The 71795-nt window shown below is 37.8% G+C and overlaps 1 long non-coding RNA gene across 3 annotated transcripts; it reads left to right on the plus strand.

Moving 5' to 3' along the window:
• Nucleotides 1-23902: 23902 nt before the first annotated feature.
• On the plus strand, nucleotides 23903-58665 carry LOC122147048. Of its 3 annotated transcripts, none has more exons than XR_006161392.1 (4): nucleotides 23903-24757; nucleotides 24847-25070; nucleotides 34684-34810; nucleotides 58606-58665. It is a non-coding gene; the product is annotated as an uncharacterized LOC122147048 (long non-coding RNA). The 3 variants fall into 3 exon arrangements; XR_006161391.1 differs by lacking the exon at nucleotides 58606-58665 and adding an exon at nucleotides 55665-55858 and having other exon boundaries at nucleotides 24203-24757; XR_006161390.1 differs by lacking the exon at nucleotides 58606-58665 and adding an exon at nucleotides 35958-36565 and having other exon boundaries at nucleotides 24204-24757.
• Nucleotides 58666-71795: the final 13130 nt, after the last annotated feature.

Raw genomic sequence — 71795 nt, forward strand, 5'->3', positions numbered from 1 at the left:
TAATTATTTCCCAAGTCAAATAATAAATCAAAGACTGAGGCATCTTAGAAATACAATGGGCTTCACCCACTACATGTATGTACTTATTTTTATATTATTTTATGATGTATCCAGTCTGTGTTGTAGAGAAGCATCTACTGAAGACTCACTCTCTCTCTCACTGTCTGTCTGCTTTGGCTCCTTCCATTGTCTAACTAAAGCCTTTTACCTTCGCCTACAGGTGACAGAGACAAGGTGCGTGGGAAATCTCTTTGTGGCTTGTGAGAGATACTGAAATGGAAAAGAAGAGAGACAGGGACTGAGGTGAATAATCACACAATGTGGAAGTGAAGAGGAAAGCTACATGTTTCAGGATCTTCATCAAGGTTGCTGTCTTATAGGCCATTTTTTTTCTTTACTTTTTGAAAAAAAGAAAGAAAAAAAAAACACGGCATGTCTGAATTTGGTTCATGAAAGACCAGTTGAGAAGCTCTACTCTAGTCCTCTGTTATTTCCTCCTTGATGTCTGAATTAGAGATGGACAGTTCAGACAAGTCATAAACAGCCTGACACAGCTGTCTGCTTAAATGAGAGACAGGATTTTCTCGCTCTGTCTTCAGGCATCAGGGTTTATTAGACCTGTGGAGCTCAGAAAAGCATGTGAAATATGAAATATGCAGCTCACTCCACTGCCTCCAGGAACATAAACACGCAGATCATTGACATAATCTGACTCACATTCTGTATGCAGAATATATTTGATTTCTTTTGGGCTGAACTGGGGTGAGGTGAGATATGAAGTGAGAAACATGCATCTGAATGTTAATCGGCCATAATCAATATCCTTGTGGTTCATGGTTATTGATAAGGAGACGAATGTGTTATACCAATTTATTCACTACATTAATGATATAAGAAATACTGTCAAGGCTACTTAGAGTTTGAAAAGACTAACTTGCATTACTAACATTAACTAACATTAACTTGCACTATAGTGCACATTAGTGGAGAATGCAAGACCTGAAGTGCGTGTGTCAGATATAGGGAGACATACAAAACGTGGAGTGCTGGGGGTACTTCATGGAGAGGTTTGAGAACCCCTGGACTATTGTATTTTATTATGTTGACAGAGAGAGCTCAATGCACTGCAACTTTAAAAAAAAAAAAAAATTAATCAATAAAAACCTTCCAAATTGAAAAAGCACCAGCAAATTATGACAACATCTTTATCAGTTTGACAACACATGTGCCGCAAATACCTGCAATACAACCAAATATAGAAACATGCTGCAAATTCGCACAATGCGACCAAATACAGAAAAGTGTGCAAGTAGCACAATGGAAATGTTTCAAGGGGATCGACCACATCAAAATTAACTATACTATACTATACTATTATAGTAAGAGTGTAGTTTCGTACCAATTGTATAACCAGAGTTGTACAGATACCATAGTTAAACTATGGTTAAACTAGCAAAAACAATGTTATAACTATAGTAAACAATGTTTTTTTGGTTTTAACCAAGGTTCCCTCAGTGTGACCTAGCGCCCTCTAGAGGACGCAGCGTCTCGTTCCCTATTCTCAGGGAACCATGGTTACATGCGTAAGCTGAGACGTTTTTATTTTTTTATTTTTATTTTTTATAGTAAAACATACAGTTTAAAACATATGGTTAATTTTTGTAAGGGATGTTGTAAAAGTAAGTTAGCCAGCTTACATAAAGTTTCACAGTTAATTGTGTATTTCGTCAGCTTATTTAGGCTAATAACATCCAAAAAGCTAAGGAATCATATGACCAGGATGTTAAAATAAACACAAATCTCACCTTTTAGAGTACATATAGAGGTTGGTTGCGTTGCAAGTATTTGCAGCATTTATGAATTTGTTGCATTTTGAGTATTTGCAGCATGTGTTGTCAAACTGAGGAAGATGTTTTCTTAATTTGCTGTTTTTTGTTTTTGTTTTGTTTTTTCATTTGCAGTGCATTGAGCTGTCTCGGGCCACCAAAATTGTTATACTGTTTAGTGTGCAAATCATTCTGATCACTATGAACCATTGTTGTATGGAAAGCATAAAAATGTCCCTCCTTTTTGTTTCACTGAGAAAACCATTATATATATATATATATATATATATATATATATATATATATATATATATATATATATATATATATGAACCCCTACAATGGACAGAATTCTGTCAGCAAACACAGATAATGCTTGCACTTCATTTTTCCACCTCAAGTTCCCAGATCCCTTAAGCTTGACTGTCTTGTCATGGCTTATTTGATGAAGATTACCCTGTCAGTGTAATTCAGTGCCATTACAGCCAGGGCACACCTATAAGAGCACTTAAAAAGCCAGAAGACTCATCACAGACTAATTCCGTCAGACAGAAGGGCTTTCTCACAGTCTTCCTTCACAAACCCGAGATCAAACGGAGAAGCCAGGGGCTGCAGCTGCTGTTGCTCACCATTTCTCTTTTCTTCCCCCTTTTCACCCTCTTCTACCACCAAAGTGCTTTGTTCTCCAGAGAAAATGATTGTCACCAATGGGAGTAGTTCTCAGATTTTCTAAAGCATCTGGAGAGTGTCAAAAGAGGAGGTGCTGTCAAAGTGAATTATGGGAGAAGGCTGCTATTTTTTCAGACTTTTCAAGACACTGATGTGACACCTGGAGTTTAATATGTAGCAAATATTCAAAAACTTTTCACAAATGGATCCTAACATTTAGTGTGCTTTGTGAAATCTGCCTTGTAGAAGCCATTAAAGGCAAAGTATTTGGGTCATATGTCTTTCCTAATGCAATCTGTCACTTTCACTCTTGGGATGTTATGACTGACAATAGCAATTGTAAAGACTGGCTTGGTTTTAACTATCAGGAGAATGTGTTTTGAAAGCAATGCCAGTATATAAGTTAGTTTATTCAAAATCTAAGCAAAAACATCAGATTAGCTGAAATAAATCTCTATAAACGTTAAATTGTGAAATAGCTCTCTTTACAACTCTGATTATCTCCCTGTCAAGCCCTTTTGCTGTGCAAAATGTTGCTAAATAGCATTATGGGTAATGGAATTCCACTGATTAAACAAGGGTAAAATTATGATGAACTCACCGTGTGAAAATGGGAGAGGGGAAAGATGATGCTCATTCTGAACTCCCATCTGCGATTTATTTAGTCGTCTGAGTTAAAACTGCATTTATGGTCACTCATTCCATTTGTTTGGAGAAGATAACGATGTGCCTGTGGTTCATTTAGGAGATGCACTGAGATTTAATTTACCTTATGGGATAGTGAAGGCAATTATACTGGGAAACATTTTATGTTGCAATTACTATAATTTCATGTTATTGCTCACACAAATTGGCAGATATTATAGCAGCACTCATTTGTACTCTAAATTGAGAGTCTTTGCTTATTTACTTGCTTTTTGTTTAAAGCAACCTGAAGATCTGGAGAGCTTAAAATTACCTGCAGGGGCGATAGTTTTCATTTATGTTTTTTTGGTTAACATTCACTTGTTAAAGAAAGTTAATAGTGTTTATTTGAACCATGGACTATGATATTTTTCTACTTTCTATTGTTAATCAGATGAAATAATGTGGTTTTTAATGTACATATTGGCTAAAACTTAATTTTGCCTTTAGGTTTATCTGAACAAAATACATTAAAACCAGTAGTATTGTGAAATATTATTACAATTTCTTTCTTTTAATATATTTTAAAGTGCAGTTTTTTTTCCTGCCATTACTCCAGTCTTCAGTGTCACATGATCCTTCTGAAATATTTTTTTTAATACGGATTTTTATTTTTATTTTTTACAGCATTTATTTGAAATATAGTTTTGTGCCATTGCAACACTGTAAATCTCTCTTCTGTCACGGTTGATCCATTTTATGCATTTCTATTGCCGAATAAAAATATTTTACTATATTTTCTATATACTATGTATTTAACAAGAAAAAAAAAAAACAAGAAAATTAACTTTCTTCAAGTTTTTTTTTTTTTTTTTTTTTTTTTTTTTTTAACTGGATAACAAGACAAAAACATACTGATTAAAGACAATTTTGCATTGCAACATCCAATAAGCCAAAAACTCATATTTTGATATTGTGGCATTTTGAAGGACCAAACCTATGTAGTAATAATGTGTGTTAGCAAAAGAAAGACATAAATTAGTTCTATTGTAGGAAAAACAGATCAATTCAGATCTCAGATCAGATCAGATCTCAAACAACATGCATTTAAAACAGGAGATTAATGTTTCTTTTTCTGTAAGAGTGTTAATGGCTGCTCTCTCGGCCTGATATGAGTTTACTAGCAGAGAACAGATTCCCTTAAAGGGGTCATATGATGCTGCTAAAAAGAACATTATTTTGTGTATTTGGTGTAATGAAATGTGTTTATGCGGTTTAAGGTTAAAAAAAAACATTATTTTCCACATACTGTACATTATTGTTTCTCCTCTATGCCCCGCCTTCTGAAACGCATAGATTTTTACAAGGCTCGTCGTTCTGAAAAGCGAGGTGTGCTGTGATTGGCCAGCTATCCAGCACATTGTGATTGGCCGAATGCCTCAAGAGTGTGACGGAAATGTTATGCCTCTTAACATATTGTGATGCCCTCTCCGGCCGGAGTGATGAGACAAAAACATAAAACCCATTATAAACATGATTTCTAGTTGTGTCTACTTTTGGAAAGCAAAAACAAAGTAGCTTTCACTTTCTCAACGAATAAGCGTCACACACCGCGGTCTAGAGTGAGCAGAGGCCGGAGGCCTAGAGTGAGCCACTGTCTAGAGTGAGCCGCGGGCGGCTTGAGAACGATGCGGCAGGTGGATTCTACGAAAGAGCGTACCTTGGGCTTGCAGCAACCACATGTGACAACCCCGGGATGGATTCCGCTTCGTCCACGGTGAAAGCCGATTCAGCGATCCACAGTGCGAAGTCGATGTATTTCCTCAGCGTCCAGCACGGATCAGCTCCAGGCATGATGATGAAGCGTATATCATCCTCTTTTGGAAGGCTAAACAAAGTAGTTTCGCTTTCACAGTGAAACACACAGCGTTTTTACGACATGGCGGCAGCGGCAACAGCAAAACTACAACGAGAATAAAAGGTATGCCTTCTTTACTAGCGTTAACATCTATAAAGCATTATGCAAATCTTCCCACATAGATGTAGGGGCGTGGACGAGTGTTAACTTTTATAAAGAATATCTCTTTGGATTTGAGACTTTAGTCTTTGCAACTTAACAGATCTTCTTTATTCACCAAGAGCTTGTAACACTCCAAAGAGAAAGGAAAATTTGAAATCGCATCATTTGACCCCTTTAAAAAGTCAATAAAACACATCCTTTCTTCACAGTCTTCATCTGACTGCCTTCCTCGACGGATTTTGTTTGAGAGAATGCTCTGAGAGACATGTGGAGTTCCTATTGATATAAATAGCGACACAGATATACTTTATTGATCCCCCGAAGAACCAATAGAAATAAGTATGGAGGCTTTTAGCCACTTAAAACTGTCATCGCAAGTTTGTCAACAAATAAATCTATGAGCAAATAAATGGTTGGGAGTCTGGGTTTTGTGGTATGGATTACAGGCAGCAAATCTGTTATGAAGACTTTGCCAATATTCAGTGTTAACGGTGTAAATGCAGATATTGTGTTTTTTTTTTTTTTTTTTTTTTTTTTTTTTTTTTTTTTTTTTAGATGATTAGAACATCCTAGGTTGAGAATCCACTGTCATTGAACCTAACAGTCTGACAGAATGTAACAATCATGGTGTCTAATTAGAATGTACTGTAGCATTGGAGAGATATTGAGTGTTAAATGTGTCCTTACCGGATGAAGTGTTGTTTACTCACAGCTGGTCATGCATTTAAAATCATTATCATAATAATATGCAGTGAACACTTTGTGGTCTGGGAAGCTGCTATGTTTATAATATGCATTCACTGGAAATAAGTGCAAATGTTTTTGATTGTCTGTCAATTACAGCAACTGAATGCAAGGCTGTAAATGGTGGACAATCTGAAAGCATCACTTTTTAAAAACACAATGTTCCTCTCAGTGTCTATGGTGCCCTTGATTAATTTTTAATAAGCATTAAATGTTAATGTAGCAGTACAGATTAGATGTTCGTACCTTGGTCAGCGGCAAGGACATTCAGCACCATGGACAAGGCCAAATTGTCCACATCTGCTGGGCCAAATAACAGGTCTTTAAACTATTATTATTATTATTATTATTATTATTATTATTATTATTATTATTATTTCAATATAATAATAATAACAGCAACAATAATAAATGTTATACATTGTATTATACTAACAATTATACATTTAAATATATATATATATATTTTAAAATATATTAATAATAATTATTATTATTTTAAATCTTATTTTAAAAATGTTTTATTTTATGATGTACATTTTATAATATATATATATATATATATATATATTATAATCATCCTTTCATTATTTGATGTGTGTGTGTGTGTGTGTGTGTATGTGTATTAGAGGCATGTAGTGAATGAGTTAGACCATATTTAAATAGATCTATGGTATCCAGACTGGTGACATTCACCATCTTGGATCAAACAATGTTGGTTTCTGAATTGTGAGCTGAGCACTAACATAAGTAAAGCCATACTACAGACTTAATGCAGCAATGCGAATAACAATGAATCTCTCAGTGAGAGGCTTTTAAATAGGTGATGGGAAGAAGTTTGCACTTTGAAGTTGAAGTTGTGGATGGCAAAGGATGTCAGGCTGAAGTTAATGAGCAGGATTTAGCTGCATGCTAAACCGCTGAAGTAAAACTACATGATTAGTTGAGAAGTACAATCAAAGCAGGCCCAAAATAACCATGTGGGAGAAGATTAATGTTTTTGTATTGGACAGTTGAAGCTCATTAATATCGCTTGCATAAATAGCCCATTAGACTGGACTTTAAAGATATCAGATTCTTTGCCTTCTAGCAAATCCATTTAAAAGTAAGGTCAGAAGGAAATCATGGACGTAATGAACTGATAATTGTTCTCAGCAGGTATATTTAGGAGCCTTGTCAGGACACGGTTTCTCTACATTGCAAATGTACCATAAATCCCAGCGGGGCGAGAGAAAAAATGGTAATAAAATCAGTGATCATTTGAAATTGGTGTTGAATAACCACCCTGGTGATTGGGGGTTGCAGCGAGTCAGTCAGTGGAAAGCAAAGGGCATCCTTCAGGAGACTGGGAAATTACTTTTGTTCAATTAAATCTCTATGGAAATTATGTTCTGAGCTATTAACCATGGATTTTTGTTGTTCTTCTGCTGAATAGAGTCATGCAACCCATGAAATGTCAGCAAATATATAGAAATGAAGCAGCACAGACTGAAAACAGTCTAACAAATTCAGACGACCTGAATGAAAATACATTTGAGAGGAAGCGTCATAAGCATTAGTCACCCGCATTGTTGTTGTCAAGTGTGTAAAAGGGATAATTCACTCAAAAATGAACATTCTGCCATCATTTACTCACCCTCAAGTTGTTGAACATAAAAGAAGATATTATGAAGACTGCTGGTATCCAAAAACATGTTGGTCCCAGCTGACTTCCAGTGAGTAAATGATGACAGAATTTTCATTTTTGGGTGAACTATCCCTGTTTCTCAACCAATCGGCAGCATAATTGAACACATCCAGAGTAAATTCTGGGCCCAGTGCCCATCTCAGAGAGAACAGCAGACTGGCTTCTTCATTTTTATTTATTTATTTATTTTATTTTTTTCTCTTTTTAATCACTGGAGGAGGGCCGAAGGAAGAGATATAAAGCTTGATTTTTGGCACCTCCGGCCCTCCTCTCTGTTTTCTCACACCATTTGGCTCTGTTACAAGTCTGGCTTCCTTTTGCTCTGCCAGATCGCTTTTAATTGTTGGCTCAAGTGGTACAGTTATTTGGATAATCTTGTTCTCTTTGAGGAAAAACAAGTGTCATGTTGCCTTTGCAATGCAGTGTGTAAATTTCAAATACACATTTGTATAGGATAACATGAGAATCAAATGTCTCATGCCTCATTTATGATTTGTTTATGAAACATTCAAATGCATCACACTATGATCTATCAAATTACATCAAACCTGCATCATGTTTTGAGTCAAATAAGATTTGAGTGGTAGATATGAGTTTGAAAGTAAAATGAGCTACATTTATAGTTTACTTTTATTGTTACATATTATGTCATCCTCAGTGAGTAGCTGCAGTTAAAAAATGTACAACAATAAATCAAAGTGTTTTTTCTTTTTAACATATGCTGTTTGGAGGTGTGTTGATGTGATATAAATTATACCACTACAATACCACTACACTGCGAATCCATCAAGTTCTTCTCCCTCAAAAGTGCGTATCAACTCAATAAACAGCTTTGTTTCTAGGTAGACGGATTGAAAATACTGTGTGCCTTTTAGCTGCAGAAAGCCATCCTGTCAGTAAATTCAACCAATTTCAAGCATTTTTGTGTGCATCAGACAGTCAGAGAACAAACTGAGGGCGGTCCATGGGCGTGCTGTCTGAGACTGACACAGTGACTTAGTCAGAAATCAGTCTTCCCTAAAGACCCTGCTCATGAAAAGCAGTTACTCTGTAAACACTCTCTATCGATCCTTAGCCATATTTGTGTAACTCTATAATGAATCAGAGAAATACCCAAACTTTTAATTCACTGTGGTCCCAACAGTTTTCCTCACTCCTCCCCTCCTATTGACTTTCTCCTCCTCCTCCCCTCTCTCTCGATAACCGGTAGTCCTTGAGTCTAAAAATAGGTTCAAATTATAGTTCTTTGGCTGGTTTGACTTCTGAATTAATAGCTCCAGTCAATCACTGTCCCTGCCACCACATGCTGCCTTAGAATTAGAAAAGGTAATGTTACTTGGGGACAGCAGCACGGTAAGGAGTCATACTTACACCTCCCTGTCGGCGGAGATTGCCCCGACTGCTATTGATTTTGAATGTTATCCAGGGTTTGTGGAGATGTTTGACCCAGCTGAGAACAGACGCCATTGGCCGCAGCGAGATGCAATTACACCGCCCGCCTCCCGTAGAGCCACACAGATGCTTGTTTCTACTAAACGCCATTAAGAGCACAGATGACAAAGAGGGCTATTTTAGGGAAAAAGATGAAGACCACAGCAAGCAGCCGTAAAGTAAGTCATCCCTGCGTGGGACAGACGGCAGCCAGTGAGAAATTGGGCTTAGCTGATCAGAGAACCAGAGAGACTCGCTCTGGCAGACAGGAAGATTCATTCAAACTTATTAGCCTTAGAGTCATTTGCATTTTGGAGGCTTTCCAAAGTTAAAATATCACTGCTCTGGAGCTGAACGTGCATCCACGCTGGGTAAGGTCATTTGGAATCAATTAAAATTGACTTTATGGAGGGAAAGTCAACGATCAAGTGTGATTAGAATTATTACATTTGCTTGCTTTGTTTTTGAAGAGTGCCGCACATCATTAATTATTGAGGGAAGGCACAGCACGTGGTCTTCGGATGACAAAACGGTGTTGCTCACCCAAACTGGTCAATCAGCAAACAGTAAGTGGATTTTAGGGGTAAATGGTTACAGTGGTGAAGAGTGGAATCAGGGGAACGTTTGAATATTCAACCCCTGGGCCTGACATCTAATTCCTTCTCTGGTTGACGCCTCTCATAAAAGGGAATGTGACAAAATAGCAGTGAGAGGGGAAGCAGGAATTTACATTTTAATGTGCCTGTCGGAATCACTTTGGTGGGGAACATTGGTAGGCAGGGATTTGGCAACCCCAAGGTTCAACAGCAAACAAGAAGGATAAGCAGCCCACTGGAAATGGAAACCAGGAGAGGTGGAGTTAGGTTGCTTTGAATTAAAAGGAGTGAAGAGATGTCGAAATGACACACGAGAACAATAATACAACTACGGTTGGGAGACAAATCCATTTGGCTGTTATTAGGAGCTACAAATAAACAGCTAAATGAAGGAGGCTATAAGTGAAATATCAAAAAGTCCAATATTCATCATCTGTCATCAAGTAAATAGCCCCCTGTGTCATATTCTTTATGTCATGTTTATAATATTGTGTGACAAGCATCTCATATAGAGTCTGGAATCTAAAATGCACATGCTGATTGGATCAGCTCAAGTTTCATATGCCTTATGTTTCTCATACAAATAGCAAAGAGCTCTGTTCAAGTGAGCTCTCTCCTTAGACAGCATTTTAAGGTATCATATGCACACTTTTAATGCAAAGGCTGTTAAAAAAAAATGAAATCTAATTTTGCCTCTTAAGATAATTTGGCTAGATTTGAATGGTAGTGTGGGATTGCTGGAGAGCAATCCCAAAATGCACTGCAATCAGCTAAGTGCAGAAATGAGTCCAATGAATGAGGGAGAAATATTGATTGCTAATGTACTTTATTTGGTATGGAAAAGTATTGATAAATATAGTTGAAAATACAGTAATTAAAAACTGGCTTCTTCTACACAATTTATAAATGCCATTTATATTTATGCAATTTTAATTAATGTGTTTATTCATGTTGTGTCAACATAGAGCCTGGGTAGCTTAAATATATTGATATCAAATTATTAATCGAGTAATATTATTGTTTCTAATTTAAAATACCTTTCCAAAGTTTGGGGTCTTTAAGATTTTTGTTAGGGCAGTGCTTATTTGATTGAAAATACAGTAAAAACAGTAGTATTGTAATTATTGCAGTATAACTATTTTCTGTTTTAATATATTTTAAAATGTAATTTATTTCTGTGATGGCACAGCTGAATTTTCAAATGCCATAATCCTTTAGAAATAATTCTTATATGCTGATTTGATTCTAAAGTAACATTTTATTATTATTAATGTTGTGCTATCTAATATTGTTGTGGAAACCTTTATTTTAATTATTTGATGAATCCTGGAAGTCTTTGCAACAGTCTTAACTGTCACTTTAGAACATTTTAATGCTTGCTTGCTAAAAAAAAAAGTTTTGATTTCTTTCAGAAAACTTTTGAACAATAGTGTATTTGTTGAATGTTTATGTTTTGAATGTTTGAATTTTTACATTTTACATTAACTTAATCTAGTAACACTTAAAGCCTTTATATATAATGCATTATAAATGTAATTTTAATGCATTAATTATGTCTTGTAATGCACCTCATTATGCATTTTATAATTGATGAATAATTGTAACTAGTTATAATGCATTAAAATACATTGTTACACGATTAGAAAGTATAATGCATTAAAACAGTTGACAGACAAACTTTCATTATTTTGGTTATTTCATAAACTTTGGTTATTATTACTTATGAAAAGATAAAATGCATTACAGTGTACATTATTAAAACATTGATAATGTGCTAGACCTGAAGGCTTTAAGTAAAGTGTTAATGTTAATATAAAAAAAAAAAAAAAAAGAAAAACAATGTTGAATGTAATCTTGATCAAATTTCAAAATAAATATACATTTTTCCTACTGTACATTGAAAATGTTCTGATGCCTACATTGCTTTTCGTGTTTCATTGGCCATTGTTTGTTGGCCATAACACAAAAATGATAATCAGCTGATTAAAATCAAACAGAATCCTTTTAGAGAGCCTGTGTGGACAGTATAGCGAGGCAGCTCACTAAGTTTTGGAACAGAGTTAGTGTTGGAGGGCAAACAGACAGTAAAGCACACACACATATCCTCCCTCTTAGAGCTGCGGGACACAGGGGCGCAGACATACTGGAGGCAAGCGAGGAACTGAAGAAGCCCCTAATGGTGAAATGATAAACATCCAATCGCTGCCCTGCTTCACTTTCACAGTCTTTTCTACTTCACTTTGTTTTCTTCTCTCCAGACCTCCCCAACGTTTAACCTTGTTAGTGTCCTCAATACGTCTGACCTTAGCTTCTGTCTGTTATTACAGTTACATGGCTAAATCCATGTTTAATTCGATTGGGCCATCATCGGTGCTCACAAATCCCATTCCCAGTTAATAAAACCCAACTCATTGTGTCGGACCCCAAACAGATTTTGCCATAAATCCAATTTCAACCCACTATTCTCCACTCAGACTCACACTCAACCTCGATTTGCTTTCTTTCTCCATCTTTTCTCTGAAGTTACGTGTCGTAATTCCATTACGCTTGACATAGAACCAAAAACGGAAGACCAAAAGATAATCAGCAACGTTAGCCATGCAGAAAATATTGGGATTCCGTAGTCTTGTTATTTCCACATGATTTCTACTGATCTCTTCACAGGCTTTATCCTGTATACAGAGGATATTATTTCTAGAGACAGACTGGAAAAGGGGATAGACAAAGCAGCTGTCTCCCGGTTGCAGGGATCTATGTTATGCTTTCTGGCCTCTGGGTACACAGAATTAAATTGGGTGGAGATGAGGCCTAGTTTTGCTTTGCATTGAGGGAAACTCATTTCCTCTGGGTTGGACGTTGGACTGTTTGAGTGGTATGCATGAGGTAGACGAGGGATTTACAGATCCTTTCAGTTTTCAGAGTCGCATAGCTTCCTTTGTCCAAATCGAACCTCCACATCTCCCCACTGGCAATACACAACTACATCTCTTGTTTATGTGTCAGCATAATCTGTTGCAGAAGTGTGACCCTGTGTCCTTCTGATGAAGTGGGCCATCTGCAATAACAGGATGAATAGTGGAGCAATTGTCTTAAAATTGCCTTCGGCTGCCCAGATATATCTCTCTTACTCTTGCTTTCAACCTGGCGCCTCTTCCTTTTTTATGTGTACGTTTATGTGTGCTCTTGAAAAGTCGTTCCATCAGTAATCCAGGGCTGATGGCTACTGTGAGTGGATGCTGTGACAACATGCTGTTGTTGATTGCAGTGAAAGCTGAATGTTTCGTTCATTTTCTGATCGTTTTTAATTCATTTTCTTCATAGACATTTTAGAAGAAGCCTTGAACCAAACTAAAATGAATCACTTGATAACTAGGGAATGAAAATAATTCTTGCAATTAGGCTGACTACATATTTGCAATGCTTCATAGGAGTGGGTTGTCACTGCTGAGCACCTTTGGGGTGGTTTTCTGTTTCCATGGTAACAATGACTTCTCGGATTGGTGTATAATGGAAGTGTAGTTCTTTATCAAGGAATTAGTCAAGATTTTTTTTCTTTCTTTCTTTCTTTCTTTCTTTCTTTCTTGTTGCTTTTACAGAAATAAATATCATAGTTTTATATTGTTTATATATATATATATATAATATATATATATATATATATATATATATATATATACAATATATAACTGCAGATATTTATATATTATAGATTTATGTATTTTTTAACAAAAATGTGATATTTTTACTTCTGAAATATATACACAACATTTTTTTTTTAATTAATACTTGTATTGAGTGAAGTGCATTAAATTAATCAAAAGTGACAGCAAATATATTTACAGTATAATGTTATAAAAGATTTCAATTTCAAATAAATGCCGTTTTTAGATCCTTCTATTCAACAAAGAATCAAGAAAAAAATAATTACAAAAGATTAATTAATTATTTCTTTAAATAAATAAATTGTATATGTATTGAGCAGCAAATCAGCATACTGTCAACATATTATAATGATTTCTGAAGGATCCTGTGACACTAAAGGCCATAAGTAGTAATGCTGAAAATTCAGCTTTTGCTATCACAGAAAAATATTACATTTTAAAATATACTAAAATAGAAAACAGTTATTTTAAATAGATATAATATTTCACAAAACTGTGGTATTACTGTATTTTTTTTATTATTATTATTAAATAAATGAGCATAACCATAACAAAAAAAAAAAAAAAAAAAAAAAAAAACTGACTGAACTCAAACTTTTGAACAGTATACATAATAATGGCAGTGTTCTCTAACAGTAAGGACACATCCTTATGTCCCTTTCCTGGCATAAAACTTCATCATCTGTCAAATAAAACGAGAGAGGAAAAAAAATATCTCCTGGGGCATAATTTAATATTTTTGACTTGATACAATTAAGAATTGCATGAATATTTCCTCTGTGTCTCTCTGAGTGAGGTAATATGATTTACTTTTGGAACATTGAAGAAAAAAAAAAAAAAGATTTTTGAAGATCACTTTGTAATTGGGGTGGAGGAAATGAAGATTCCAAGTGCAGGAAAACAAATTACCTTGTTACGATGATTCACTGAGCAAGAATTTGAAATTGGTGTCTGTCCAGCCACCTGCCAGACAGGCTGTAATTTATATGACATTGTGAGTACCTGAGCTGTCTTTTCTATATCTAAATGTTAGTGGAACAAAACTAATCACACAGAAGCATCTGTGCTGAATATCTGACGCGGGACCTCTATTTGAAGTCGGCACAACAGTCCAAATTTACCTGCCTGTTTGCAGAACTTGAAATTGCTTCCTTTTCTTCTCTTCCGCTAAGTTTTATTTGGCACTTTATCTCTTTCTAACTGTCTGATACTGTGTCTTTTTTTTCTCCTCCGACCAACTCCAACACATTTCACTGCTAATGCTGGATCCTCTTACACTTACTTCTTCCTGTTGATGAGTTGCACGTGGTTATTCAAGTGCTGCCAAACTGCCATTAAAGTCTGACGACATCAATGTTTTTCCAGCTGCAAATAAGCATGGATCTACATTAAGGAACCATGTTAAAACAGTTATTAAATACCGTGCTACCACCTGACAAGCTCTAATCTCATTATGAATTTGCTTCATTCCAAGTGATTACAGGAGTATAATTTCTTTGATTTCTGAGGCGTTTTAGCATGTAGGAACAGGGCAAATTTAAAATGGACATTTTGGAGAACGATGCCACCCACATTCTCTACTTTCTGAAAACACTCCTGTAATTAGTTCAGCCTGGCATTCTTGAGGATGCTTTGACATCCAAGCCATGCAAATGTGACATAAGAGTGTGGCAGTTCATTTAAAGAACTCTCATCGTAGACAGGCACTCGTAAGACTGTAGCTCATGATGTCTTTTGCAAAGGTCACTGCAAAATAACTAGCCAATGATTATAGACATACAGTAACTGGTAAAGCTGTCATTGAGTGGTGTTAAAAATACATAAAAAAAAAAAAATGTTGCCAGAACATTTTAGATTTTACATTTTAAAGCTACATTTACAGTAAAAAAGTATATATATATATATATATATATATATATATATATATATGTGTGTGTGTGTGTGTGTGTGTGTGTGTGTGTGTGTGTGTGTGTAAAAACTGATCATTTCACTGTCCAGACTAGTGTATGTTACTGTCATCAATTATGTGCATAATAGCAAATTACCGTTTCCTGCTCAACTTTTTAATGGAATTTAAGCCATCAAAAAAGTGTTTACTTTTCTATTTATTGCATTTTTCTCACCTGCGAGAAAACTGCCTTCTTAAAAGGGCTGCATCTAAACACTCGTAGTTTTTTACTTCAGATTGCATATATGCACTCACTGTAAGCGATCGTCTGCTATGGTCAATCCAGACATGTCTGCTCCATCAGTGCCGACCACATAAGTTAATAAAGTCCGACTAGCCTGAGTGATGAAGGGTATTAGACGTGTTTGGGAGAGCCTGGCCGGTAACACAAACACTGGAGGGACTCTCCACGGAGCATCTATATGCAGTACCATCTGCTGAACGCCAGAACAGGTGCAGCACTGCGTCCTGTAGTGAGTTAATGACTGTAATCACAAGCAGGATCCAGACTGAGATTCTAATCTACGCCACATGTCGGATCTGTCTCCTTTCTGTCAACAGGGTCACTTTGTGATGCCATTACAGGGTCCACTGTGGACCACCTCACATCAAGAGGTGCGACTCTGTTTCCCTCTGCTTTAACATCACAGATGCTCAGAAAACAAATCATCCTGAGAGACTTTTACATTCTTAAGCAGGACAAATATTTCAGTTATTAGGAGAAATGGCAAGCGTAGAAGTCCATTAACTTCAAGAGGAAGTAAGAGGATGTGGGAGAGCGTGAAACGGCAGCTTGGGAATTATTTGCATGAGGAGAGGCGATATAAAGGACATTAGCATTTTGTTTTCTCAAGTTTCCAAACAAACTTATGTATGCTAATTACCAGGCCTGTTTATAGAATATTCTTTCAAGGAGAGTTTGTGTATCCTTCATCCTAACAAGTAAAATCAATGGCAAACAAGTGCAGGCAGGAAAACAACTTTTTCAGAACGAGAACCCTTAAAAGGCCCTCGAAAATATCTAGATATTAGACACATATATATAACACTAAAAAAAAACACACACACACTCATATATTTTTATAATAAAACACACACAAAAAAAAAAAAAAAAAAAAAAATACAAGTACAACTAAATATGATACAGTGCACAATATGCAAGGGACCAGAAGGATGTGATGCAACAAACAATTAGCAGGTGTGTTTCATACATTATTATAATGTATAATTCTATAAAAAAATGTAATTGACTCTCAGCTAATTTGCATAAAGAAGCTTATGTCCAATCTGTCTGGTTTGCCATCTAATCAGATATTTGTGCCTTAAGAGCACTTGAGAGAAGTGTTTGGGTGCCGGATTTCTATTTAGAAAGGCATTTTTATTATTGTCAATGACAAAGAATGTCTGGGATGATAAAAAGAAGTATGTAATTCTGTCTGTTTTTTTGTTTGTTTGTTTGTTTGTTTGTTTGTTTGTGTGTGTGTGTGTGTGTGTGTGTGTGTGTGTGTGTGTGTGTGTGTGTGTGTTGTGTGTGTGTGTGTGTGTGTGTGTGTGTGTGTGTGTGTGTGTGTGTGTGTGTGTGTGTGTGTGTGTGTGTGTGTGTGTGTATATACTATTAGTACATATATATATATATATATATATATATATATATATATATATATATATATATATAATAAATATAGTAGTCAACTTTTGAAGTGGATCAAAAAAGTTCACCAAAGTTGTCCTAAGAAAAAACACATTTTGTTTTAGGTTTTAGGACAACTTTGCTTAAATAATATATATATATATATATATATATATATATTATATATACACACACACTCACCGACCACTTTTTTAGGTACACCTATTCAATTGCTTGGTATAACAAATTGCTAATCAGGCAATCACGTGGCAGCAACTCAATGAATTTAAGCATCTAGATGTGGTGAAGACGACTTGCTGAAGTTCAAACCGAGCATCAGAATGGGGAAGGAAGGGGATTTAAGTGACTTTGAACGTGGAATGGTTGTTGGTGCCAGACGGATTTTCACGCACAGCCATCTCTGGGGTTTACAGAGAATGGTCCGAAAAAGAGAAAATATCCAGTGAGCAGCAGTTGTGTGGGGGAAAATTTCTTGTTGATGTCAGAGGTCAGAGGAGAATGGGCAGACTGGTTAGAGATGATAGAAAGGCAACAGTAACTTAAATAACCACTCATTACAACCAAGGTATGCAGAATACTCTGAACACACAACACGTCGAACCCTGAAGCAGATGGGTTACAGCAGCAGAAGACCACACTGGGTGCTGCTCCTGTCAGCTAAGAACAGGAAACAGAGGCTACAATTCGCACAGGCTCACCAAAATTAGACAATAAAAGATTGGCAAAACATTGCCTAGTCTGATGAGTCTCGATTTCTGCTGTGCCATTCAGATGATAGGGTCAGAATTTGGCATAAAGAACATGAAAGCATGGATCCATCCTGCCTTGTCTCAATGGTTCAGGCTGCTGATGTGGTGTAATGGTGTGGGGGATATTTTCTTGGCACACTTTGGGACCCTTAGTACCAATTGAGCTTCGTTTAAACACCACAGTCTACCTGAGTATTGCTGCTGACCATGTCCATCCCTTTATGATCTTCTGATGGCTACTTCCAGCAGGATAATGCACCATGTCACAAAGCTCAAATCATCTCAGACTGGTTTCTTGAACATGACAATGAGTTCACTTTACTCAAATGGCCTCCACAGTCACCAGATCTCAACCCAATAGAGCAGCTTTGGCATGTGGTGGAATGGGAGATTCGCATCATGGATGTGCAGCCGACAAATCTGCAGCAACTGCGTGATGCTATCAGGTCAATATGGACCAAAATCTCTGAGGAATGTTTCCAAAACCTTGTTAAATCTATGCCACAAAGAATTAAGGCAAAATCTGAAAGCAAAAGGGGGTCCAACCTGGTACTAGCAAAAATAATAAAATATTATTAAATTTAATTAATAATATATATATATATATAAAAAAATTTAAATAAATAAATATTTTATTATTATTATTATGAAAAGTTACAGCACTTTGACATTTTTTGTTTAAATTTAAACAAAAAAATAATAATAATAACAAATTGAGAAATTGCAAAGGTGTAGTGAATTGCATTTTAAATGTACTTTTGAAAAAGTAAACAATAAGCACCATGCATTTTTTCTTTGAAAACTCACTCCCAGGAAGTCGTGACAGATCGCGCACAACCTTGATCATTAAAACTAATTTAAAATACCTTGAATGATGACTGGTATCCCACAGTGAATATTGGGTTGCAAATAACACAGTTGGACTAGGTAAAGGCATAAACATTGGAAGGGTAAAATAAAGACAGAAAAAAAGTCTCAGTAAGTTACAGCTTTATTTTTATGCACTTTTTAGTGCCCCCCGTCCCCCCTCCCATTTAGACAGCTCTTGTTTCATACTCTCCCTTTCATACAAATTTCTCCCTCCTCCCTCCTAGCTCTCTCTCATCTCATTAATTCTCCCCTCCAGCTCTATTTGCCTCCTTTTCTATTTTCTGTCATCGTGAGAAAGGTGTCAGCGTCTGTCATCAGGCAGTGTTGCCGGCCGACATCTGACACGGCCCCAGGAACATAGTCAATAAAGCTATCTAATTGAGTGCCACTGGCTGCTGTTTATTGACAAAATAAGACCTGGGAATTAGGTGCGTCTCCGCTGCGCACCCCAAGCAGCCACCTTTCCAGTGTCCCGACAGCTGTCCACTTTCAATCCGTCAAAAAGCCCATCCCAGTCCTCCAAGTGTCAAAGGATAGTCATCTGGCTACAACTGAAATAAACACGCATTCAATTTGTGTGCATGTGTGAGGCGGAGACAGCTAAATGGGGAGAAGTGAGGGGTCATTCACACAGAACGCGTTTTGTATTCCACTGCGTACCATTTCCAATGTTTTTGTATTTAAACATGCACTAAACGTATGTGTTTGACCATTGCGTATGCGCCTCTCATCTTTTGCAACAACTCGTGCATGACATGCCATTTTAAAAGTGCTGTGAAGTTGAAAGAACTTTTGAAAAGTGGGTCTCTATACCTCACATTTTTATTTTTATGCCACTACCCAGAATCTTGCGTTTTTTTTAAACACATAAACGTGTTCTTTGTGAATGGCAAGCTCCTAAATAAGCAGCAATTTTAACATTAACATATATTTATTTATTTATTAGTTTTTTTTTTTTTTGGTCTACCAATTAAATTATTTAAAATCAAATCCATATTAGGGGCCAGATTGGTTTCTTTTTAAAGAAGGCACTTGGCAGATTATTGCTGAAGTGAAAATAATAATAATAATAATAATAATAATAATAATAATAATAATAATAATAATAATAATAAATAAGTCAAATTAAAAAAAGTTATTGAAGTTATAGTGTATTGTTATGAAAACTGCACAAAAAAAATAAATAAAACCTCTTATACTCTAAAGCCATTAGCCATAAATCTAAACAAGTTGTGTTCCAAATTTGAGGTTGATATCTCAAAAAAAAAAAAAAAAAAAAAAAAAACTTTCAGTATGATTTTGTTTGGGTGCAATACCAAATATTACCACCAATCTGCTTTACATTTATTTCCATTGCGACATTTTTAGTTTTTAGACTGGAAGGAAAAGAATACTTTTTTTTCCTCAATTTTTTTGTATATATACTGTATATTACCCTCTTTTTTTTCTAATTAGCAGCATGATAAAACCAACTACTATAGTAAATTGTTAATCCTGTAGGTTCGATATTTGTGTGACGTACAAACTTGCACATTCCAAGTCTGTGACTTAAAAAGTTACATTTCAATTAGTATGCTACCTTAGGCAGCTGACTAGGTTTTGGAAGCCAGCCATTGAATGAGAGAGCAAGTCTGTTTGTCTGTTTGTGTTTTCATGTATGTGAACTACAGTAGGCTTCATTTCCTGGCCTGCTAACATGACAGCTAAGCAGCTCTTCAGAACCAGAGGCAACATTGCATCCTCTCCCAAAGCTGTGGCAGCTAACTGATTAATGCTGCCACTTATAAACACAATCTCAGCATGCCTCAAGTGATAAGATTCCCTCAGCTCCATCTCACCACACCTGTCTAATGAGGGGACAAGCGAAACCACAGCCCAAACGAGGACAAGGCGAGACGAGACGAGATGCAACCATCCCCTATCTGTCACCCTGGAAAGCTCTTATCAGCTCTCTTTTATTCTCCCAAATTACCTTTAATGCTGAGATAAGCGGAGAGGGCTCACATCTGCATTGGCACTGTTAATTGACTGTTATCACCTCACCGGAGTTGAGGAACAGAGTGGTGAAGGAGTGAAAATCTCCTCTTTTTCCCCTTCAACTCTTCACCGCTCTGCCATTTCATCAGACTTTTCACTCCTCCACCCCTGTCTTCTTCCTGGCTCCTCTCGCAGAGGGCAGTCAGAGATGGCGGGAATGATTTGGAATGGTCTTGGCGACAGAGAGACGACGTGGTTGCCATGCGAGCGCTTGTGACAATGATGTACGAGCGAGTCTAGCTTCTGATAATTCGTCACTCACAGACACAGAGAGGTCCATTAATCAAACGCAGCACAGTCGAGCTGCCATCTGCACTAAAACCCCTCACGGCAGAAGTTTAGAAGCGTCTGCACCTACCTGTGATGGTAGATCTGGTCTTTGTGGGGTGTTAAATTTTCTACTGGTTGTAGATCAGTGGAAACAAGTGTAGTTCCGCTACACAGAACAGAAGTATTGGTTAAAGGCTCTCAGGTCCTTATATTTCCCTTAGAAATGAACAATCTGTGATCATTTACTCATTTCCAAGTTACTCCAAACCTGTATGAGTTTCAGTATATCTGCTGGTTTCAGTATATCTTCTGTTGAGCACAAAAGAAGATATACTGAAGAATGTTAGTAACTGAACAGTTGACAGCCATTGGCTTCCGTAGTATGAAAATAATAATAATAATAATACTATTGATGTCAATGTCTACTGTCAAGTTCATTTCTAGTTTAAAAAAAAGTTAATTTGTGTTCAGCAGAGGAAAGAAAGTCATACAGGTTTGGAAGAAGTGAGAATGATGATTTTTTTTTTCTATCCCATTAACATCTGCCTCAGGTGATCCAATCACAAGTGTGTAGTATACAGTGCCACAATTCCATAGTAAACAAGGGATTAAAATCTTAATTTGAACCTACAAAAAAAAAAAAAAAAAAAATTTTAGAATTTTGAACAATTTAAAGAAACTTTGAATGTCAACATAAAGCATTGAAATAAAACGTTGAATTGAATACTTTTTTTCAATTATATTTAATAATTTAGGAATCAATATCAGTTCATCAAAATTATTATTGATTAAAATCTACTAATCTGTATTGTCAATCCAGCCCTTCTAGACATTAATTGCATTTTTTTATACAACCACTTTTTAGTTTTTTTGTTTGTTTTTTTTTCCTTTTTTTTTCACAAGCTCATACTCATGCTTTTCTGCAGTGTTGTTGTTGTTGTTTTTTTTCCATCCAAGAAATGTGTTGGCTTTCCTTGAGGGAAATTGTGTTTTCTTGGTCTGTGATATCTGCACTATGGCACAGATCACCTCACTGAACTCGCTGCAGAGTTTGTGTTGCAAGTACATCTGTTGAGTGAAGACTTAAGAGAAACGTAAGCAGAGAAGGATGCTGAGTGCCTTGTCTTTGGCAGGAAGAAACTCTGTCTGTATTTGAGAAGATCTGATTCAATATGTCCCATATATGACAATGTCACTTCATTAGTAATTCTAGATTAGGTCATATTTCATACAACCAGCTCGAGGGTCGTCTTCTGTAATTAAATGTGATAAATGATCAGAAGAATGTGTTGAGCTCCAAACATGCATATTTTGCACCTACAGTTCTGAATGCTGAATGGCAGATTCTGCTGCCATATGTTCGCACAACCGTCTGGTAACGCAGAGAAAATATGTTTCCAGAGTCATTATTACTGAAGTAGTGATGATATACTGTATGCAGACATGCATTTGAGCATCTTGGGTATTTCAAGCTTTAAGTTTGCACACAATTTACAGCTGTATTGAGAATGCATTTTAAATTCATTTTCTAGTAGCAAACAGGAATTGCAATTTGGATTTGGACATTCATGAATTGAATTGGAGTCAATTGTTCATTTCTGAATTTTGCACAACTTTGTTAAACTCAAAAGTTTGAAAACTAGCTAAGCAAAGGGAACTCTAAACCAAACTTTCTGCTACAACAACTCATTAACAGAACTCCCCAAAAAAACAGCTCAACTCTTTTTCCCACTGCACAAGAGTCAGTGCTTTTTACCATAGAGGATGATTTAGCCTAAAAGAGCGCTGGAAATTTCTTCAGAGGCCTTGGGAGTGACTCGATCAGTCTGCTGCTGTCTCATTGAGAATGCCAACTCATTTCTCAGCCTCAGCTCTGCGGTTGGAGCCTGTGTGCCATTCCTGGTTCATTCTTATGCATTTCCGTTGCCAAAGAGCTCATCAGCTGTGATGAGGTAGAGCATGAAATATTCCTGGCCTCCATTTTTGCTCAGAAATTTCTCATGGTATTTGGTAAAGTGTGGCAGGGAGGGAAGGAGACAGGCATGATTTGATGGACTCCAGTCTCTGAAGAACTAAATGATACATGAACAGATAGCGTAAATGAACAGTGACGGCCACTTGGTTTCTCTGGGGCATCTGAGTGCTTTTTATTGCACAAGGGGCAGGCTAAGCGAAATGCAAGGAAGATTGCAAATGTTTGGAGACAAATGAAAATCACAGTTTTCAGGCAAGTTGCCCAACCTCTTCAGCTTACTACTCTCCACTATTTCAAAACTTCAGTTTCTTCATGAAGTATTGTTAACAACAGTTTGCATGGCAGTCTGTTTTTGTGCCTTCAGTCACCAGCTGCATGGAAAATGACTGCTGGTGACTTCTAACTGTCCAGCTAGCCACAGCCTCACTCATCTGCTCATTGAGACATCCACGGTCAGACTTGACCCTCTCTGGGAAAATGAAATCAAAGGTATCCCCTTTTAACCGTCAATGTCCTTCCAAGTTGCAAGAAATAGCCTTTGTCCTATTATCATGATTCATTTATTGTGACTTGCTTGTTTGTGTGGTGTGTTTGGAATAGGTTTTATGAAATACAGAAAGCTCTGAGCATGCACTATTTGTCCTTGGTTTGATGGGAAAATCATGGCTGGCAATGAAGGACAGTTACTGTTGGAACTTATTGCCATTTGCCGTTGTTGTTCTGGATCAGATATCAAACTGCTGGATGTGGATTAAAGTCGTCCACATAGGAGAATCATGCAATCTCCTGATTCTCTCTTAAAGCTGCCATTTTATTCTGATTAGCAGATTAGCATTTAGATGTAACAAGAAAAATTGAGCACAAGCTAGTTGATGTGAAAGAAATAGAATGAAGATAGAATAGAATAGAATGAAATAGAATACATGAAGTCATTTGCTATCAAATTTAGCCTCATCTTGTCAACTTGTTGTGGAGCATGTTCATTTTACACAAATTAAATGACACAAGCTCTTGAGTGCTTTGTGAGAACATCCGCATTAGCTTAAAATGCGCAGCAGATGTACTTTTCTGCTGTGCGCGGGATTCAGAGCGAAAGTCTTTTAAATACTGTGCACCTGAGACTACAACACTGGCATTTTAAAAGTGGGGCTAAAGCTGCGCTGGTATTTGTACACGAGTTAACATACTAAGTAGGCACTACGGTAGCTGAGCTGTAAATATTCATGGTTGGCTCTTTGCCATTACGTTGGCTCTAAAATCGCATTTTCTGAAGCGTCATTTCATAAAGAGAGCAAAAAGCTGCTCTAAAAATCTTAAATTATTTGTAATTTTGTCTCTCGTTTTAAACTAATTGTCACTGTGAGTGAAGTGGCAGGCTGGTGCATCTGCCATGTCCAATCACAGACAGAGTAGTGTACAATGGGAAACTTGAACAGTCTGTCTAAGTGTGTGTATACATGTGTTTTTGAGCCAATCTCATCATCAGAGCACAGTCTCGCTTGATTGGGCAAGGTGATGCTGACTTGAATAGGTAATCAGGCTTTAAACACATGAACATGTTGAGGTGGCATGTCTACTTTTATATGAAGAACTCAGCTATTCTTCTCTGGGTTTTTTTTTTGTTTGTTTGTTTGTTTGTTTGTTTGTTTGTTTTTTGTCATTTTGCATCAAGTTAGCTGACATGACACTCACTTCTGGCAAATAATCATCATATTTTAAAAGTGTTGTTTTACTACAGTTTAAAAGAAAAATAAAATACATTTATAACTGGCCAGTCAAAACTGTGACTTTAAGACCAAGCTGAACTGGTTACATCATTAGCAGACTGAACATGCAGTTAATCCTACTAATTGTGAGCACCTTGCCTTCCAGCAAATCAGCTAGGACTAAAGGCTGAACAATAGTACATCTAATTAATGTTCATGACCCAGGCTGATAAAGGAGATCTGGGTTTCTCTCTGCATTTCCATTCATCACTATAAATCTGCATGTACCCATGTAAGTATGCAAGCTTTATGTCACTCATCAGAGTAATTAAGGTTTTGAATTCTGAATGTAGTTTTTATTTTCGTTGGTTTTATTTCCAGACTAAAGACATGCTGGTAGCATCAGCCGTGGAGTGAGAATTAATCCTACTAATGGTGAGTGCCTTGCCTTTCAGCAAACCAGCTAAGACTAATGGCTGAACAATACCACATCTAATTAATATTCAAGAGCCAGGCTGATAAGGTTAATAAAGGAGGTCCATGTAACCTGGAGAAAGTCATCTGTTCACATTCCCATTCATCTCTATAAACCTGCATGTTTCCATGTAAGTATGCATTTTGCACTATTAAAGTTTTATATATTGTGTTAATGTTAGTTTTAAATTTCTTAGTGCCACCTAGTGTTATAGTTGAAAGTGTTAGAGGTGTGTGTGTGTGTGTGTGTGTGTGTGTGTGTGTGTGTGGCAATGATTCTCACAAGAAATTACACAAGTGGTCAATCATAAAATTTAGGTTCCAATTTAAAAACTACTTGCAAACATAAAAAGGGGCCTTGTTTAGGGATTGTCTGTGGCATTTACAGCAGTACCTTGTGTTGTGACAGAATTTTTCAACACTGTTCACTGTGACTTTCAGTCTGGCCATCAGTCGCATTGACACTTGGGAGAGATTAGAGTTCACACAAGACGTGTTCTCCCTTTCAAATAGCTAGAATTAAAATATCAAAGTTCTGTTATACATATAAATTTGAACGTTTAATTAAAAATAATGTGCATTTCATTTGTCAATTTAGTGCGTTTCATGAGAATGTGTGAACCTTTTGCATCTGCTAATGAATTAACTAAGCTTCCCATAATCTGTTTACAGAAATGTGCAGAAGTTTTCAGCCATAACCAGTTGTATAATTTTTATTTTTGAAACAAACCTTCTCCTCAGCACGAGAAGATCCTACTAGACGAAACCAGTTTTTTCTTTCTAACTCTCTGCCATGCAAGATGGATGTACTGGCAATGATTATCTGGAAACGTCACCAATGTTCAGTCACAAAATTAGGGATCCAGTGAAAACTACACACAAATATAACAAAATACCACTTGTATAAGCTTACAAACGTTTCCGACCATAACCAGCTGTGTCATTTCTCTCTCTTGGAAACAAACCTCTTCTCCGCATGAGAAGACCCTGCTAGATGAACCCAACCTATTCTTTCTCATCCTCTGCGACACAAGTTGGATGTTCCAGCAGATAAAACAGCAGCTCACTTGTCAATTTATGGACTCCAGGTATACTTCAAGATCCACTTCCCTGTTCCAGTCATTAAATCTGTCCTGCTCTGCACTCTATCCCTGCAACTTCCTCCCACAAACCTACAATAATTGGCACAGCCAGATCTCTTGTCTTCCACTTTCCTGGAGGTTCCCTATTTTTCCATTTCTTCTCTCCACGTTGTAGTAGCCATTGATATTTCCCTCAGTGTGACAAGTGAGGTTATTTTAAAATTCAAACTGGATTCATCGGTGAGCCAGGCGATGACACTTTTTAATATCTGAGTGAAGGTTGTGCGGGAAATGTGAAGCAGACGGCCGGTGTGAGAATTCATTACCTGGCCCCTTCTCCCACCAGCGCCAGCTGCTGCCTCACACAATCCATCTCAAACCTGAAATTGAGCCCCATCCTCTGCATATATTCCAGCCCCATTACAATGTCAGATATCCAGTCCTGAGATGACGCCTGCTGCTTATGCAATGTCAACTTGCTTCAACAACTTGACCCCCATCTGCTCCCTCTTACCTTTTTATTCCCTTCCCAGTATTCATTGCTCATGCAGAGCAAGCTCTCGAATACATATTTGTTGGCAGATAGGCCAGTGTGCAAAGCTGCCGTGTCTCGGTGGAGGTGTGCTCCTCCTCGACTTAAATGTGATGTTCGGAGGCCTGATGAGATGCTGATACTGTGATTGTCTGGTGCCCTATTGAGTGATCAGCACTGTGGGCTAGATGTTTGATACCCTGTCATTCATGTACTATCCCAGTGTCATTCTCTTAACACTGTTCTTCCCTTTCCAATCGTCACTGAATGTGTTTTACTCAAAATGATGACAGTACACCGAAGCATGTTTCACAAGTGATTACAGCCACTCAGTGGCGCATATGAATGAGCCATAAATAGCCTACATCATTAAATGTAACCCTTATAGTTTTATTTTCTTTATATAGCACATTTCTACTGCCTTCAAAGCAGCCCAAAGTGCTGTACAATGCATGCAAGAAAACCAAACACAATAACAAACACAACATCTTTTAAAAAAAAAAAAAAAAAAAAAAAAAAAAAAAAAAAAACAGTGATCCAACAGTGTAATTTTGGACTATTGGTTGTTTATGTAATATTATTTTACTTGTACTTGTTGTTTTTCAAATAAAATTTATTATACAAGATTTGTTTCTCAAATATATTCACCCCACTATTCTTTCACCAAGACTGCAATTATTTGATCAAAAATACAGTAAATTATTTTTTAATATAATTTTATATAATATATTTCTGTCCCCCTCACTTCTGAAATGATGGCTATGCCCCTGGCCTATTGTGTTGGATTGCTTTAAAGTGCTCATATGATGTTGCTAAAAAGAACATTATTTTTAGTTTTTGATGTAATGAAATGTGTTTATGCGGTTTAAGGTTCAAAAAAACATTTTCCACATACTGTACATTGTTTCTCCTCTATGCCCCACCTTTCTGAAATGTGTAGTTTTTTACCAAGCTCATTAGTCTGAAAAGTGAGGTGTGCTCTGACTGGCCAGCTATCCAGTGCTTTGTGATTGGCCAAATGCTTCAAGCATGTGACGGAAATGTTACGCCCCTTAACATACTGTGATGTGTGTCCCGGTCAAAACACCAGCGTGACAAGACAAAAACAATAAAACCCATTACAAACGAGCCATTTGTTGCATCCAGTGGGGGCATAATTATGGATTATAATGACTTGTACTGTGTTTTTAAGCATTGCGTTGCATCAAACAAAACCATGTCTGCATTTGTGATCGGAGAAACGACAAAACAACAAGCTACTCTACACCAGCGGTTCTCAATTCTAGTCCTCGCAACCCCCAGCTCTGCATATTTTGAGCGTCTCTGTGTTAACACACCTGATTCAGATAATCAGCTCGTTAGAAGTGATCTCCGTCCATGAGCTGTGTTCCCATTGACATGGTCCCTCATTGCTCCCTACTCCCTAAGCGGGGGAAATCTGTTGAAATATACTTCACTTCGGAAAATTCATTCACGGATTTGTGCTGTGCGATGTCTTCACACACGGACAAGTGTGACATCATATACCTCTGTAAATAATTACAATTTAATTTCACATCTTGCACACTTCAGTGCACTTTGAATGGAACATACGTTTGCTTCGAACTGGAATCATAGCGGAATATCCTGTGATATCCTTTACATATGTAAACTTACTTACAGACTGTGAGTCAGGAACAGGAAACAGTCCTCCATAAAATGTGCCGCACACATCTAAATATTTGGGTTGAACTGTTCTGGAACAGTGTTGTTAATACAACTTAATCACTGATTTCTAGTTGTGTCCTCTTTTGGCAGGCTAAACAAAGTATTTTCGCTTTCACAACGAAACAGCGTCTCCATGACGTTGCGGCAGCAACAATAGTACAGTGAGAATCAAAGTAGGCTAATGCCTTTCTTTGCATAAACATTTTGGTGGCGTTATGCAAATCTTCCCAAATAGTGACGTAGACGTGGGGGCGTTTAAACAAGGCGTTTTAGAAGGGCGTGGACAAGTCTTAACTTTTAGAAAGAAGATCTCTTTGGGTTTGAGACGTTAGTCTTTGCAACTTTTCAGATCTTCTTTATGCACCAAGAGCTTGTAACACTCCAAAGAGAAAGGAAAACTTGAATTCGCATCATATGACCCCTTTAATATGCATAAAACAAACATTCTTTGCTGTAGTGATCCCAGAACAAAAGAGCAGCATATAACCTTTGATAATGAGCAGTAATCTATAAACCAGGGTCATTAAAGCAGTGTGATTTTAAGTTGAAACAAAACTGGAGACTTTTTAGTTTCACAGGGCTTAGAGCATATATAGTTTGTTCTAGTCTCATTACTGTGCTTTACATTGTTTCCTAATCTAACAGTTCCCCCTCTTTTTTTTTATTATTATTTTTTTTTTTTTAAACCATGGTGATACAGAACAAGTACATTCGGTACAATACAGCTTTTGACCACTTATTCTTTTGTTCAGGGCTTAGATAAATATTTAATGAGTTTCTTAGTGAATTTCTGTGTAATTACGAAAAAAGAATGGCTTGGAACCTGCTGTTCCTTGTAGTATGTAGAAGCTCTAGCAAAGGGCTCTAGCTGTTTTTGTAAAGCATGTAACTAGCAGGCTATGCACAGCTCAAAATTGGGCTGCAAAGACATAAATATTGTTCTGGGAAAAGTACTTGTGGATGAAGAGTTTCAAAGTTCTGTTTCTATTGCTACATCATAGGGTATGAAAAAGAAACTTTATATTCAAAAGTCAAAGCAGAATCAATGAGGCTGCATGTCTTCAAGCAACAGGCAATATTTTGTTTCTAAATGAATCGATGGAGTGAATGATTCTATAATTGACTCATTCATAAAGACAGTCACCTACTGGTGTAACAGTGTAACCTGCAGAAAAAAAATACCCTTACTAATGCACAGACTGATTAATCTATATGCAATGAGCAATCACAGACCAGCAGAGAAATCCCAGTGCTGTTGAAAATCCTCTTCGTTTTCCCTACATAGAAGGCAGACCTACAAAGAGCTTCAAATTGATGATATCGTATCGTTTAAACATGAAAATTTCAGAATATTACCAGCGTTTGACAAAATACTTTGAACTAAAATGGAAGCTGTAAGAGTCACATTTTCCTTAGACATTCTCATGAATGTGTAATGAATGGAAACCTGGACTTTTTCAAATTTGTTTTGATTTTCAGGCTTGGAAATGAATGGAGTCTTCAAGAGTTATAGAAATTCCTATAAGGAATTTGTTGTTTTTATAACAAGGCTAAGCTCTAAAATTGTATCAGCTATACAGTGCTGCTTCTAGTTGATGGAATATTTTAGAGCTTAGCTTTGTTTATCTCTATGAAAATGATTTCTCTTCATATAATGATTTTTAAAATCTTTTCCAGTGGTCTTGAACAGCTGAGAAAGTCATGAAATGTGGGAACCCTGACAACTGTGTTGTCAAGTCTCTTTATAATGCCTTTGGTCCCTTTGTTGCTGACACTTTTGTTATCTTTGTGTTTCACCCTTGTTTTGTTATAAAGAGCAGCAAATTGGGTTCTGCATCCTCGCTCTGAGCCTTTTGTTACACCTGCATTACAATGCACTGCTGTATTTACTGTGGAACACAAGCAATAATCACCCCAGCCCACACACCCCAACGAGAGATGCTGCTCTTTACAGGTTCTAGCTCATCAATTCATTCAGTGTTCTAATTTTGGCTTTTTGTCCTGTTAAGTAAGATTGCACTAAACAATTACAGCAGCTAGTGTTTTAAACCCCTCCATGCTTAGGCCTTGTAAATTTGGTTCTTAACACTGATTCCTTGTATTTGCAGAACAACTTCCATTATCGATTTCTGACACCTTTTTGGCCCAGGAATGTGGCTTAATGGTGTATTGTGATAGAGCTGTTTCTCTTTTCGCTTCTAAACAGGGCCGGTATGACTCCTTCAACACCCTTAAGCTGTTAAACCACTTGTTAAAACACTGTGTACTTTTTGTCTCTATTTTTGTAAACCGAGGATAGTCTTTTCCTCTAGACCTGTCACGTATGGGCCTCTAAACCCTAATTAATGTAGGAAGCCCAGCTGCTTTGTCACTATTAGGTCTCTGCTTTGAACTGAGACTTGTGCCGCCTGCTTATGTTCTGATTCACACGTGACGTAAGAGACTATTACTGTGCTGTAGAAATGGGAATCATAAGGAACTTAATAAATCTAGTTTCTGAACAATTCCTTTAAGAATTTTTTATAATATTTTTAAATTAGCAACACTTTTTCTGTTTATTGCACTCACAGGTCTTTTGCTATGAGGTAATTTCAAATTTCATCAGACACAACAAACCAGAGTAAATTTAATACTTAATACTTTAACATGTCGAATGAACAACCAGTCAGTAATTACATTGATTTATCTCTCATGTGCATCCGTGCTAGTAAGTGTGATCCAACTACACCAGTAGAGGCTCAGCAGAGCCTAATGAATGAAACTCTAGATGCATCCCAATTCTATTCCATTTTGTAGTATAAATAGTGTGTGAATTAAAATAAGTAAAAAGTGCACTTCAAATACCCAAAAAATAAATAAATACTTTGTGCACTCAACTGTCGCAGATTTCCTTACATAATGGAAAGGAAGGGACTATTCTATTAGTATATTCGACTATGCTATTAGTAGATTGTTCCCTCTGAATTAGTGGAACAGTGCACCATGTGCGAGAAGCGTTATTGGAATGGATAGTCATAAAAATAATTTGGTTCTGGTATATTGATAAAAGGAGCCGGTTCAGAATAAAAGATAATCCTCAATTCCCAACCCATCTGTAAAATGTACCTCCTGTCTGGGTGTAATCTGTGGATCTGTCATACAAACTCTGGGGTTCTGATTGGTTGCCAGTCCATTCTGGTAACAAATTCACTGACAGTGCACATCCATACAATCAAACACACATTCATAAATAGACATACACATAATGCACACATTTAACGCACAGACACTAGCTGCGTTTACATGGACCCTACTAATCCGATCGTAATAGGACTAGAAGTACAATCAGAATAAAAAAGTCACATGTAAACACATCAATCGGATTGAATTGGCCAGATCCGACTAAAATTTCAATTGGATTGTAAGGGGTGGTTTATTCCTTTTGTAATCCGAACGAGAGGACATGTAAACACGTGATCGGATTAAAAACCGAAATCTGAAAGTACTGTGCATGCGCAGTGACGTAGAACTAGCATAATGACGTATGACCCGCGGAACGAGGTGTTCTTCCAGGTTAATAAAGTGTCATAAATAAAGTGTCCTGTCATTATAAAACTACCCTTTCACTCAGCGTATGTGAAGTGGAACAGGACCACGTCCCACCAGTCCTTGTTTAAGACTCTCATCAACAGACGATTAGTTTTGGGTGTGGGAAGGGGCACTTTTACAAGTTATTTATTTTAAAGTAACGTTAAGCAGCACAACAGTTCATGTGCTGGTTGTCGTCTAATTAGGACCCGAAGTAGATAAATATAATGTGTGCTTTTTAAACCAGTATGCGACAGCAACGGGAAACTGTATATTCATGCAGTGTGCACATGTCAAAAGAGTAAATCCGATCAGAAGCTTGTGACACATAAACGCGCATATTAACCCGATCACTTTATTTAGCGTTCCTGTAAACACTACGTTCGGATTCGTCAATCAGAATGAATTCATTCCGATGGAAGCAAAAAGTGTCCATGCAAACGCATCTACTGTCATTATGAATCAGTCCAGGTGTCACAGTTTACTGAACTCACACCACATTGAGATGGATGCAGGCCAGGCCTGCTGCTGTTTTTAACATAAAACACACTTTAGCAGCTGTGGCCTAATGGTTAGAGAGTTGGACTTGTAACCCGAAGGTAGCATGTTCGAGTCTCGGTGCTGGCAGGAGATGTAGGTGGGGGGAGTGAATGAACAGTGCTCTCTTCCACCCTCAATACCCATGGCTGAAGTGCCCTTGAGCAAGGCACTGAACCCCCAGTTGCTCCCCGGGCGCTGGATATAGCTGTCCACTGCTCCGGGTGTGTGTTCACGGTGTGTTCACTTCTCACTCCTGTGTGTGTGCACTTGGATGGGTTAAATGCAGAGCACCAGTTCCGAGTATGGGTTACCATACTTGGCAAATGTCACGACTTTCTCTTTCTCTCTTTTTTTTTTTTTTTTTTTTTTTTTTAAGTGCCACAAGGAAACCCAATAGCTCCTAACAGTCTTTAAGCAACTGTTAATATACTACTGCTTTATAAGTACTGTGGCATGAGTGATGTTTTATCAATATTTATGTTGATGTCAATAGTTTCTACAGTCTCAACAGATTACAGATTGAATTTACAATAAATAGATGCTGTTAATTTTCACTTGGCAAAAGGGAATTCTGCCACTACAACTCTGTGCAGTATATCTACATGATAGACAGAGTGCATTAATAGAAACGAACAACAATGCAGGTAACTTGTCACAAGCTATAATTTTTAAAAAGCCTGAATCTCATTGTAATTCAAACCTGACTAGAAATGTGTTCCCTATGGGAATTTACAAGCTGGCCTACTCGCAAATGTTAAGGATGACTTAAAGCGAACACATTAGGGTGCAAACGGACGACCTAGTTGGTCTATTGTCAGTACATGCTCATAAAAGCCTTTGACAGCCACTCTAATGTTAACTCCCAACTCAGAGATCAGCGGAATTTAAGGTGTTTGGGGAGCCATGCTGTAATTTTGCCAGAACGTTCAGATTAAATAAACAGTGTGCCTTTGCATCAAGGGCAACCGGAATGATGACACGCTTGTCCAGGTGGGAAATAACCTCAGGCACACAATTCAAATTTAAAACTCGGCGTGTTCGCAGAGATGAAGCTGGAAATCTGACAGTAAATCTGCCCTGCTTTGGGCCCCAGCCAGAGATCAATATCTGCAGCGGGATGGGGGACACTTGGGGGGAGGTGGGATTATTGAGTATGGTTGATGGCTTTTCAGCTCGGTGATGGCAAGTAATTTGTGGTGCTTCAATGTGTAACCTGCTATCCATTAGAAATGACCGGATAACTGGGATTGGATGAAGTTTAGCCCACCATGAGTGTATATGCTTGAATATATAGACAATGGGCGTGATTGATCAAATCATTTTCAGAAATCCAGTATGCACAAATTAAGTGCTCAGGGACTGGGATTTGGATGGGTGCATGACTGCATTGATCTAAAGTAACATCATTTGTATCAATTGGTGCAAGAGTCTATGCTTCTCACTACTGTCTATAAGTCATTTGTTCCCATATTTACCTTGCTTGAATCATACTGGTATTTTTTCCTAAGCCTTTACTTTGTACCTTAGGTTGCATTTGTTTATAAGAAAATACAACTACAAACTCCATTGTGATGCTTAGTTTTAATGAATCAAAAACATACTGCATGTTCAGTAATTAATTACATTAACACAAATTATTTTTCTTTTCTTTTATTCTTCAAGGAATCATTAAATTGATCTAAACTGACAAGAAATAATGTTACAGCATAATGTTACCAAAAAAAAAAAAAAAAAAGATTTCAAATAAATGCTGTTCTTTTAACATTTATTTTTCATGAAAGAATGTTGAAAAATGCAACATGGTTTGCACAAACATTTTAAGTGGTACAGCTGTTTTCAACATTTAAAACTGGAAAAATGGCTGCTGAAAGTTCAGCCTTGCCATCACAGGAATACATTTTTAAATATATTAGAAAACAATAACATATATTACAAGAGTTATTTTGAATTTTAAATTACTGTATAATGTTTTGCGATTTACTTTTGTATTGTTATTAGGTAAATACACCCTTGGTGAGCATAAGTCAATATATTGGGGAATTTAAATTGTGTTTCTATTTAAGTGTATTGTATTCCTTATGATTCCCACCCTTTATCAAGATACATCTTTGTTGTCTTTTTCTTACCTCATACAGGTGAATCTTCCAAGGACGTCATCTTGACATTGACTTGCAATCAAATCAAATTTTTGTTATGTTTAGTGTCCATGTCACTGTTTTGTTCCTCTCTATTCTGCAATATCAGAGTTATGGAACATCAAAAGAAAAACCTAACATGCTTTCTCACTTCCACAACGTCTTGTGTTTGGGTTCACAGCCACAAGAGGAACAGGAGCCAAAGCTCAGCACGGTGTGAGAAGGTTGCCCTCAGGCAAGCATGAGACTGGCCTTGGTAATTGGCACCAGTGAACGAGAGGGTCCTGGCACGACTCCGAAAACCAGAGGTGAGACTAACCCCTGTGGATCCCAGTAGTACCCTTGAGAGCTTTTTCCTAGGGGCATTATTAACCGCCTCCATGAGTCTGCAAAAGCTTGGAATACAGTAAAATATGCACTGTGTAGCCATAGCATGGCATTTTAAATTGTTTATTGTTAAAGTGGTAAAAAGTGTAGTGAGAAAATTCAACCTGATTTAAGTCGTGTGGTTAACTGCAAGGAGTCTCATAAGTCATATCCACAAATGTGACAGACCACAAGGGACACTTCATTATGTCAATAACCTGGTAGCCCCACCCACACCGCAAACTCATTGGACTCCTAGTCCTGCCCCTTATGCATAGTAAACATCAAATGTGGATGTAAAGAGATTGTAGAAGTTTAGAATTCGATAAAAGGTTACAAATCCCTCAAGGTACGTCCCATCAAACACAGAACGTTCCCCTAACATTAGCATATTGTTTCCATTTGGTTATTTATTTGGGAATTCATTTATAACATTATGGAAACATTGCAGGGAGGTTTTTGTGTAATAATAATTTATTTAAAACTCTCTAATGGTCTTTTTTTTTTTTAATGTTCGGAAACTAGATTTGTTTGTTTTAGCTCTACAGTGTGTGAGTACAAGAAGCTTGATTGGCTGTATTTTGTGAATGTTGCGTCACTCACTTTTTTTTTTCAATTCTGCAACTTACAAAGCTACTTACAAAAGCAGTTTGTCAAAGAGCCAGCAATAGTTATAACAAGTATATTAGACACTTAGATTAGGAAGCAAGCTAAAGAAAAAAATAATAAAATGGTCAGTTTTGGTCAGTACATGGTGTGCATTTATCCAAAGTATTCAAGACAAGTTCAGCTTGTTTGTTCCTTGGGAATCAAACACAGTGCAAGGACTCTGCTAACACTGTAATTCTACTTGTTGAGCTACAGGAACTGTCAGGTTGAGATGTCAGGCCTGCAACAAGTTTGTTCCAATAAGACTTCTTAGTAAACAGATCTATAACCAAGTCCCAAGTCACACTTGTGTATAGTTTTCATTTGCAGGCTATCACACAGGGATTTAAAAAAGACATGTCTTTAGAGCTTTTAAAAAGTTGATTGTATTTATGCAAATCTTTCTGTATTTGCTTTTTAAGACTTGTTGTGTCTCTACAGGAATGTATGCATTCTGTCCAGCTTCAGGCAGAGGAGTTAACAGAACATCGTGTGAATCAGCGTGTCTCCAGTCTACACTATCATTAGCCCTGGGGTGGGCCAGAGGGAAAGCAAGGGACTGTGGTGCATCTCTTTTCATTTACCTTTTTTTTTTTTGTTTACCTCACCCATCTATTCTCTCTTCATGAGTCATTATTCCCCATCTGCAGACACATACAGTAGCTGGAGTGACGGTTGTTGTATGGGCATGCACAGAAAATGATCAATACAATATTGTCACCAAACACATCATTTTTCAGTTGGGTTTACTCAAGCCATCCGCTCTGTCACTTCTCAGTTTTTTATTTTCTCTGCTACCTACATTGCATTCATTCCACTCTGCCTTTATTCATATTTGAAATGCCGTTGTTGAAATAATCTCTTCACTGGCATGTTTATTCAGGGACAATATGGGAAGGAGACGAACCACTCATAGAAAAATTAATGTAAGAATATTGCACGTGTAGAGATGGAGCTTCTGCCTTTTGATGGAGGGGTGGGTGGTATGGTCAAATGAATTCATGCTAGAAGTAATTTATTATTTTTATAAATATAGTGTGATTTAAGATTTTGACCATATATACACAGAACTGTTCTAAAGTTTTATTATTTTTATTATTATTATTATTATTATTATTTATTATTATTATTATTATTATTATTATTTCACCAAAGCTGCATTAAATCAAAATGAATTTAATCAAAATACAGTAATATTGTGAAATATTATTACGGTTCTGTTTGAATGTATTTTAAAATATATTTGAATGTATTTTATTTATTTGATGGAAGAATTTTCTACAGCCATTCCAGTCTTCAGTGTCATATGATCCTTCAGAAATCATTCTTTGGTGCTCAAGAAATATTTCCTAATTGTTGAAAACAGTTGTGCTGCTTAATATTTTTGTGGAAACCGTGATACAGCTTTTTTTCAGGTTTCTTTGATAAACAAAGTTCAGAACAACAGCATTTTGTGTGTGTGTGTGTGACATTACTAATGTCTTTACTGTCTTATTTGATCACTTTAAAGCAGCTGTAAGTCTGTAGAAACATGTTCTATTTAAAATGAATGCTGTAGCATATTATTGAAATTCTCTTTAAAAAATTCTCTCTATTGAAGGATTCTAGCAGTCAGATGTTCAGTTTCATCTGAGTTAAGTCAGCTCCTGTTTTTAAAATGTTGAGACATAATATTGACAAGCAGTTGTGGGGATTTCCGACTTTCATCATTCCAGAGCTGTGTTCGTATCCTGTTTAACTACATCGGAAAAGCTGTGTCAACTGAAACTTGCTTTGAATTAACTTTTTGATTCAAGTTTCTTTCTTTCACCCGGTTTGTGAGCGTTGACTTCGATAACGTTATTTTAGCAGCTCTCATTTCTCAGGAAAATGGCCTTATCCAAAACACAATTCCACCTACAGACACACAAACAGGTTTATTTAAGCAAAATCAGTAAATCCAGAGCCCAGATATCATCTACTGCAAGAATAACCCAGTCACTGAGTGATTAAATTCAAACCGATTGACTTTGCAAAGTGTCACAATTCCAGAATTGATGAAACCTCTATCAATAAATTGAATACTCACTTCTGAGTCACAGTCGGCCCAGAAGCCAATCACCTGAGTGTTTTTTGCCCCGGCAGGCAATTCCACAAGAGTATTCAGATCAATTTACCAGAGTAATGGCTTTGTCTGGGTTTTGTATGCATGTTTAATTTTTCACCCTCAAGCAGCAGCGCTGCCCCAGATTTACAGTTTTCAGCATTAAACAGTCAATCCAAAGTTGGGCAGAATCACCACTGACCCTGATTCTTTCTCCGTCTTCTTTCTCTCAACATTTATATGTTTTAATAAAATTGAAATCTCAGACTGTCTGGGGAGGATATTTTAAGATGGCAGTTGGATGCTGGCAGGATCACAGACAGAATGATAAAAGGGACTTTCTGAAACAGGACTTCTGTGAGACCACGCTGTGGTGGCCAAGAAAACAAGTTGCTAAGTGAGAGCTGTTAGACACGCTGTTCAGAAGGAATTTCAGTAAACTAGAACTGTAATGAGGGCAACAGGTCCTTCAAATATATAGATTTGTGGATGATAGATGGGTTTTCAATGACTGAATCTTAAAGTTTTACCTCCCCCACTCCTTTTTTGTCCTGTTTTAGCAATGGCATTCTTTCTTGTTGCCTTTTGTTTGAACATCTCATAGAATTTGATACTGTAATACAACTTAGTGTTTCTTCCACTTGAGTAAAAATCTGAGCTGATAACTAAAATCTTCTAGGTCAGGGGTCTGCAACCTTTTTGGCAAGACGTACCATTTTAAATTTCTCTGGTTAACCACTGTGCCAACCATCACCTCCTGCAGTTCAAACACATTTTTAAAATGATACCATAAAAAAACAACTCATAATCTTGTCAGCGTGCCACGCGACTTTTATTAATCGATACTAAATCGCTACATTATATTTCTCAGCAACAAGGTTTTTTTTAGTTTTTTTTTTAAGCTGTCGGTCATTTAACATTTCTATCGTAAAACGTATCATTAAAAGTTGACTAATATTAAATGATTTGCAGCTTCATCTTACCTCGCTCTCTTTAACGTTAAACTGACGCTTCGCGCTCTGTCAACAGTAAACCCCGCCTACTTTGATTTGATTGGCCATCTGTCATTTTGGCATTGACGAGCGCTGTTAGACATCTGAGGCTTTGATCTGAAGCGCCTAGTATGTGCAGCGATCCGTAGACTAGCACAAGTTAATTCTCACACTTTAATAGTATTTATAGCTCCTAACAGGCTGTGCGACTTTGAGAAGTTTTTACCTCAAAATGTACGTCAGTATGCAGTTTTCCCTATTGCTCGCCTGCCAGCGATTATCCCTCTGTGTGCCATTGTTGGCACGCGTGTCGTAGGTTGCCGACCCCTGTTCTAGGCACAAAATCCTGCCGGGTATCATCAGGAATTGTTCCTGCAAAAAAAAATTTTTTTTGTAGGTTGGAAGTTCACTTTTGGTAAAAGTATGTTGATATTGTTATACTATTATAATATGTATTAACATTTTTAACTTTTATTTTTCTATTTTCTTTTTCCAGTTAATTTTTTTTTTATTATTGTTTTTAGTAATTTTGTGTTTGTCACTTTCATTAGAATTATAAATGTTGTTTAGCTTGAATTTTATTTTTGTTTTAGTAATTGCAGCAATAATTTTGATTTAATTTAGTTTTTCATCCAATGTTTTTTTTTTCAGCTTTATTACAATTAACAAAATCTTGTGTGTGTGTGTGTGTGTGATATTGTATGTGTGTGTGTGTGTGTGTATATATATATATATATATATATATATATATATATATATATATATATATATATATATATATATATATATATATATATATATAAATAATAATGTGTGTATGTGTGTGTGTATATATACAGAAGATTCAATATTCTTTTAAGTGAAAGGTTTTTGTTTTGTTTTTTCGTTTAAGTAAATTCTTGATTTTAATTTTATAATAATTCTAACTTTTTAATTATAAGTAACATTCACAGTGGTTTCAATGGTCTTGTGCAAAGTTGCAGAGGTTACATGTGACAAAAAACTGCGGCAGATATGTAATGTAAAACAGCTAGATCATTCATTTGTGATTGGGACAACTAGATTATTTTTCAAATAAAGTAATGCACATGGCATGTTCATAGTTGGTGAATTTTCCCAATTCACTGTTCATTTTGGACCCTGCATATCATTTGTGTTTGCTCTTTTGCATTTGCACGTTGCACCAATTGGTTTGAAGAAAAACAACATAAAGGAGAAGAAAGAAAGTCATATGTGCTTGGAACAACATTAGAGTGAGAAAATAATTACAGAATTTTCATTTTGGGATGAATTAACCCCTAAAACTTCAAAAGAATCGAAAATCCCAAGTCCATTCATATATTTAAAGCGATAGACAGTGGAAATTGCCTGTATTTTATCTAATTTGTGGTGTATCGTGTGCAATTCATATCAAGCACACAGTAAAACCAAAAAGAGCAGAGTCAAAATAACACCTGTGCCTATTCAGTTTGACAGAGTAATATTCAGTAATTCAAAAGAAAGATTACTTTAAGACATACCACTCAATTGTCAACAGCAGACCACTTTAAGCATAGTGTGAATGTGTGCGTGTTATAAACAAACTCAGACTGGACACAAATGGGCACCACTAGACCTCTGATTCATGTCAGACTCCAGGCTGAATTGATTACAGCAGCTGTCTGATTGCTGACCGTCCATCTGCTGGGGCCAGTCTAAATTGCAACTCCTCCGAGGTTCTCGTGGCCCCTCCCTATTCCAGTCCGGTGCTGATAAATCAAATTCAACCCTCACTCTCCTTTGCCATGCCAACACAGGAAACGACTCACCATCTCTGGGGCAATTTCCCCAGAGATTGAATTGAAGTGATTTATGAGTGCCAGGCATTGGCATGCAGGACTCATGACTGTTTGGCGATGAATGTTTGTGAACTCATGGAAAACAGAGAATGTTCTTTGTAGGCATGAAAATGAAAGTCAAACTGATTTTAATCAAAAAGATATCACAATACGATATGATACGATACAATATAATTTTTTGTGCTATATATACATATATATATGTGTGTGTGTGTGTGTGTGTGTGTGTTTGTGTGCTTTATTGCCGGTTGCCTTTTCAACTTCTGGAGAGCTCTAATGTTATGGAGCTAAACAGAAATTTGGAGGGACGAACTTGGGATTTTTCCATTTTTTTGAAATTCTGTCATAATTTTCTCACTCTCATAAAATGAGGCTCGTTTTGAGGATTGGAGCTTTCAAGCCTCAAAAACACACTATAAAAGTGACTTGTGCACTATATTCCTTATGCATGGCCTGGACTTACCATTGGGCTTGAGTGGGCTGCAGCCCATGGGCCTTGCCTTGTACGGGGCCTCGCCTTTGCCCATATACGTTTGCTTGATTTGTTCATTATATGCAAGTCAGAATTCAGAAATTATTAACCACATTTCCACTGCGCACGCAAGATCTAAATGGGCCAGACGGGGGTACAGTTTACAACTACAACCAAAGAGCGCACAATTAGAAAGATAATGATACATTCTCAAATGTTCACACCTCATTTCTGCACAGAGAATGATTCTATATTACTATATTAATGTTCCACTAAATTATGCGATTATCTGATCAGTTTTGAGCGCTCTCTCTCTCTCGTCTTACTGCCATTACACAAGTTTCTGTTTTTATACCATAGCTATGCCTATGATATAGGACTTAGCATATCACACAAGCAAGAGTCTCTCGAATACCTGCACGATCGCAAATGTACAATAAACAACAACTTACAGAGTAACTTTCAGACACAATTCCGTTTTGCTCCGTCAGAGAGAAAATAGAACAAACGGCAGAACCGCTGCATCTCAGAACAACAGTGTTTTGTTCCTCAGCGTTACATGGACCAGCAAATGATTCAGTCAGGCTATATGTACAGTCGTTTGAAAAGTTAAACGAATCTGCTTTTTAAACTAATCAGTTGATTCAACTCACTCATTAAGACAGTCACTTGCTGCCACCTACAGCTTATTTCACTTTTGCAATCATTTAATATTTCTACATTAAAATGTTATTTTTAAACTTGACATTTATGCACACTCCATCTATGAATTTTGTTGATATAGTGATTTCATATGATTGTTAATAGCCAGCATGTCTTTTTATTCAAATGAATTTGATTAAGTAAGAACCTGACATAAGAGGACACAGATATGGCAATAACTTTTATAATACTAATAAGCCAACACATCTCTGGCTTTTTTTTTTTTTTTTTTTTTGCTCAGTTATTTCAGGGTTTTGAAGGGTTTCAGGTTTAAATTACATGATGGTGAGTAAATAATCCAAGCTTATAGTTTATATGTCTGTTTTTTTTCACATCAACACACAGTATCCCTCAAACCTGCCCACTATTCCAGTCAATATTTCATTTGAGGTGAAAAATCACATAAGTCTCATATCTGCACAAGCATGTACATCTCGTGAACACCTTCTCTCTCAAGATGTATTCACACACCTAGTCCTGCTTTGAGTTGTGACAGGTGAGGAGAGGAAGTGTGACATTTCTTCTGCAGATGATCATCTCAGCACCATTTATTAAGCATTGCTGAGGGGGGGATCTGAGGGTGCTGTTGGGTATACAGCAGGAACATGACTCACACATATTTGGACTTATGGGATTTTATCTGTTTGTTCAACCAGGTTTAACGCTACAGTATATGCATCACATATAAAACTATATTAACATGATTTACTCATAACATTCATCAATACAGAACTCCAGTGTGGGACGTACAGGTCTCTCAGTAAAAAGTCAGGTGCAATAAAATCCTATGATTCAAGAAAGAAAGATTGCTTGTGCAGCCAGAAAGACTGCATTTGAAAGAAAACTTTTGTGTATTGTGTCAAAGGACACCCCTGCAGTCATATTCTGTGGGCGAAGGAGTGTAACTTTGATATTGGATATTTTTTGGAGGGCCAAAAATGGTAGAGGTCTTGTTTTCTAATTTTAACAGGACTTCAGAGTCAAGTTATTGGTTCACAAAAAGTCATGGTTCTGTGAGACTGCCGACTGCAAACATATTTACCGCATGACTGAACTTCACTTTTGACATTTTGTAGTGTTATCTGAATTCTAGACCAGGCAATTCTAGACAATTCAGAAAATTGTTTCTAAACACATTATAAATGTTAGAAATGTATTGCTGAAACACGTTACAAAGACTATTAACTATGTAGTACTGAATTGTGGCGTTAGACCGTTAAATAGTTTCACCCCATTTTTGGGTTCGGAATTTTTTGGGTGTGCCTGAAATGATGTCTCGATGATGCAGTGGAGTCACTGGGCATGGCCTCTTCCCTAACACTATAAGAGGTGTGATCGACTTGAAGCACCGCTGTGCCGACCGATCGTCGTAGGACATTAAAGTACCGTGAGAGCTTTCGAGAGCAGATGACTCCCAGTCGCTCTCGTGGTTCTTTGATGTCATACACCGATTAGTCTGCACAGTGCTGCTTCAAGTCAAACACCCCTAATTACTAGCGTGCACAAAATTGGAAACACTTCAAGAGTTTCAAAGTCATCATCTGATTGGTTGAATTATACAGGATTTCCGGGAGATGTGTGTGTCGTGTTCTTTAACATTCCGCCTGGAAACAAAGATTCCTTGTTGCCAAACCCCCTCATGAAAGAAGAAAGCTGTCTTGTTTACAACTGAGACAATGAGCGCTTGTCAGGATCAACTAAGTGCTGGATTTTCAAAAGTATGTGAAATAGGTTAAGTTTGTGGCATAGACTCCAAGATACGTCCAAGAGTTTTACACACCGATCTGTTATTGTGGGGACATTTCCATGCCCCTAAACATAACGCGGCACAAAACGAAACGTGCTTGGTTGCTTTACCTGTCAGTCAGCCTCTTGGGCGGTCCTTGGTTATTCAAAGCAGCCGCAGCCAGGGTTCCCAGGTTTGGCTACGAGAGACTAAGAGCGCATTAGCATCAGTAGTTCACTCATTTAACCGCGAGTCAGCGTCACATCATGTCAGCTTTCTTGCGAATGGGCATGGTTTCAGCACCGACAGCGGACAGGCCCCCAGCGTTTGAGAGCATAGAATACTGTTTTTTTTTGTTTTTTTTTTCGAGATTTTAATAACTTATTTTATTTATTTGACAGAACACATATTTAATATTGCTATACACAGATTATAAGTTATTTTACGTTCATAGGAGGAAATTTGGATGTAACCCATATCCCATCTCTGTGCCATCCAGTGTACAGGTAATAGTGCGTAAGTGAACAAGTCAGACAGAGATAGACACTAGCACGCATTCTCCAATGGTATCTGGACACTTCAAGTATCATCTCCTTTGATCTATGTGCTAAAAAAAAAACATTATATTAACTCAAGCATTACAGGAACCATTCTTCATTAAGAGATTGTGGGGTGAGAGGTCAGTCCCTGGTATTTGCCTTCTTCAAACACCTCTAGTCAGCACAAAGAAGCCTGGAAAGATCACTAAGGGGGTCAAAAGAGCAGAAATCCCATCGTGCCATGCAACAAGATCTATTTGATACCACCATTTCTCCATGTTAAATTAAACCATCGGCACCTGCAGGGCATATCTGTCAAACAGCTCCTGGCTCGCTCATCCATTGTAAACACATTGCCGGTCGATTGATCTGAACAGCTGCTACGGTAATAGTCTTCCTCTACAATTATAAGGATGTTGTGGCTGTTTTGTTGTTCGTTTAATATGGCGAGGGTTTTGGGAATATAATTTTCAGATGCTTCTGCCATGCTCTTCTCAGATATCGATCTTGCTCTGTCATGGCTGGCGCAACTGTGATGAAATCACAAGCTTAATTCTGTATTCCTTTTTTTTTCTACAGGTGAGATGAATTTGTGATGCCCGAGGCAGCTTGTTTTAATTACACCCTCTATAAACGCTCCATTGAATTACAATGGCAGTTCTTTAATTACGCAATTCATCAAATTCTAAATACAGAAAAGTTCAAACTGAAATCATGCTGCAAACCCAATAAACAGGTCACACTGAGAAAATACATTGGCAAAAGCCTTACATTTAAAAAAAAAAAATAATAATTTCATGAACTAGAGTGCTGCATTAAAAGGCATTTGAAATCGTAATTGTGACAGCTGTGGTTTGATTTTGATTTCCTCTAATTTTTTTAAAGATGACTTGCAAGCTACATCATAAAGTGCCTTTCTTCACAGCTCTCAAACAGATCTGAGTTGAGCTCTGTGTACCAATGCAGTCAGAAGCCATGTATGCGCTTTTTTTTCCCCTTCATTTTCAACTTTTCCCCTTTTTGAAAGAAATTCTTAAAAGAAAAAAAGACCCTTTTTATCATGATGTGTTTTGATGGGACTCAAGTTCTCCTTTTTTTTAAGTTCAACGTTTTCGTCAGGAAAAACTGGATATAAATGGACAAAATGTGTTTTACTCCAAGCAAGAACAAAATAATAAAACAGAATCTGTTCTCACACAATTGTAACATTTCTTGGTCAGAGAAATCGCAGCCGGTGTTTCAGCAATTTGTCACGTTGCTGAAATTCATGTTGGTGTTTTTCTAAATCTTTGTTTTCACTCTACTCCAAAAACAGCCACAGTTTCAGGCACTATGAGCAGGAATGGGATTTTTCTGTATTTATAATACGGTTCCTTTTCGAACGTTCACTTGTTATTTATGGGAAAACCCCTTTTTTCCTTTCTGCTGAAGCCTGATTTGTTCACGTTTGTGTAGCTGCACAAACCAATGGTATTTCAGCCCGCCAGAAGGGGCGGGCCGACCGCTATACAAGTCGGCCCGTAACGCCATTCATCAGATCATTTCTCCTTCAGCGACGAGGATCGTCTCTTCTCTGACTCTTCTGCAAGAAGAAGCTGTAGAAGAAGCTCCAGCTCTGCTCACCGCCGTGGAAGAAGCTGAGGCAGCGACGTAAGCGATCTCTGCAGGCATCCGGCATCCAGAGCAAAAGAGCAAATTTCTAAGAGCAAATTTCAGCGACTGTTGTTGCAAATGTCGTGCCGTGAGTGTGGTTCGTGCAAGGAGCCCTTGCATGATGAAGACAAACACAGTGAGTGCACCACCTGCCTCGGCCGCGTCCATGCAGAGGCTGCGCTCGCTAATGGCTCATGCTCTTTCTGCGAGAGCATGAGTCTCTCTCGTCTACACTCGCGGATCACCTTGTTTCATCTCCCCCCCCAGGCCCTCCCGTCTTTCTCCTTCCCTAAGAGGAAAAAACTGCAGGGCCCCGCCCATCCTGCGTCCTCTCACGCTGGTGTGCATCACAAGTGAGGATCAGTGCTTCTCTTCAGCTGCAAGTGGACTGGTCTCATTTGGCGCGTCCAAAAAGGACATTATTATCGACGATGTCACCACCACCGCCGTCAGGAACGGAGGAATGGTGTGATTCCAGTGAGGAGCCCGAAGCAGCCCCTCCCCCTCGGGTGCTGAAACCAGACGCCCAGCTTATCTGCATCCTCGCAAGGGCTGTGGAGGATCTGGGCCTCGAGTGGCCGGCTCCGGACGAGCCCGCCCATGGCTTACTGGACAAGTGGTTCCTGCCAGAGACCCACCAGCAATCCTCTCGCCAGCGCCCAGCCCTGTTCTTGCCAGCTGTCCACGACGAGCTTACCAAGATGTGGCGTGCCCCCTATTCGGCAAGGGTAAACCCCTCGACTGCAGCAGCTCTTATCGCCGTTCATGGCACTGACTAAAGAGGGTACGCCAAACTTCCCCCCCGGAGGAAGCGATCGCTGCACATCTGTGCCCACCATCTGCCCCCGGCTTAAAGGGCCATGCAGCACATCCATCTAAGCCCTGCAGGACCACCTCGGCCATCGCCAACAGGGCTTATGCGGCAGCCGGACAGGCCGGTTCGGCACTGCATACAATGGCGATCCTTCAAGTGTTTCAATCCAAACTTCTCGGTAACATGGACGAGTCTGGCCAAGAGCACCAAGAGGCCTTTAAGGAGCTGCGTACAGCAACAGACCTAGCTCTGCGTGCTACAAAGGCCACAGCGCAGGCAATCGGCAAGACCATGGCCAGTCTGGTGGTGCTGGAGTGCCATCTCTTGCTAACGCTGACAGAGATCAGGGATGATGATAAAATGGCCTTCCTCGACTCTCCAGTCTCGCCGAAAGGGCTATTCGGCTCCGCTGTAAATGGGTTCACTGAGCGGTTTTCGGAGGCTCAGAAGACATCGCAGGCACTGCGTCATTTCCTCCCTAAACGTGCCAGCACCACAGCTGCGGGCCGCCAGAAGAGCCCCACTGCTCAGCCTGCAAAGCCAGCACAGCATCAGCCTCAGTGGAAGACGGAGCCTGGGCTGAAACAGCACCCCAGGCCGGCAAAACGCTTTCCCTTCCCGAAAGCGTCAAGGTCCCCGCCCATGACCCCGAGCCACCGAAGCCATCCTGAGGCCCTAGAGAGGAAAAGGAGGGGCTCCGTTTTCGCCTGTCAGTTTCGTTGTCAGTGGGTCACATCCTGCAGGTGCAGTGCGTACTCGAATATTTTACCGCTGTGATAGTGGACCCACATACTAGAGCAAATTTCCTCATCCTCTCTCAATCACAAACACTTATACGAATGCAGACTCCCCGCTTTTTCAAGGCGAGTTCTCGTTCGAGAAAATAAAACCTCTCGCCTCCCATTACACGGCCTGGGCAGCCATTCCCGGGAATCTCAAGGTTTTGGAAACAATTCGACGAGGCTAATCGCTACAGTTCACTCACAGACCGCCCTGCTTTAGAGGCATTGTTCAAACCTCTGTCCCGGGCAACGAAGCTATTGTTCTCTGGCAGGATGTGCAAACACTGCTTGCAAAAGGCGCTGTGGAAATAGTGCCCCCAGCGAACAGTGAGTCAGGCTTTTTCAGCTGCTATTTCCTCGTCCCAAAGAAAGACGGCGGGCTCAGACCCATTCTAGATCTCAGATATCTGAACACCTCGCTTATGCGCCAGTCGTTCAAGATGATGACGGTCAAAAAGATTCTCGCGCAGATTTGCCCCGAGGATTGGTTTTTGCCCGTGGATTTGAAAAATGCTTACTTTCACATCCACATAGCCCCCCCGTCACAAACCGTTCTTGAGATTCGCATTCGAGGGAGTGGCCTATCAGTACCCAGTCCTTCCGTTTGGACTGTCCCTGGCCCCATGCACTTTTATGAGGTGCATAGACACAGCTCTGTCCCCTCTCAGGCAGATGAGAATACGCGTATTGAACTACCTCGGCGATTGGCTTGTTCTAGCCAGATCAGAACGGGAATTGATCGCTCACAACGGGCAGTTGCTCAGTCACTTAGAGCGCCTCGGGTTGGTCATCAACCCATGCAAGAGCCAGTTGTTGCCCAGACGATGAACTCTCTTTCTGGGAATGGTTAGACTCCGCCCTAATGTAGGCATGGATCTCACTGGATCGATCCTTGACGATTCAGCGATTGACTGCTTCCCTCAAACCGGGGAAGACACACCCCCTGAGGGATTTTCAGAGGCTACTCGGCCTTATGACGCTGCCACCTCTGTAACTCTGCTGGGCCTACTCCACATGCGGCCCCTCCAATTTTGGCTAAAAGCCCGAGTCCCGCCCCACACTTGACGGTTGAAGAGATTTCCAGTCAGGGTGGACCACTGGTGTATCGAAGCTGTGGCCCCCTGGAAGACCACTCACCTGTTTCAGACAGGAGTGAGGATGGGCGTGGCCTCCAGAAGGAAGGTGATCACAACAGATGTGTCCAACTCCGGGTGGGGCGCTGTTGGAGGGCAATCCGGCATTCTGCTCCTGGACAGCTGAGCAGCGATGCCTGGAAATGTTGGCGGTCTCTTTAGCCCTGAAATCATTCCTCAGGGAAACCAAATGCTCCCTCCTCTTAGTAGCTCCGCTCTGGAAGAACCAGGCTTGGTTTACAGAGTTGATGCAGCTTGTAACGATGGCCCCGTGGCCCATCCCATTGAGGAGGGACCTTCTCTCGCAGGCAAAAGGCATTATTTGGCACCCCCGCCCAGAGCTGTGGAGCCTTCATGTCTGGTGCCTCGACTGGAGTCTGATAGGCTCCCAGCGAGAGTAAACAACACCATTCATGAGGCAAGGGCGCCGTCTTATGTTACTTGCCACACTACAAGCTGCACGAATTGATGATCGTCACTTCAGTCGATGGCGCTACGGGCCGACAGGTCAGCCCCGCCCCTTCTGGCGGGCTGAAACGCCATTGGTTTGTGCAGCTACACAAACGTGAACAAATCAGGCTTCAGCAGAAAGGAAAAAAGGAGTTTTCCTATACCTAATGCTCGTTCCCTTTTCTCAGGGAACCAAGGTTACGTTAAGTAACCGAAATCGATTTCCATATTTCCAACCTGAAGCATGACCTACGTGAATTGCGTAAATCTCAGAGTGAAAAAGTCTTTTGCCAACAAAGCTCTAATATCTTGCCAAAATAAATGGTTAAAAGCAAAATAATTAAGAGAGCCATAAATATCAATGTATTAGCTGTGCTAAATGTATTATTTAGTAGTAGTAGTAGTAGTAGTAGTAGTAGTAGTAGTAAATACTCAGTTTTTTCACAGTAATTGGAAGAATTAATTTATAAAATCGTATTACTTTTTTTTTACTTTATAATAGTATTATTGCCATATAAATATTTTCTTATTCTTATTATTTAGATAATAATAGTTAAGACCTACCAAACAACTTTGCTGAATAGCTGAAGTTAAGACCTGAAAAGAGGTAAATGTTAACAATCTTTACTTAATTCACTGCATTAAAGTGAAATTGAGGTATGAGACCTTTTTTCAACCTTTCCATACTTGTTTTGACTGAAGTGGCCACCAGTTAAATAGAAAATATCACCTCTCTCTAAAAAACCTCTCTCTCTCTCTCTCCCTCCCTCTCCCTCTCTCTCTCTCTCTCTCTCTCTCTCTCTCTCTCTTCTGTCTTTCTTTCTCTCTCTTACATGGTTATTGTTATTCTCACGTCCAAAGGCAAGTCATCAGCATTTTTCATTCATATGAGTAATTACTGAAAAAAAAAGATTTTGTGGCAGGCGAGCGAGGCCTTTCAAATGTCACCTCTTTTAAATTAGTCTGACAACAAAGCTCTAAAATGGCAGCCCTATAATGATCTGATTTTAATTGCTCAGAATCAAACAGTGAGCGACCAATTACCATTGGGTCTCATTGTTGAGCTTGTTCAGGCCTCAGCTGTTGCTTTTAGATAAAGGTGAACCCAGGCTGGCCACCTCTATGTCAGGACGCCATTTTGAACGTGAGCTTGCCATGCGACACAAAAGCCCTGAAAATGAGCGTGTGGAGAGAACATGGAGCGTTTGGTTGCAAACTCCAGCAAACGCACAAAAGGAAGTCATTTCTAAAGACCTCAGAGTGATCTGGCTCAGAGGTAGGAAGCCGAAATCGTTCTCTCCCTTCCTGACCCATCCGTGTCTGGGGATCTGAGATAGGAATGACCTCTAACTCGTGCAATGTGGCGGCGCGGGGTGTCATTCACTGGAAAAGTGGATTAATTTTCTTGCAAATTGACTGTTAATTCCTCTCTTATCTCTGCTGCTGATTAGCTTAGAATGAGTGCTGTGCTCCTCTGGTTGCCAGTGGCTTCTAGCATGTCTCAGATGTCCTGCAGATCGGGTCGTTCTTGCTGTCGGGACAGGCACTCTCGTGCCCCACGAATTTTCATTGGGTCGTTGAGATATATAACTTCCTCTATAGTCCTGTATTTAACCTTCAGAGAGTTCTGACCCCCCTCCCCCCAGCTTATGTAATTATCCCATAGCAGTACAGAAATCAACCAACCTAATTAATTAGTCAGTGTTTATGAGTCTTAGTCACAGTACCTCTTTTTGCATGTGGGTGCTATTAAAGCACCGCTGTTGTGCTGCCAGCACAGGGATGGATGGATGGATGGATGGATGGATGGTAGGTAGGTAGGTAGGTGGGTAGGTACAGTTCTGTAATTTTAATCAATGTAATTTTGTTCCAAAACCCTTTGACGAAAGTTTTATAAACAAATTGCATATAAATTTAAGTCAATAAGGTTTTTGTTCCTGTTTTATTTAGGTCGATGTCACTACCCAAAAGCTGCTTGTGATTCTTTAGATCTGCCCGTGGCACACCTCCAGGAGCTCAACTGTTTTCGGAGAGAAGTGGAACAGCTGTATCTGTCTTTTATAAATGTGATAAAACTAAAGACTCTTCAGAGATATGAAGGATGCAATACTATATAGGTACTCAAGATTAGCATGAGATTGGCAGAAACTGTGTGTGTTTTGTCCCCTTTAAATGAAACATTTTGTGTTTCTCAGAAGAACTAAAGTCATGCCGTTTCAGAACAATGTGCAAATTTTCACTTTTATGAGAACCAATATTTTAATAATTTTACTGTTTGCAGGGTAAAGGAAATATATCATCTAGTTCACCTAATCTGATAATATTTATAATTTACAGACTTGTTGATATATCTATCTGTAACCCACCTTTCTGTCTTCATTATTTTCCCTATTTTCACAATCTATTTGCATGTTAATAGAGTAGTAGGCACTTTCCCTCTGATTCACAAGATGAGTCTTGTACATGAAGAATGGCGAAAACAAAAAATTGAAAGCTTGCTAGAGAGATGATGTGAAAGAGAGAGAGTCCAACTTATTTGATAGCTTCATCATTTTCCACCCCAAGACCAAATAAATTGTATTTAAACCCTATCCATATTAACTCTCACACACAATTATACGTTTCAACTGTTGTTTTACACACACACACAGAGAGAGAGAGAGAGAGAGTACAGAGTTTTGTGCATCTGTTTATTATTTTCCAAAAAGTAACATATGCAAAGCAAAATTCAAATAAAAACACATTCCCATTTGATTTTTTACCATTCATTCATTCATTAATGGGGAAATTAATTTTTCATAACATTTATTTTCCTGCATAATTGGTGCTGAAAAGTTGAAAACAGTTTTCTTACATTTTTATTTTTCCATTTTTAGTTTGTTTTTAGAAAATTAAAACATTGTAGCAATTAATTTACTATCAGGCTAAATAAGGCATGTTGTGTTGACACTTTTAAATAAGATTAGGTGCAAAGTTTGTGCTTGCTCTGATAAGATGTTAAGAAACTTACTAAACCGAATTTTATTTATGACAAGCAAATGATGTTTAATGCTCTTACTTGGCAGGAGTTGCTCAATCTCCTTTGGCAACAAGCTTTCATCACACACTCTTAATCTCCCTCAAACTGAACTTCCAGAAGGCAGAGCAACGATAAAATTCAAAACGGAAAACTCTCACAGGAGGGAGTTCCTTTCAATTTTTGTTCTTGCTGAGCCTTCAGCAGAACCCGAGTAGATACACTGTGTACTGAATGTAGCGTTCAATTTGCCATTCTTCACAAAGGAGTTCTATAAACATCATACAAGAAAAAAGTGGTCATTTTTAGTGGTATAGAGTGTTGTGCACCAGTTCGGACATTTCATTTTTTATTTGTTCTTTTTATTTTTCACTTTATTTTGTTTGGGGCCACTGTGACTATGAAATTTCTGTATGGCTAATTGAGTACAAAATGTCTTACCGCTTCTGTTGCAGACTGAAAATCAAAGGCCATGTGAAGTTGAAATGCTACTCATTCAATTTAGCTCTGAGTCTGAATGCAGAAATCTCTACCTTTTTTAATCCACATATTTATGACTGACATATTTATGACATATTTATGGAGTCAAGACTGGGACAGCCGCCCATGAAATTGAAAGTCTTGTAGTTAGCACAGAAATGCTGTGGGAGAGGTAAAGAGCTTGTAGTCTTTACTGCATGTGTATAAAGTTTAAGTGAAGGGTTAGGAATTTATATAAAACTCAAAAGACACTTGCCAGCGGTCAAGGTACAAGTTCATGTCTGGATGGATCTGATGCTCACAGCATTGATTCCTTTCTTCTTTTTGACTTTTTTGGAAACTTTTTTTTTTACTAAAACAAATTGTAAAGAGAGGACGGGACCAGTAGAAAGTCAAGTCAAGTCAAGTCTGCTTTATTGTCAATTCTTCCACATGTACAGTACATACATACAGAGAATCGAAATTGCGTTACTCTCAGACCCCCGGTGCATACAGATAACACTAACAGTAGAGCCTAAAAATCTAGATCAAATATAAAATATAAGATAAAAACTATACAATAAGGGAATGTAAAAAGAGACATAATAGAAAAAATAAATAAAAAATAAGGTTAAATAAAAGCAGCGCAAGGCACATGGCAGATAGAGTGCAAACCAGTGAACAAACAGTGCAGATAAAAAGATTTTTAGTGCATAAAAAAAATAGCTTATTCAGTCTGATTAAAAGTGACAAAGGGCTCAAGAGCAGTTATTTTATTAAACTGACTGATGAGGTGGTAGAATGATGTCAGTTCCATGGTGAATGAGTGAATGAGGTAGTGAGCAGACCACTGCTGCACAAAGTGACTGGTGCATGACATCGTATGTTAGAGGGAGGTGGGGTGGAAGGACCTGGGGATGTGGGACCTGGGGGGGGAGGTTCATAGTTCAGTGGTGCCTGAGGCAGAAGAGGGACGGGGGGGCAAGTTCGGGAGCGAGTTCAGCTTCCTGACAGCCTGATGGATGAAGTTGTCCTTCAGTCTGCTGGTCCTGGCCTGGAGACTTCGCAGTCTCCTCCCTGATGGCAGCAGACTGAAGAAGCTGTGTGACGGGTGAGTGGGATCACCTGCAATGCAGAGGGCTTTTTGAGTGAGACGGGTTCCATAAATGTCCTGGAGGGAGGGGAGAGAGACACCAATGATCTTCTCAGCTGCTCTCACTATGCGTTGCAGAGTCTTCCGGCAGGACGCGTTGCAGGCGCCATACCACACAGTGATGCAGCTGGTCAGAATGCTCTCGATGGTGCCTCTGTAGAAGGTATACATGATGGGGGGTGGGGCTCTGGCTCTCCTCATTTTGCGGAGGAAGTAGAGACGCTGCTGTGATTTCTTGGCCAGTGCTGCGGTGTTGTCGGTCCAGGAGAGGTCCTCTGTGATGTGCACACCCAGGAACTTGGTGCTGCTCACTCTCTCCACAGTCGCACCGTTGATGGTCAGAGGAACATGCTGAGTGTGCACTCTCCTGAAGTCAACAACAATCTCCTTCATCTTCTCCACGTTCAGAGAGAGATTGTTGTCACTGCACCACCCGGCCAGGCGGCTCACCTCGCTCCTGTAGTTTGTCTCATCTCTGTTGCTAATGAGACCCCCACAGTCGTGTCATCCGCAAACTTAATGAAGAGGTTGGAGTTGTGTGACGGTGTGCAGTCGTGGGTCAGCAGAGTGAAGAGGAGGGGGCTCAGCACACATCCTTGGGGGGCCCCAGTGTTTCAGTGTGATGGTGCTGAATGTGTTGCTGCCGACACATACTGCCTGAGGTCTTCCAGTCAGAAAGTCCAACAGCCAGTTGCACAGCGAAGTGTTGAGCCCCAGCTCGACCAGCTTGTGAATGAGCTGTTGAGGGATGATTGTGTTGAATGCTAAACTGAAGTCTATGAACAGCATTCTGACGTATGAGTCTTTTTTTCTCTAGATGTGTGAGTGCTGAGTGGAGGGTAGTTGAGATGGCATCATCGGTCGACCCGGGTTTGGACCGATATGCAAACTGGAATGGGTCCAGGGAGGGGGGGAGGGCAGACTTGATGTGGTGCATGACTAGCCGTTCGAAGCACTTCATGAGGATGGGAGTAAGTGCAACAGGACGGTAGTCATTGAAGCAGGATGGAGATGGCTTCTTCAGGACTGGAATGATGGTGGTAGCTTTGAAGCATGTGGGAACAACAGCCTGACTAAGTGAGATGTTGAAAATGTCTGTGAAGACATCAGTACTGCACTGCTGCACAGTCTCTCAGTACACGCCCAGGAATGTTGTCAGGACCCGGAGCTTTGCGTGCATTGATCCTGCTGAAGGATCTCCTCACGCTGTCCGGGGTCAGCATCATCACCAGGTCACTGGGAGGAGGTGGAGTCTTCTGTGCAGTGGAGCTGTTTTGTGCCTCAAAGCGAGCGAAGAAGGTGTTCAGCTCGTTCAGCAGAGAGATGTTGCTGTCACAGGTCCGCTGTGGGGCTTTGTAGTCCGTAATGGTCTGTATCCCCTGCCACAGGCTCCGAGTGTCTCTGCTGTCGCTGAAACGATGGGCTATCCTCCTGGAGTACTGTCTCTTAGCCTCTCTGATGCCGCGGGATAGGTTGGCCCTGGCTGTTCTCAGGCCCCCCTCGTCTCCAGCTCTGAAGGCAGCGTTCCGCGTCTCCAGGAGTCTGTAGACTTCCCCTGTCATCCACGGCTTCTGGTTGGCCCGGACAGTTATGGTTTTTGTGACTGTTACATCCTCAATACACTTGGTGATGTAGGCAGTGACAGTCTCCGAGTACTCCTGGAGGTCAGTGGAGTTATTGTAAGTGGCAGCCATGGTATAATAATTAAAACCACAGGTCATAATTATTATACCATGGCTCAAAGTGTGAGCAACTTTAGGGTGAAAGATGCATACACATTTTATTTTTTTTATTTTTTTAAGTTATATACACACACTACCAGTCAAAAGATTTTTTTTTTTTTTTTTAAGAAATCCCTTCTCACAAAGGCTTAATTTATTAGAAAAAAAAAAAAAATCCAGTAAAAACGGTGATATTGTGAAATATTATTTTACCTTTTTAAACTGTTTTCTACTTTAATATGTTTTAAACTATTTATTCCTGTGATGGCAAAATTACATTTTCTGTAGCCATTACTTCAGTTTTCAGTGCCGCATGATATATCCATACATACATAGTGTAAACGTATTTATTTCCTGCAGAAGAAGGAAAAAAAGAGATTCAACTGAGATTTAAACTTTAGGTCACTTATAATAAATAATGTATTTTGCTTTAAATTGATAGCATTAAAAATGACATTTAAATTCCTAAATATATATATATATATACACATATACTTGTAGATTGATTTGCACTGGTCAGTCCATATGACATTTTGTCTAGCAACATCGCTAAGCATAATTCTATCTGTAAGATTTTCCTGAGTGACTCATGGAGTAATTGTCCATTCTACACAGGTTTGGTAGTGATATTAACCTCTGCACAGATGTTACCCTCGAGAGTCAGCAGCTGGGTCCCTGTGTCTATAAATATGTCCACCTGATGTTCTCCATCCCTCGAGACGAGGCCAAAGCTCCTGCAGTGATATTTTATGGTACTTAGCAGCTTTTTACTTCTTAATATTTTGATTAATACACCTCAAACTCAAATTATTATTCACTCCTGTAATGTTGAGATAACACTCTACCAAACTTTTGTTTGAAAATGGAAGCTAACCTTGATATTTTTCATAATCGTTTAGATAAACTTTTGTTTGAAAATGGAAGCTAAGTGTTTGAGAGGTTTGAGGAGAAAGACAAATAGTTCATCTCTGCAGTACTGCATGCTCCTGTGTGACACCATATAAATGAGTCCACTAATGCTGTCTGACATTTCAGTTTTAGCGGTGGCCAGGAAAAAAAAGTGATTTGTGAAAAACATGAAATTATCTGCTCTCAGTAGATACAGAGAGAGAAAGTGCACCCACAGAGTGTTCTAGACTTCACAGTCGTTTGAAAAGGAAATAACCAGCATGCTGAATAATGCATGTCATTGCAAGCACATGGCAGCATAAATGCATTACCTGATATATGCTAATAGATTACACACATTTTAAACCCATAATACATTTAATATTAACATGCTTTGCTTGCATTCATTTTATATTTTTATGTGCCAGCAACAGTTGTTATTTTGTTTCATATGACCCTTTCTCTTACCTTAAGGATTAAGTCAAAATTTCACACAAAAACTAAAATTTAACATGATTTACAAAACCAAAACTTGCTGAAAATTTACTCTCAGGCCATCCAAAATTTAGATTAGTTGATTTCTTCATTGGAACAGATATGGAGAAGTGTAACATTACATCACTTCCTCACCAGTGGATCCTCTGCAGTGAATGGGTGCCGTCAGAATGAGAGTCCAAACAGCTGATAAAAACATCACAATGATCCACATCACTCCAGTCCATCAGTTAATGTCTTGTGACATGAAAATATGTGTTTGCAAGAAGAAACTATAACTGAGACATTTTAACTTTAAACTGCTAAAATATCAGCACATAATCTATAAGAACGCTTCCTCCAGTGAATAAGTCAATCCCCTGTTGTCAGCTCACATCAAAATCCACCGATATATTTGTGCTTGTAAACAGTCCTTGATTTGCACAATTGTCTCTCCCGATTCAAACTAGATGAAATTTTTAACTGGAAAAAGCAATATTATGGATAGAGCACTTGTATTTTGCCTGGAAGCAATGATTTAAAGTGAAAAATGTCTTTATGATGGATTTGTTTCTTACAAACACACAGCTTTTTTTCTTCACAAGATGATGGACTGATGATGATGGATAACTTGTTTTGAAATATAATCTTCAAATCAGTTTCTAGTCAAACTGAAAGACAAATTTGACCATAAAATAAAACAACTTACGTTAATGCCCGCTATACTGTTTCAACAGTTTGGGGGTGGTATGATTTTTTTTAAAGTTTTTGAAAAAAAAGTCTAAGGCTGAATTTATTTATTTTAAGTCCAAAGCTACTTTTATTTGATCAAAAATATAGAAAAAACAGTAATATTGCAATTATATAAAAATTTTAAATAGTTTTCTATTTTTATATTTTAAAATGTAACTTATTCCTGTGACGGCTGCTTAGCATTTTCTTGAACACATTTTATTTTAATTAATTTATTTATGGCAAAACAGAAAAACAAATAGAGACCTAATTAGCGTAGCTGCTGTTCCAACCAAGTAAAATTAATTAGTTTAACCCAAGCTAAAGAACAATAATATGCATTTGATCAGATATAACTGCATTATATCTATATTATATTAATATAATATAGATATTATATAAATGAGTGCCAAATATCAGGAGTTTTGTCCTTTAACAATTTAACATTTCCAGGCCTAGGAAAGTCATGGGAATGAATAAAATATTATAAAGTCTTGGACATTTCTAGTGATATATGCAAATAAAATATATATTTTGTAATTTTTCTATGCTGTTTGCAATCATTTTCCAGGCTGGTTGCAGTCCTTCCAAGAAAAAAATGGATAGAGATTAGTTCTTTGATTTTTTTTTTTAATGGATCTTTTCTCAGTGAGTTCATCTACAAATTCACTTGTATTTGTAAACAGTCTTCTGTTCCCTATAGGTTTGTCCAGTCAACTCCAAAATCTCCTGATCTTGCAACCCCCTGTCCTTAGCCCAGATCCCGTGTCATTCATTTACATATGGCTTTCTCAGTGCAAGCTTCCTTTCAAAAGATGAGGTGATAGAAGTGTGAAAAGATGGAAAAATTATTCTAACCAGAACAATGATTTATAATTTAATACCTATAATATAGTATAGCACTGACTGTACAATGTCTCTTTTCTCTGAGCAGAATTTAGCAGTTATGTTTGATTTCCTTAAAGAGGTCATCCTTGGAATTTGAATGAGGCAAAACTTGTTTGATCAGCTATCTCTTTCTCTGAACATTCAGCATTCATATGTGTCAGAGCAATGTAGTGCCAGTCTATATTCAAAGATGGAGGTTTTCACGGTGATTAAATCGGTAATCTTTTAATTCTTCCAATTAGCAAACCAGTAGAGTGCATCACTTGGGTTCCAAAAGTAAAAATGTTTATTAGCAAGAACATATAAACCTTTAAAAACAGTGACCATGAGCTTGAATAATTTCACAGAAGAGAAGATTTAAGCTTTTATAGCGGCAACAGGTATGAGTCTTTTCTACTTGTGATTTAAACGTGTCACTTAATTTTTTTTTAATAAATAACAACTGTATGACCCACAATCAAGAGGGGAATTTCCTACAAACATTAAGCTTTTTACCTTATGAGACATTAATTGATGAATTGGAGTCATGTGGATTACTTGTGGATTATTTTTTTTTTTTTTTTTTTTTTATCAGCTGTTTGGAATTTCATTCTGACGGTACCCATTCACTGCAGAGGATTCATTGGTGAGCAAGTGATGTAATTTTAAATTTCTCCAAATATTTTCCGGTGAAGAAAGAAACACAACTACATCTTGGATGGCCTGAGGGTGAATATATTTTTTATAATTTTTTTGTTGTTGTTGTTGTTTGGAAAAACTATTCCTTTAAAATATAAATGTTTATATTTATTTCAGTGAATGTCAGAAAAAATAGTTCCAGAAGCCAAGGCTACTGCAAAAAGATGTTTGTCCACTTTAAAATTGCAGTTTGACCTGTGAACAGTGAAACAGCATATTCCCCATGTGTATATCTAAACTTCCAAGGTACATGATCTATTTATTGCTTTAAATTGAACATAAGAAGGAGTTTTATTTAAACAAATCTTCAAGTTGCACACCAATAAATTCTTGAATTAAACATTATATGAATTATATGAACAGTGTTAATGTAGCACCTGCTGAATCAAATGTTGGAGCTTGCTAATCTTCCTCTAACAAGTAACACCTTACTCTTCTGTTTAGTCTTTGTCAATCCATTAGCTAGGGACACATTAGGAACAACAGACTGTGCATTGATTAAAAAGGGCCCTTTATTTAATTACACCTGCACAGTTGCCAGTTCGTCTGCTTAACAGATAGTTCTGCATATTCCCTATCAGGTGGCCATTTATTTAGGTGTCGACGAATTAGATTACGGCCAACCGGACTGATTTCATAGTCACGTCCAGGCTATAGAAGAAAAAAAAGTTAAGATGCAAGCATGAGAGCACATATTGTCTGCACTGTAAAAAAAAATAAATGAATAAATGTAAATTAAGTTGTAAAAAAAGTGTGTGATTACCATCTACATTATTTGTCTTTGTCTTGTTTCATTGGTACTGGAGGGATTTTGAGAGTTTGATTCACATATTAGTAATTATTTTTAGTACTACATTCTTACAACACTAATAAAAAGAGGCTTTTTGCATCTGCAATCTTTAGTAGTGTACGTTTATTGTTATTTAAAATGAATAGTGTGTAAAATAATCATACTTTAATCAGCTGCATTGATCTAAACTAAATACTTTAGCAAACTTACCATTGGAGCACGTTTGGTAGTAATACAAACATAATGCAGAGCAGCAGAGGGTATAATGACAGCGCAGCTAATCAAAAGCAACGGTTGGCTAAACCAATTACACATGGCTGGTCACCCAGAGGGCATTATTGAGCCCCACACAGCTTTTATACATGATTAGAGCAGACAGTTGCAGCTACTTTCAAAGTGCTACTCTGCAGTTTAAACTGTGCAGTGGTTAAAGAAGTTCTGATCTTTATCCTGATGGTGTTGAGTGTGTGGGAAAGTAGTTATGTGTGTGTTTGCATGGACTAGTGCAAAATCGGAAGTATTTGGGAAGCTTTCATACCCAGTATGAAGCTTTACTGCATGATAGTCTAATTCAGAGTACAGAAGAGAACATAACAATCACGAGGCACCATTTTTCAAGCCTCCCACTAAACTGCTGCAGTTATTGCCATAACCAATCATAATTTTTGTCCAGGAGGAATTTCAGGAGGACAGTGACCAGTGTGGAATTGTCTTGAGGTCCAGAATGTAATATAGAAGAAGAATTAAATCACTCTATAAATGTGTGAATAAATGAAATGATATTTGGTGATAAGTTGAGTTTAGTGCTGGACTAGTGCAACACAGCTGTGCTGTCAGCAAGAAATTGGTAAAGTTGATCATGGAAGTCTTGCTGGCTAAGCTAGTTGGATAAATAATATATGCTGCTAACCAGGAATGCTTGTTCTTTCAGCAAAGAATTTCCAAACTAAGATCAAGACCAGTTAATAAAGAAGTGACAGAAGCGATAGATCATCCAAAATGATTATTTTAAAATATCTTCTTTTGTGCTCCACAGAAAAAAAAAAAAAAGTGTGTGTATGTGTATATATGTAAGCTATGGTATCTAGCTGCATTACTTATTTACTTTTATGGAACCCAATGCATTGCATTACTTTTACATTAGTAATCTGACACACACACACACACTTTTTTTTAATGTTATTGCTTTACTTATTTTTCTTTTCTTTTCCTTTTCCATTAGTATTTTGAAACCTATTTCTGTTGAAAATATTTAAACTCACCCAATTGCACACTTTTGAGATATTCTCATTGTCACATAAAAACAGTATGTAAATTTTCATGAATTTATGATTGTTCTTACACTAGATTGTTAAATGTGTGTGTTAACGTGTGCTGTGCACATTCATAACGTACTAAGATTTATTTTTAGGTGACATTAATAGTTGTAGTTGCTGCATGATTAGATTCAAATGAAGCCACCACTGAAAATGCCAAGTTCATTATTGCCTTGAGCGTAAGTTAATGAAGTCAATAAAATCAATAAAATCACTAACTAAAATGAAACCAAATGAGATTCTGTTAATACATCCACTCGAATGGCTATTCAATAGTCATTCTGCATAAAGAGTACTACTCCTACATCTGACTTGATTTGACATAACAACATAATGACATTTAGTAAGTTTGAGTTCTGGAAGTTTTATATATATTGGTTGAGCTTTATTGAAGCTTTAATTTCTGGTTTAAACTTGATATGATATGCTATGCTATATGCTATACTGGAGACAACTACCTATGCCTAACAGCACAGCTATTTGGCAACCTCCTGTGATGTAATTGCCGCCAGTGTGAATTCTCCTGAAGGAGTAAAAAGGAGGAGAACATTCCCATCTCAAACTCTTGTAATGGTGCCTCTGAGCTCTGTTGTCATCCTCTGTGCCCTCTGAGACTGTTTTAATAATGTGAGACGGTTCTGTATTGTGTTGGAAACGGCGATGTACTGCTGTAAGTCTTGTAGATGTTGTTTCCTTGGGCTCCAGAAGAGTGTATGACTTGAAATGTTCTATAAAGTTATTGTGTTCAGCCTCATTGAGCTGATTTGCTGTATGTGAAAGGTCAAAGGATGAGTCATGGCTGTCTCAATTTTTCTACCTCAATTTGTCTGGAATCAATGTTCTAGTGCACTTAAAACATCAAAATTGCCGGCGTCCCGTATGTCATGGCAGCGATGCTGTGACTAGAAAAGTGGAGAGCCACACATATGTCACATACACATTGAAAAGTGCTACACCTGGTGTCCATCCTTGGTTCAAATTGGCAGTTCCTAAATCTGGTGCTGTCTCGACACAATACCATGACCATCTGTTACTGGTGGTTTATCAACTGCCAGTTTCATCAGAAATGGAGAGCCCGGGCTAAGAATGGTAGGACCTACCTGTCCGGACTTCTTCAGCTCTAATGAAGGAAAGGTAAGGGGGTTTTTAGTATTCTCCTGCAGCAGTCATTAGGGACAGTGGGACTGGTCTGTGGGCTTCAGGTTAGCACAATTAAACGGCTGTCTTGTCAGCTTAGCGTTAAGGTGGCCAGTGTGAAATTAATAGGTTTTTACTGCTTTTGTGCAACTCCAAGCTGCTCAATTTTCCCCAGCAGGAGGGTCAGGGAACAAGCAATAGAAAGAGAGGAGAGAGCCATTTGAAAGGAGAAACAAGTAGATATGGGTGAGACTAAAGCATATGGAGAGAAAAGTGAATATCTTGCTCTTTTTACCCCAAGGAGATCTATAATACTTGAAGAAGTATATACGTTATCAAAACTTGAAAGGACATTGTCATGCATATTTCAACTTGTGCTGTCTGCATGAACTCCACAGCTGCTAATCACTAGACCACAGGTCTGACCAACAGAATGTATTTAGCTTTGTTTAATCATATGTCATGGAGCAAGCATGTCATCAGAACATTGCTGCTCTGACGTACAAAATTGTGAATGGTAGTATAGCTGTGACCAAACTTTTATTAAATTATTCATAACAAAATACCTGCAAATCGCCCATGAAGCATTTGCTGAGTTGTGCATGTGGATTCGTACTGTTTATTTGGCATATTACTAAGTTACAGCCTAATGTTTTTTAATGAAACTTGGTAGATATTTCACACACCTTTTAAGATCATCTTATCTTTTTATCTCAGAGGTTTTGCAGTCACTATTTCATTCCAGCACTGAAGGGAACATCCAGTGAGCCTTTACTAATGTTCCCATCTCTGACTGACCATGCTAACAATGAGGGTCATAATTGGACCCCTGGCGGGGCAATAAAAGCCTTTAGACTGGAGATGGGACGTGATGGGCTACATATTTGTCTTCCAGCTACACGCAGATGGACAAGGCTAATGGGACTGTGATGGCAGGCTATCAAATAAAACCTGTCAGCACGCTTAGTAATGTGCTAAGGCCTAACAGCGGAGAGGTCATCTCTCTCGGGTGATGGGGTGGAAAGGGGGTCACATAACACAAGATAGAGGGCGCTTATTTGATACTGTTTGAATTTGACAGAGAAAATGTTTTGTTGGGTTGCCAGGGGATTTGAGTAGCACATCTGTTACCAAGACGATCACACAAGCACCTCAGGAAATTTTGAGTGTTCTCTCCATGTGTTTGTTATAAAATGCTTTCTCTATTTTTTAAGGAGTTTAATTTTGAGAAAATTTTTACTTTTATTTTGTCCACATGCAGGAAGTATAGTGTGAATTTATTTAACAAGGAAGGCAAAAGTAAAAAAAAAAAAAAAAAAAAAAAAAAAAAAAGTGTCCTCACAATCAGATATTTAAATTGTCAGAGCCTTTTACAGGACAAATGCTTGCAAATTGTATATCTCTAACTCACATTTTTAAATAAAAAAAAATGTAATATTGTGATATATTATTACAATTTAAAATAATTGTTTTTAAATTCATTATACTTTAAATTATCATTTAATTCTGTGATGCAAAGCTGAATTTTTAGGATCATTATCACATGATCCTTTAGAAATCATTCTAATATGATGATTCATTATCAAAGTTGGAAACAGTTCTGCTGCTTAATATTTTTTCAGAACATGTGATACTTTTTTAGGATACTTTGATGAATAAAAAGTAAAAAAAAAAAAAAAAAGAAGCAGCTATGTTTTTAAAATATAAATATTTTGTAATAACAATATACACTACTGGTCAGTAATTTGGGGTCAGTAGTTTTTTTTTCTTTCTTTATTTTAAATAAAATCAATACTTTTATTCAGCAAGGATGTGTTTTTTTTTTTTTTTTTTTTTTTTTTTGAATAAATGCAGTTCTTTTTAACCTTTTATTCATCAAATATATTAGACAGCAGAAGTTTCCAACACTCATAATAAATCAGAACATTAGAATGATTTCTAAATGATCATGTGATAGACTGGATGTTACATGTGACACTGAAGGCTGGAGTAATGATGCTGAAAATTCAGCTTTGCATCACAGGAATACATTTTTTTTTTAAGTATATTCAAATAGAAAACTATTATTTTAAGTTGTAATAATATTTCACAATATTACTGTTTTTTTCTGTATTTTTGATCAAATAAATGCAGGCTTGATGAGCAGAAGAAACTTCTTTCAAAAACATTAAAAATAGTAATGTTTCCATATATATATGGATTAGGAGTGACACTTAAAATGGATCTCTATTTGGCAGTTTGAAAAGTCATAATCATCACATAAGTAAAAGTACCACTCCATGTAGATGAGTGTTATGTTTATGTTCTTGTTTTCATTCTTTAACATATTGCATGTGTTCACACAATTCTGTCTTGTGCTAAGTATTCGCACAAACACTACTGCTGCTCCTTGATTTTATTTTTAAAACTTATCAGACAAAGTTAAGCTCAATAAGATCACACCATCGAGATGCATTAACTTACCACAGAGGTTTCATCAAGTGCTGCTATTTATTAAAGCGAAGGTGACACGCAGGTGAAACCATTTGTTCTTCGACACATTCGTCTACTCCGCTGCATTATATATAATGTGCAGATAATGATTTCAAAGTTTTCTGCAGCAATCTATTTAAAAAAAAATATATATATTGTTCTTTTGTAGGTAATAGACTGAGATTATCATATTTCTTCTCAATCAACATTCAGAAATATGACACTTTTGAGTAATGACTTGAAGTGAATTTTGTCCATAATGTCTCCTTGTTGAAAAGCGAAGGGTTTGGGTTTGAAACAGAATGAGGGTGGGTAGATTGTGACTTTTAATAATAAAGGTTTAAAAAGGGGGTATTTGCAGCAATGCCATAAAAGAATCATTTTTGATTCCCCAAAGAACCTTTCAGTGTTCAGGACTTTTTAAATGATCTAAAGAACCCTTTTCCACTATAAAGAACCTGTTTGGAAATGGAAGGTTTCTATGGATTTTCAAAGTTCTTAATTGAACTATCAATGCCTTTAAAAACTCTTTAAAAAATATTCTTGATTGATTCCATTAAGAACCTTTTACATAAATTGAACATTTCTATTTCACAAAAGGTTCTTTACAGAGAAAAGGGGTTCTTCACACTAAGAAAACTGGTTCTTTTAAGACCTGATCACTGAAAGGTTCTTCTATGGCATCACTCTCTTCCTACCTGGAGCTGGACTATAACTTTTTTATGTTTGAGTTCAAGCAAAGCAACATTTGTTCTGTAGATCCAGATTACTGATGGTTAAATCTGCATTCTGTGTATATTATACTTGCATTGATTTGAGTCAGTGTCTCTCCCCCCATCTCTCTCTCTCTCTCTCTCTCTCTCTGTTCCATCATTCTAATTGCATGTAACTGCACTGATTAAATCGGGTCAGAAGTGGCAGCCACTTTTAACATGTTTACACACTTGTAGCTCAACTGAGAGTCCTTGAACTATCTAAGGGCTCCATCGGAGGACCACTGGGGCCTCCAACCTGACACTCTTACGGTCTGAGTGAGACACGCACAAGTGCTCACCTCCCTCTCTTTGTTTACTAGAAAAGTTAAAAGCCTTACAGGCTGTGAAATGATATTTCCCCTCTATCACACCCGCCTGCCGCAGACCATGAATAAATGCCAACCAATCACTACAGGCCTGTTTTAAACACTAGGATTGTTCCCTCAATTTTTGCCACTTTCCCATGCTTTAAAATGGGTAAAGAGAGATTTTAGATGAGTTTGCATCGGAGTAAATGAGAAGTCAAAAAGTGGCCCATTCCCATGGAGACATGAGCGAGTCAAACCATAGTGCTTTGCATCTCTGATGCGCCGTTCTTCAGAATAAACAATGTGCATTTGCAGCATCATTACCGGAGCGTACACTAAAAGAACCGCTCAAGGACATGTTTTTACACTCATTGTTCTGTAGTTTCCCTTTTGTGGGGCACGTTAAAGTAACATTTATTTCTCTCGGGTAGAAATAATGGGCGCATCCTCTATTATTCAAAAGCTGCCATAACTGGCATGTAGATAAATATTGCTGTGATGTACCATGCACTTTAAGAGAAGCTCAAAACAAAACTGCAAAATACTGTTCACAGCAGTCTCAACTAGCATAGCCACACTGTAAATATACTGTAAATATAACAAATACAAAAATGTGTTGTCTTAAGTTTATTATTAGACAGTTTATCTGTCTGTCTGTCTGACTATTTTTCTGTTACTGAACCCTTAATGTTATCATGGGTGGGGGGTGTAGGTGTGGGGTGTGGGGGTGGGGGGGGGTGTAGGTGTGGGTGTGGGTGGGTGGGTAGGTGTGTGTGTGTCCTCTTTGTTTGAGCCAAATACTTTTTGCATGTTTTCTTTTAAGTTCAAATTTTTGCAGTGCATAATTTCTTGATTCTCACCTCAACTTTCCCTGTGTTGTTCTTTTCAGGCACTTCATGCAGTGTTGAATGATATCCTTCACTGTGTCTGTAGAGTTAATGAAACACTTCTTGCAATATTCAGCACCTGTGTTGCAAGTGCCTTTGGGACCTGCATAATCTTTGCATTTCTCCATATTCAGGTTCGCCACAAATGAAGCATCTCACCTCTGAAGATAAACAGAGGTCATGTCTGACAGATGGCAATAGTTTAAAATGGAATATAGGTGGCAGGGGCTCTTAAAAAATCATGCCATGTTTATTCCTGGTGTGATTTTCTCTGCTTATAATGGAGGACAGAAATAATGTATGGTGATAAGATTTACAGGTTTTGCTCTTATTGATTGTGAGTCAGCACACTTTATGCAAATGTCATCTGCCCTCCATCACGACCTTCTGCATCATTTTTTTTTTTTTGTCTTTCTTTATTCATTCCACAGGTGTGTATAGAGATTTTCAAATATGCAAATATGCCAAGAGTCATGGTCTGATATACTAAGGTTATGCTGTTGTTTTATAGTGAAAGTGGTTATACTATGAACAAAATTCCAACCACTTGAGGTGGATTCATCACTGCAAGTTCAAAACTAAGGCCTTTCACTAAAGGTATCTTGTTATCTTGGTTTGGTTGGAAATGTGTCTGTCTGTCTATACTCTGTCTGTCTGTCTCAGAATATTTATCTTGACAAACTCCTCTGAGTTATTAGGAAATGGATTGAAATATTTAATTGATTAATTATGTTTGCATCAGTTTCATAGTTAGGTTATTTACACATTCAGTAGCCTACTACACTAAATTAAACATGTAGTTTATTCATTCAGCAGGGCTCTTTACCCATTTCACTCGCAAAATGAAGAGTCTAAATTCCTCAAACCACTTTAAAACATCAGTGTAAATCAGTGGTAATTCAATAATTAAACCACTTTCACCATACTTTATGCATAAAATTGATGTTTTCAATGTTTTCCTTCCCTGATGTCTGCATTTCAATGAATGACAGTGTTTCACTTCTGGGTGGTATTTACTTTTTGAGTTTCATTAGTGATAATTATAATTCACCATTAAAGTCTGTAAATGCCTTGACTTTAAGTAAAAGCCCCATCTGGGACTGATACATAAATAAAAATGTAAAGAATGACTTTCATCATCATTTAGGCCTCTGATTAATTGATTGCTCAAGGGACTGTGTGTATTATTGTATGACAGTTACTGATTTTTTTTTAGTTTGCTTTGTTTGTATACAATTGTCAAAATATCAAATAAGGCCCACGAAAGTCAGGAGGAAATATATTTATTACACTGAGTAAAGGCATCTCACACAGTTCCACTGACGCTTTTCCATTTTTAAGAGCTAATATAATTAACTTTCAAAGTGTCGTTGCCACTTTCTCTCTGATACAGTTTCCCCAAAGTCATCTGAGTCTCAGAATCTAATTCTGTGTTACATCGGCAAACAGCTTTTTCACTTTAATGTGAATGCAGTGCCCTGTGTGGGTATATGTGTGCTCACTCTTCACCATTATTAACAGCAGGCAAATGAGATGGTGGATGAAAAATAAACATGTAAAGGGTATTTATCATGCCAACATTCTGCTATCTCCAACAAAGACATCAGCAGGAGAGTGATGCAATGCGATTATCCTTTTTCCAGGTGAAATATTCATATGCTGATACAAGCATACACACATATACACCATCATTTTCCTGAATAACCATTTCTTCTGTGTTATCCTCATACAAATAATGATGCATACACATCAGGGTTAGAGATCCATGCTTACCAGGAACAAACCTGGAGCGAGATAGACGACCTTTCACAAATATATGCACAATGGCAAACTGTATTTCTTATTTGCCTTTTCTTCTTCCGCAGATGTGCCATTTATTTTCTAATGGCTTAGACGGGCCCCTGGTTTCTGTCTCATTGAAATTACATTTCCCAAGGACAATATTGAAAGTTCAAGGTTAATCATGGGCTGAAAAGGGAAAGAAGAATGAAAAGAAGCAATTTTCCTGAGCCATGTCTACGGATTCCAGATGGCGAATGCACAGTATGTTTGCGCCAGTTATTTTTGATTAAATTAAAATCATCTCAAGGCACATTGAAATCTTGAGGATTGTGTTTAGAGCTGTAAAATTTGTGCTGCTGCATGTCTAAACTTTTGCAGGCTTTATTGTGTACATATACTTGGTGAATTCAAATCATAAAGCAGCAGTTGATGATTTTGGGAAATGCACCCCTGGTCGAGATGATCAAACAGGTGAAAGCTCCACAGTGTTAAAATGTTTCAGGGTCAACAAACCACAAACATACTTTTGTCTTTATTCATCTGGGATGGAAGAAAGTATTAACGTTGAAAAAGTCACACATCATCTTAAATTAAGTGTAGCTGTTTCAGAACAATTTCAAAGTAGCTTTCCCAACACTGGGCCTGTTTATCTCTCAGTATGAGTAAGTATTATGTTATTGCTGTTTTTTGGCTTCCACAAACCAACAAACTCCCAGCTTGCGAGAACTACTCTCCATTCTTACTGAAAAAGAAGCAAAATCAGAATAAAAAAAAAAGTTTTATCTCACCTCTGCAAACATGCTGCCTGCGTTTCATCGGGCCCGAGCACAGTCCTCCCTTGTGAAATCCATTCCTTTCTCCCCTGCTAGTTCCCACAGGGCCATGTGGGAGCTGAGCGCTTATTGAAACTGCCATCTTATCCCAGAAAAAAAAAAAAAAAGAGAAATCACACAGACACACCACTTCTCAAATAGACTAGTAATAAGTCTCGGTCAAGAGACGCACCCTTTTTGAGTATAAATTGGCCCTGGGCTTTAAATTTAAAGCAATTTTTGTATTACTCTGACGCTCAGAATATGAAATAAGTGTAGAGGGAGAGAGATCAGAAATTGTGCAGACAACAGCAGTAACTAACAGAAATGCCATGAGTCTGGTAACCAGGCAGCTAAAAAATGGCAAGCACATTTTAGAGAGAGAAAAAAAAGCTGAACTTTAAGGTCAGCAGATAGTGAGACATATAGATTTCCCTGGAGCACTTTGATTTAGACAATGCCACTGTAATATTATTTATGGTTCTGCTTACATTTCTTCCATAATCTGACCTTACATTTGGAGCAGAAAAGGGCACTCCTTGCAGTAATATCTCAAGCTGTGGCCAAGTACTGTGTGTTGAATACACTCATTACTGCATCAGTTTGGGGTAGAAGTGTTTGTCTGTGTTTTCAAGACTGTTGTGTCACCTAATAATCCTGAAAATCACTTTCATTCTATTTTCTTCTCTATAACCCAAAATCTGAAAGAAATTATACCTCAACTGATGCTGTAAATTATACTGTGTAAATGTATTATTATTATTATTAAAATATTGTATTTTAATTGCTCTGACAGGTTTTAGTGGGTTAATTCAGTGAATTAAGGATCCCTTAGACCGATTCAAATGGTAATTCCTAATTTTGTCTTTTTGAATACTTCATTTAAATGGCAAGCTCAAAAAAGATTTGATAAATGAGAATACACTGGATGTGCAGTATGTTTTTTGATTCCTTAAAAAGAACCTGTTCAGTGAATGGGTCCATGAATGGGACTACACTGGTTGAGCTGTTTGTTTTTCACTGAAAAGAACCAGTTCATTTGAGTCATTTATTCATAAAAGGCACTACATTGGTTGTGCAGAAAATGTTTGATTCACTAAAAAGAACTAGTTCATTCAAGTCTTTTGTTCATTATTATGAATACACTGGTTGTGCTGTATCTTTTCAATTACCTAAAAAGAACTGGTTCATTAGAATTATTAGTTCATGGATGTGACTGGTTGTGCTGTATGTTTTTGATTCACTAAAAAGAATTGGTTCATATGAGTCACCTGTTCATGAATGGGATTGGTTTGCTTTATGTATAACATTATCTTCACAGGGCCATCTTTCGGATAACTAGCTCTAGTATAACAGGTCATATTACATTCCAGAGACTCATCCTACTGGCCTGTGTGGGAATTGCTTTTCATGATCTCTTCAACTCTGTCTGGACTGGCTGAAGCGCTGAAGATGAAAATCCACTCTTCTTATCCTCTCATCATCTGCTGCTTCTGAAAGTGTATTTCTAGCTAACACAGTTCAACAGCAGAAGTTTAGCGAACACAAGTCCCTTGTGGCCATTAAAATCATAGCAGGTCTAAGCCATAACCCAGGCTTATACACTGATCCAAAATTACCATACAAAATAAAGTGCCTTTTTTTGGCTTTAACACATTTTCACGCACAGACACTGAAACATATGTTATTAACACTGGCGGCATCCAAATTGTAAGCATTTTTTGAACAGCTTTAGAGAATAAAAATATGTTTTATGCATTAAGATTTGTATAATATTAATTTATGAAATCAAAAAGATTATTTTTGAGTTAATTTGTAGTTTAGTTACTGTTCAAAATTTTAGATTTAGTAAGTTTTTTTCTTTCTTATGCTCACCAAGACTGCATTTATTTAAAAAAAATAAATAAAATAAAGTAAAACAGTAATATTGTGACTTATTATTATACTTTAAAATAACAGTTTTCTATGTTGATATATTTTAAGTTATTCCTGTGGTGGCAAAGCTTTTCAGCATCATTAATCCAGTCTTTTGTGTCACATGATCCTCCAGAAATCATTGCTGACTTGCTATTCAATTTCTTATTACTTCAAAAAACAGTTGCTCCTTAATAATTTTTTATACATTTTCAGGATTCTTTGACAAATAGAAAGTTCAAAAGAACAGTGTTTATTTTCAATTAAATGTTTTTTAACATTAAATGTCTTTACTGTCATTTACTTCACTATCATTTTAATGCATCCTTGCTGAATAAAAGTATTAATTATATTTTATTGAGACCTGAAAATATATATATTTTTTTAAAAAAAGACAAAATAGAGAAATTTCTAGGTGACCAGTCGATGAATAGAAATGCTTAGAACTGAAAATCTCCAAACTCCAAACTTTTAAATGATTCATATATATTTTAATGTTTCTAAAGCTACGCATACAACAATGCTTTTGCATTTTATACATCCAGAAAGAGAGTGTTTTTATAGGAGCATTTTCTCATATCACCCAACATCGATACTATTCCAGAAACATTGAGCTGTACTGCACGTTTGGCTCACACGGGTTCAAATCTCATGGGTGTGGCCCAATGCCGTTCCCCCAGTTCAATGGTTTGTTATGTAAAGTGCTGTGTTCACAATATAGCCAACCAATAATTCATCAGCTCAGCAGAAAATGTCTGGCAGAGATGAACATTTCAGTGGATTGGGAAAAGGCAAAAAGTGAAGTACAAATTGAGTATAAATGGGAACAGATGTTGCAATTAACAGTGAAATTTTCTACTTGGCAGCAGATATCGGACCATTGATCTACATTAAGAGGACAGTAACTTCATGT

The sequence above is a fragment of the Cyprinus carpio genome, chromosome A12 (genome assembly GCF_018340385.1).
Source record: "Cyprinus carpio isolate SPL01 chromosome A12, ASM1834038v1, whole genome shotgun sequence".
NCBI classification, from domain to species: domain Eukaryota; kingdom Metazoa; phylum Chordata; class Actinopteri; order Cypriniformes; family Cyprinidae; genus Cyprinus; species Cyprinus carpio.